Here is a 72,089-nt window from a genome sequence, read left to right as displayed (position 1 = left end):
GAGGAGGCATTCATCCATGTTTCCGTGAGGAAGGCGACGTCTGGAGATGTCTTTGAAAGGGATGATGAGTGTGTTTGACCAAATTGTTGATATCCTTAGGCTGAATCCTTGTTCATGTAATCAGAATCAGGAGTCCATATGATGTAGAAAAATTACTTTTATTAAATACGATTAAAACATGAACAGCCGACACGTGTTTCGCCCCCTGTGGCGAATTGCGCCGGGGCTTTTTCAAGGCTATTTACAATGTCATGTGTTCATTTTACAGATCTTCATAATATTGACTTATTTTCAAAATCTCCGATTATTTTTCAAGTTTCAATTTCTCAAGGTGTATTCCCAGGTCACGTCTATTTCGTCCGCTCGGTGTTGGCCGCTTTTCCTGTGAACCACTCCTTTTCCCTAGAGACGTCTGGAGATGTGGTGTCGAGCAGGTTCCAGAGTTCCACGGCGCTCCCGAAGACGAAAAATGGCTCGCGAACGGGTCAAGCAAGCTACTACGCATGCTCGCGGAGCTATGCGTAGTTTGCGGAGTGCAAGTGCATCTTCGCGTAGCTCCGCGGAGTGCGGCTACACGAACTACGCCCAGGCCTAAGTGTGAGATCACCATCACTGCAGATATATGTGTGAGATAACCATCACTGCAGATATAGGTGGGAAATCACCATTACTTCAGATATGGGTGTGAGAGCACTATTACTGCAAATATAGATGTGAGATCACCATTACTTCAGATATAGGTGTGAGATCATTATTGCTGCAGATATAGGTGAGATCCTCATCACTGCAGATATAGGTATGAGATCATTATCACTGCAAATGTAGGTGTGAAATCACTATTACTGCAGATATAAGTGTGAGATCTCCATCACTGCAGATATTGGTGTGAGATCACTACCACTGCATATATATGGGTGTGAGATCTCTATCACTGTAGACATTGGTATGAGATCACCATCACTGCAGGTATTGGTGTGAGATCAATATCACTGCCGATATAGGTGTGAGATAACTATCACTGCCGATATTACTTCAGATATAGGTGTGAGATCACTATTACTGCAGATATAGGTGAATTCACCAGCACTGCTGATATAGGTGTGAGGTCACTATCACTGCAGATATAGGTGTAAGATCACTATTATTGCAGATATAGGTGTGAGATCACTATCGCTGCAGATATAGATGTGAGATCACGATCTATTCAGATATAGGTGTGAGATCACTATCACTGCAGCTATAGGAGTGAAATCACTATCACTGCAGATATATAGGTGTGAGATCACCATTACTTCAGATATAGGTGTGAGATTACTATCACTTCAGATATAGGTGTGGGATCACCATCACAGAAGATATAGGTGTGAGATCACTATCACTGCAGATATATAGAAATTCTATGTGTTCGGTATGCAAGAGTTTAAGCTATTGGCGTTGTGAATGACAAAGCCTTTTATTTATGTTTTAAATACGAAAACAAAAAATAAAAGGCATTTACATTTACAATGTCAATAGCTTAAACTGGTATAAATGTGAGACCTATTCCATTGCAAATGCTTGTTTCAATGGGAGCTAGTGTTGCCGGTCAGAACACAAGCTCCCTTTCTAATCAATGGGAGTCTGACCGAACTGTGTTCCGAACAATCGTAATCGAGCTGTCGGACTCCCCAAAACAGTCGGATGGAAACCATTCCGAAACAAAGTTGGTCAGAATGCTTTCCAAGCGACATCGTAAACGGCCCCTCAGGGTTGAGTAACAAATATTTTGCCATGCACTTAATCTGTATTCTTTGTTTTTATTTTCTACATAGTTGATAGTCATCTTTTTTTAAAGACAATAGTACTTTTTTAAAGATATATAAAGTAAAAAATGATTTTACATACTTACCTTTACACACTTATATCAACTGTCTCATTCCTTCCTATCCACTTATAATACACAGTAATACACTATATATTCACTTAAAAGCCAAAACACAGCAATCTCATGGTCTAAACAATATGATTGCCTGTTTCTTTTGTAAAGGCAGTCATTAGACAATCACATACTGTTTTGTCATCTTTATGAACTGCAGAAGCATGAATTTACTGCAGCATAACACAGCCTTATATATGTCACTAAGCTTTGTGCCTTGTAACTTTAATACTAATGAATCACTTTAGCTCTATACCAGAAAGGACCTCTTCCACATCATAATCAATATTCCTATATATTTTTACAAAAATCCAACTGGAAAATTTTTCCGCTAAATCTTCCACGAAAGTCTATGGAAAATGCTTTGGTGGAAAAATGTGTCTTGGCAACCCTCTTTTGTCTTTGCACTCCTTCAGCTAATCATCACAGAACTTTGCATTGTCAGCCAATGTAGAAAAAGCAATACATCTTCAAAGTTTTATGAAGATTCGTCAAATGGTGGCACAGTAATTAGCATGCAAAAATATGAGGAATTCTTATATATGGTAATCCTAACTCTTACTACAGAGTGGTTACTGCCACTGTGTTATATATGTTATATATGTATATATATTCACTGAAAAAACCATAAGTTTCAGACATGTTATAGTTAGGAATTATCATATAAAAACCTTAGAAATTCACTGAAAAAAACATAGATTTTAGGGGTGTTATAGTTAGATGGACATTTCACTCGTACAAAACCATTGAAATTCCTCCGTTATAGTTAGTTGTACTAACTGTAACTCTCGCCCCCGCAATCCACTGCTGATGATGTCACATATTACATAATTCATGATATGGTCAGTGACATCACTGATGACATCTCAAATGACATTACTGATGACATCATCCAGTGAATGTGGTTTGGTTCGTTATTTAAAAATGTATTATATCTATAGCAATCTCCATTGAAGAATGAGTGGATATATAAATATCTGGATGGAGGATTTAGTAGCAGTGTGATTGACTGTTTACTTGACTAATTTATAGTATCTCACTAAACATATTGGATCGTGACTAAACTGTGTGAATATCTGTATTACTTTGTCAGTTTTTCTGTAAAATGCTGCACCAGTTGGTTAGTAGCTATGTGAAAGTCTATATTAGTTATTGATTAGTTAACTGAGTATTTGTATGAGAGAGTGAATGTGTGCGTGTGGTTCAGTAAGGGGTGTGTGACTGCTCAAAGATCTGTCAATAGTTGATTCAGTAGGTATATGAGGTTAAGACTACATGTTATAACAGTTGTATGGGTGAGTGAATATCTTTACAGGTTTGGTGATGAGCAAATATATCTCTCAATGGTTCATGTCCAGCAAACTAGAATAATAAAAGGCAGTGTAAGTGACATTTGTTGTATGTAAATAATTATTCATAAGACTCAGTGATTGCATGAGTGATTGTATTGATAACTGTATACTTGTAATAGTGATTTTATTACACACTAATTATGAGTTACTATCTATATGAATAAGTTAAGTGGTGTTTGTATAAGTGTGTAGCTGAGTAAATGTAAGTATGATCCATTATTTGAATACGTGAGTAGGATGACTGCATAAGTAAATAGGATGTGTGCTGGAGTGTAATGTCGATATAGGTGTATAGGTATATTTGATAATGTTCTATTGATCATTGACAGCATGTATGAGTGAATTTATAGGTTTGTGATTAGATGTGTGTGTAGATCTAGGAATCACTGAGCGGGTTTTTAGAAACTTGTATTGGTGTGTTAATGGATTCAAATATAGTACTCTGTATTTTACATTGAGTGATGAAAGGGTATACTATTGTATGATGAGGTGTATCTGATTGTCATGTGGATGATGTCATCAGTGATGTCATCAGTGATGTCATTTGAGAGGTCATCAGTGATGTCACTGACCATTTCATGAATGATGTAATATGTGACATCATCAGCAGTGGATTGCGGGCGCGCAAGTTATAGTTAGCAGAACTAACTATAACGGAGGAATTTCAATGGTTTTGTACAAATGAAATGTTCAGCTAACTATAACATCCCTAAAACCTATGGTTTTTTCAGTGAATTTCTAAGGTTTTTTAAATGCTAATTCCTAATTATAACATGTCTGAAACCTATGTTTTTGTCAGTGAATTTCAAAGGTTTTGTAAATGACGATTTCTAAATGTATTAATTGTTATATTTATTTGCTTGATACTGATGTACTACATTTTATAACTATTTATTTTGAGATATTTTATTTTTTTATTACATTATAATTACATTATACATTACATTACAAAATATACTTTCTTAGAATGAATTTCTTTAATTTAAATACTTTGCAAATAGGCAATAGACTATTAAGTATAGTAGTTAGAGTTGTTGCAATGGGCAACTCAATTTCAAACACATTGCAACATTGAGCTCAATGTGAATTTCTAGTTAAATGCAATTAGTTACTTTTATAGTTAAGCAATATTATTGTATTTTAAAAGTTGACACAGAAATGTTTTCACATAGAATCACCTATGTTATCCTATGGGAGGAAATTCACTTAGCAGGTAAGTAGTGTTATCGTTACTTTTTCTTACTCAGTGGTGGATCCTGGATCCAGCACTGGTGCATGTCCTGTAAACAGTTGAAAAAAATTGTTTACGCCATACAGGTGATTTTTAAGGAATATTTTTATTTTGTGTAAATAGACACTTTTCCTGTGAAAACCAGACAATGGATTCCTATGGAAGGAAATACAAGTTACTGGTAAGTATGCTTAGAATTACTTTTCAGGGTCAGTGCGGGGCTAAAAGATGCAGCACTGGGTTCTCTCCTGATAACAGGTGAGTAAATCGGAATTCATTGTTCGGATGATTTTAGGTGAATATTTTAAAGTTCCAAAACTTCACACTTAAAAGAATTTCCAAGTTAAACCAGTTAATGTTAGCCTATGGAAGGAAATTCAAGTTACTGGTAAGTATTGTTAGAATTACTTTTCATGATTAGTACTGGGCTCAAAGAAGCAGTACTGAGGTCTCTCCTGATAACAGGTGAGTAAATCGGAATTCATAGTTCTACTAATTTTATAGGAATATTTTAAAGTTCCAAAACTCCACACTTCAAAGAATTTCCAAGTGAATCCAATGAACCCCTTCCATGCTCATGACAAGGTTAGCTCGTCATGAGGCACGGTTGAGCTGTGCTTATGACGAGCTGACCTTGTCATGAAACTATAGTATTCAAGCATTTTCAGCACAGGAGGGGAAAACCCCTAGCAGCCAAGGTGTTAATGTTACCCTATGGAAGGAAATTCACTTAGCAGGTAAGTAGTGTTATCATTACCTTTTCTTACTCAGTGGTGGATCCTGGAAACAGCACTGCTTCATCTCCTGTAAACAGTTGAAAGAATGCGTTTAAGTCATACAGGCAATTTTTAAAGAATATTTCTAGTTGGTGAAAATAGACACTTAGAAACTTTTCCTGTGAAAACCAGACAATGGATTCCTATGGAAGGAAATGCAAGTTACTGGTAAGTATGCTTAGAATTACTTTTCAGGGTCAGTGCTAGGCTAAAAGATGCAGCATTGGGTTCTCTCCTGATAACAGGTGAGTAAATTGGAATTCGTTGTTCGGATGATTTTAGGTGAATATTTTAAAGTTCCAAAACTTCACACTTAGAAGAATTTCGAAGTGAAACCAGTCAATGTTAGCCTATGGAAGGAAATTCAAGTTACTGGTAAGTATTGTTAGAATTACTTGTCATGATTAGTACTGGGCTCAAAGAAGCAGTACTGAGGTCTCTCCTGATAACAGGTGAGTAAATCGGAATTCGTAGTACATCCAGTAAGCGCCACAGAGTTGCGTAGCAGAGAGATGTAAAAAGGGGCAAGGCCTGCACCACCTCTCTGCAACGCAGCACAGTTGCGCTTCCTGGAAGCACCTGGTGGGCCACTTGGCACCCATGGTCCCTCAGGTTTGAAGTGGAATTTTTTCCCCAACTTACAACGTGCCACAGGGCGTGTTTGCGCACATCATGTCAGGCCCCGCCACCTCCCTTCACTACTGTGTAAACACGCCCTGTCACGGTTCTAAGTTGAGAGATTAAGTCCCCTTCAATCCTAAGGGTCCCTAGGCTCAAACTAGCTCACTAGGTACCTCCAGTAAGCGCCACAGAGCTGCGTTACAGAGAGGTGTAAAAAGGGGCATGGCCTCTGAACACCTGTCTGCAACGCAGCTCCCTAGCGCATACTGGAGATACCTGTTGGGCTATTTGGCCCTCAGGGACCCTCAGTATTGAAAGAGAATTAATTCCCCTACTGAAAACGTGCCACAGGGCGCGTTTGCACAATGGTTAAGGAAGGGGGCGTGGCCTGAGGTGATATGTCTGCAAACACACCCTGTGGCGCGTTTTAAGTTAGAGAATTAATTTGTCTTCAATCCTGACAGTCCCTGTGGGCCAAATAGCCCACCAGGAACCTCCAGGCTGAGCCAGGGAGCTGTGTTGCATAGAGGTGTTCAGAGGCCACGCTCCTTTTACACCACTCTGCAACGCAGCTCTGTGGTGTTTACTGGAGGTAAGTTGTGGGCTAATTGGACTCCAGGGACCCCCAGGATTGAAGAGGAATTAATTCCCCAACTTAAAAAGCGCCACAGGGCGTGTTTGCACACGTCACATCAGGCCCCGCCCTCTACCTTCACCACTGTGCAAACGTGCCCCGTGGTGCGTTTTAAGTTGAGGGATAAAGTCCTGTTGAATCCTGAGGGTCCCTGGGGTCCAACTAGCCCACCAGTTACCTCCAGTAAGCGCCACAGAGCTGCGTTGCAGAGAGGTGTAAAAAGGGGCGTGGACTCTGAACACCTCTATGCAATGCAGCTCCCTGGCGCATACTGGACGTTCCTGGTGGGCTAGTTGGCCCTCAGGGACCCCCAGTATTCAAGGGGAATTAGTTTCCCAAGTTACAACGCGCCAGGGGGTGCGTTTGCAGAGTGCTGCAGAGAGGGGGTGAGGCCTCCGGCACGATGCCGGTCTTTTTTTTAAATGTATTTTTTTAAGAAGGGGAGCTGTGTGGCCCCCCTTCCTTTCCTATTTTATTGGCCATGGGGACCCCCGGGGCCTGACCCATTTAAAAAAATTAAAATAAAAAAATAGGGAAGGGGCCATATTCGGCCCCGGGGACCCCATCCCCTGGGGCAAATAACCACTGTTTAAAAAAAATATTAATATTAATTGGAGGGGGCTGCGTGGCCTCCCTCCTCAGGCCATTTATGGCCCCAGGGGGCCCCATCCCCCGGAGCCGGCCTTTGCGTGTTTTTTTTTATGGGGAGAGGGGCCATGTGGCCCCCCTCTGGGCCACTCATGGCCTCGGGCCTGGCCTTTTGCTGGGTACCGTAGGGGGGTCCCCAACTTCCCCACGGTCCCTGCCGGCTCCCCACATCCTGTGGGAGCCTGCATTGCTGTTCCACATCGGGAGCTGCTGACATGTAGCTTCCCTTGTGGAAAAGCAATATGGGACCGGCTCTCTCTTCCAAAAACCAAACCAGAGTTTGCAATGACAGGGAGGAAGACGAGAGGCTCTCGCCCTGTCATTGCAAACAGCAGTGTCCCAGGGGTGGGCACCCCGGGACATTGCAGGAGCCGGCCCTGGGTGGTGGGGGTCACCAGGGCTATCACTGGCTCAGGAGAGGGGCTGAGTGGCCCTCCTCCCACCTATGGGACAACCCCGGAGCATTGGTGGTCCCCAGAGATCGGGGGTCCGCAACGGGCCACTGAATTTGTATATTAGTGCCCGGGGAGGTGGCGGTCCCTGGGGCATGTGGGGTGGCTCTAAAAAAATTAATTTAAAAAAAGAAGGTGGGTTGGGGGCCCACCACACATGTTTTTCACTGCCCACGGGACCTGGCCCACCCGGGGGCTTAAATTAAACGAAGTGCAGGAGCGTGCGCTTCGCTTTTTTCATTTTCTCTGCTGGATTTGTGCACCTAGCGCAAATTTGGCCGATTTTAAAAACAAAAATAAAAAATGCTTTTTGAGGCCCTGGGGGTCCTTGTGGGACCCCCTGAGCAGGCCTAGAGGGTCAGGGTGTTTCTACCCTGCCCCCTTTTCTTGTTTTGCTCTATTGTTTTTCTGTTTTCCTGTGCATCGGTTCTACCAAGGCACAAGATGGCTGCCAACACTTCCTGGTTTGAAGTGTTGACAGCTAATCAGCATGAAGCTCGTGATCAGGAGGGTGCACGGATCCACTGCGCCTCTATATATCGATAATTATATTTTTTTATTTTCTCAGCAACTACTGAATGAGTTTACAGCATTTAAGAAAAAGAGATCTTTCTCATGCCAAATTTGGGGTAATTCTGTTCAGCAGTTCGAGCTGTAGCCATGTCTGAAATTTGCTATGGGAAATTCATTTTTTGATCTTATTTTGTTTTATTTCTCTGTAACTACTGAACGGATTTATGCCATTTAACAAAAAGAGTTCTTTCTGAACCAAGGGCTACCTTTTTGCCAAATTTGGCGTAATTCGTTCAGCATTTCGGGCTGTAGCCGTGTCTAAAGTTTCCTATAGGAATTGACTTGGAGAAAACACGTTTTGGGACCCCCCTTTTTTTCTCAGCCCCTGCTAGCTGAATCACCCTAAACATTCAAGACAGGAGCTGACGTAGCGCGCCGCAAGTTTTGAAAATTTCGCGAAGATTCGTCAACCGACGCCAAAGTTCTTGGGAAAAGAAAAAATGCTTTTCCTGTGGATAATGGGTCCTAATTATAACTACTAACTATATGTAACTATATATTACCTATATATATATTACCTATATATATTTGTTTTTTAACACAGATTTCAGGGACGTTAGATTTAGGCTGACATTTCACTCGTACAAAACCAGAAAAATTCAGCTTTTATCGTTAGCTGAACTAACTATAACTCGAGCCCCCGCAATGTACTGCTGATGACGTCACATATTACATCACTCATGACGTGGCCATTGACATCACTGATGACATTATCTAGTGGCTGAGTGTTATTTGGAAGTTTAAGAAGGTGATTGATATATATATATACCAAGGTCTATTGAAAAATGAATGGGTATATGAGTGTCTGAATGGATGATTTAGTGGGTGTGTGACTTACTGTGTAAGTGAGTGATTAAACATGTCTTGATGAATGCATGGGTGAATGACTAATCTGTGAATGTCTGTATCAGACTGTCAGTTGATGTGTAAGTGGCTACATGGGTTGGTGAGTAGCTATATGAGTGTCTGTATGGGTTGTATGAGTACCTGTATGGCTGCCTGAGTGTCTGTGTGGGTGGGTGGGGTGGGGGATGTGACTCCCTGCATGAATATACGAGTGGGTGATTTACTGGGTGTATGGTTCCTGAGTGCATCTCCGAGGGGTTGTATGGGTGAGTGAGTATGCGTATGGCTGTGTTGGTGAGTGAATGAATATCTCAGGAGCATATGTGTGAGTAACTGCATATGTGAAAGGCAGTATATGTGAGTGTTGGGGTATATAAGTGACTATATATGACAGTGAGTGATTGTGAGAGTAGTTGTATGGATGAGTGTGTGATTGTGTCAGTGATTGTACAAGAGAGTAAGTATGTGGTAGTATCTGTATGAATAAGTGAGGTGGTGTGAGTATAATTGTATAGGTTAGTGAATGGCAGTGTGATTGATTCTTTGGGTGACTGACTAGGTGTGTGAGTAACTCTATGGGTTAGTGGTGATGTGTGAGTGTCTGTATGGGTATATGAGTGCCTGAAACCTGTAGTTTTTTCAGTGAATATCTAATAAATGTTAAATGCTAATTCCTAACTATAACGTCCCTATAACCTGTGTTTTTTTCAGTAGATTTCTAAGGTTATTAAAATGCTAATTCCTAAGGTTTTTTTTAAATGCTAATTTCTACCTATGCCTACATCGGTAGAACACATACAGAAAGAGGAAGAAAGGCGCAGAAAGAAACAAGAGAATTGCAGAAAAAAGGAAGAGATATGCAGAAAGAGGAAGAAAGGTGCAAAAATGAGCAAGAGAAATATAGACAGAGGCAACAGAAGTCCTGAAAGAGGAAGAAAGGTGGAGACAAAAGCAAGAGAAGTATAGAAAGAAGCAACAGAGGTGTGAAAGAGGCCTACTTTGGCTGTACCATTCCACAGACTCGTAAAAAGTAGCCTAATCACTTATCCTTCTCCCATGTCTTAAACCTCACTTTTCTCTTGAAGGTTCACTATTCATCGACTGCTCAGAATGTTAGGCCTACCGAATGTAAAACAGCAATCCTAACCATATCACTGTAGCGAGTCGGACCAAGTTTGTGAAGATATGCATGTTTGCGTCTCGGCTTTTAGCTAGTGATATGTTACAAAGAAAGAAATATACAAATACTTCAATACCTGTGTTTCAAACACCATACTTTGTAAATTTCTGTACAAAAAGGTGTATGTATTTCTTTCTGTTTTTTTACAGGGCACAGGGGTATTCAATAGTATATTTGAGGGGCTGTAAAACACCTATATACATAAGACATGTCTGTCTGTGCAACTAAGGACAGAGCAGAACTAAGGAGATTTGACCACCTACAAGAGAAGCTAACTGCTTTTTAAGCTACCATCTTCAGATGCATAACACATGTGACAGTACACGTACAAGGAGACATATTCCTCAGTTACGAGAGCACACAGACCTTTAAACTTGGGAGCTTGCACTTCACATTTGAATATAGAAACAAGCAAGAGAAGTACAGAAAGAAGCTAGAGAATTGTAGGAAAAATGAGAGGTGCAGAAAGAAGCAAGAGGGGTGCAGAAAGAGGCAAGAGAAGTGCAGTAATCACCAACAGAGGTTCAGAAAGAGGCAAGAGAAGTACAGAAAAAGGCAAGAGAGGTACAGAAAGAGGCAAGAGATGTGCTGAAATAAGCAACAAAGGTGCCGAAATAAGCAAGAGCAGAGCAGAAAGAGGAAAGCGAGATGCAGAAAGAGCAAGACAGTTGCAGAAAGAGGGAACAGAGGTGTAGAAAGAGGCATATGAGGTACAGAAAGCGGCTAAAGGGGTGCAGAAAGAGGCAAGAGAAGTGCAGAAAGAAGCAACAGAGGCACAGAAAGAAGCAAGGGAAGTGATGAAAGAAACAAGAGAGTTACAGAAACAGGCAAAAGAAGTGTAGAAAGAGGCAAGAGATGTGCTGAAATAAGCAACAGAGGTGAGAAAAGAAGCAAGAGAATCATAGAAAGAAGCAAGAGAAGTGCAGAAAGAGGCTAGTGGGATCCAGAAAGAGGCAAGACAGTTGCAGAAAGAGGTAAGAGAACTGCAGAAAGTGGCAAGAGAGTTGCAGAAAGAGAGGTACAGAAAGAGGGATGAGAGATGCAAAAAGAGGGAACAGAGGTGCAGAAAGAGGCAAGTGATGTGCTGAAATAAGCAACAGGGGTGCAGAAAGAAGCAAGATACGTATAGAAATAAGCAAGAGAAGTGCAGAAAGAGGCAAGTGGGATACAGAAAGAGGCAAGAGAGTTGCAGAAAGAGGCAAGAGAGGTGCAGAAACAGGCAGGAGAGATGCAGAAAGAGAAAACAGGGGTGCATAAAGGGGCAAGAGGGGTACAGAAAGATAGGAGAGGGGTGCAGAAGGAAGCAAGTGAAGTGCAGAAAGCGGTAGGAGAGGTGCAGCGAGGCAAGAGAGGGGCAGAAATTCACAAGAGAAGTGCAGCAAGAGGCAAGAGAGGTGCAGAAAGAGACAACAGAGGTACAGAAAGAGGGACAAGGGGTGGAGAAAGAAGCAAGAGATGTACAGAAAGAAGCAAGAGAAGTACAGGAAGAAGCAACATAGGTGCATAAAAAGGCAAAAGGGGTGCAGAAAAAAGCAAGAGGGTACTGAAAGAAGCAAGATAGGTGCAGAAAGAAGCAAGGGAAGTACAGAAAATAGCAAGCGAGGTGCAGAAAGAGGAAAGAGAAGTGCTGACACATGAAAGAGGTGCAGAAAGTGGCAAGAGAGGTGCAGAAAAAGGGAAGAGGGTACAGAAAGAGGTAAGAAAAGTACAGAAAGAAGTAAGAGAGGTACAGAAAGAGGCAAGAGAGGTGCAGAAGAAAGAAACAAGAGAGGTACAGAAAGAAGGGAGTTGTAGAGAAAGTGGAAGAGATGTGCAAAAAGAGCCAAGAGTAGTGCAAAAAAAGGAAGAAAGTTGCACAAAGAAGCAACAGAAATAAAGAAAGAGGCAAGAGATGTGCAGAAAGAAGCAAGAGTGGTTTGCGCACCATTAGTATCAATTTAAAACCCACATTTAGCATTAAGTAACAGGTGACAAATCCAGGTTTGCAAAGAGCCTTTCACCACGTTCTAACACTTGTTTCTGCATTTTTGGTAATGTTTGAGCTGTTTGAGCTAGAAACACGGTTTTGTCCCAATATGCAGATTATGCTGCGGATGATGGATTATGTGGCAAATGCGGAAAATGTCTAATTAAGTGAAAATTGGTGCAGCCGAACAGTCACATAATTCCAGTGGCCCTGCTCATACCTCCGACTAGATCCAAAAGGGCTTCTCAGTGGTTCCTTCTATGGAAACAAGTACGACTAAACCTGAGGTTACCACTCTATAACACACACTACCATACCACATAATTACTCTCCATAACACATTATCCCACCCTATATAATTCCTATACACTAAATGCCACATACTTTCTATCCACATAATTTCACTGCACAACATACCACATAATTCCAGTACACACAACGTACATCCACTACAAAAATTAGTAAAAAACATTTACATTTACTCTAACTTTCACAAATGCGAGACCTATTACATTGCAAAGGCGTCTTTACCTCCAGTATCCTTCTTAATAACCTTGCTTCCTTCGGCATTGGCGAAAAAGCATTGCATTGGCTTTCGTCTTTTCTCACTGACCGGACTTGCCAAATCTTCTCTCACACGTCCACTTCCAATACCTATGTATCCCCACATGGTGTGCCCCAGGGTTCTATTCTTAGTCCCCTTCTTTTCAATCGTTATGTTATTCCTTTGTCCCATATTGCACATCGTTTTGGTTTGAATCTATTTACTTACGCTGACGACTCGCAAATTGTATTTTCCCTATCCCAAGCTGATCCCACCTCTTCCTCATCTTTGCAAACGGGTCTCAGCGAAATATCCCGTTGGATGAATGGCAACTTTCTTAAATTAAATAGCGGAAAGACTGAGGTATTAGTCTTTGGAAACAAACCTGATCTTTGGAGCCCGAGACACTGGCCATTGACCATGGGTTCTTTACCCACTCCATCTGAACGAGTACGTAATCTCGGGGTCATTATTGACAAGGGTCTATCTATGAAAGATCAGGCCAACAAAGTTGCAGCCACCTGTTTTACCATCTTAAGGTGGTTGAGAAAAATCATCTGGATTTTACCTTCCAACACCCAGAGATCCGTAATGACGGCCTTGGTGACCTCCAGACTAGACTACGGTAATGTGCTCTACCTGGGGTCTACCAGGGCGGTCATACGCCGTCTCCAATTGGTTCAAAATGCTGCTGCACGGCTTCTCTGTGGTTGTCGAAAACGGGATCACATCACTGAGCATCTGAAGGAGCTTCACTGGCTCAATCTTGACAACCGTGTAAAATTCAAGGCACTGTGCTTCATGCACAAGATCAAGATTGAAGTCGCCCCCTCCTATCTTCAGTCCCTCGTTACACCTTATGTTCCTGCTCGTTCACTTCGTTCTTCTTCCCAACACCTATTTTGTATTCCTAAGTTCAGACTCTCGAGAATGGGCGGTCGCTCCTTCGCAACCTTAGGACCCAAACTCTGGAACTCTATTCCCTTGGATTTGCGGATGGAGAACTGTCACATTCTCTTCCGTAGAGCCGTGAAGACCTGGCTTTTTGTTCAATAAATTTTCCCCTTGGATTGTATTTTTGCTGCAATTGTCTTTCAGCGCCGGGAAACCCTTACGGGTAGCTGTCGCGATATATAAATTTAATAAATAAATAAATAAATAGTCGTGTTTGCAGAGTGGTGGACAAAGGGGGCTGGCCCTCCGAACAGCGCTCAGGATTTCCACTGCCTTGCACTTATGGGAGGTACCAGGAGGGCTTCGTGGCCCCCAAAGTCCCTCAGAAGTATGGTGGACTTCATCCCCCAACCAGTAGTGTGCCATGAGGTGCATTTTCAGAGTGGTGGAGAAAGGGGTCATGGCCTCTGAAGACCTCTTTGCAATCCCACTGTGTTGGACTTACTGGAGGTAACAGGAGGGGTATTTGGCCCCCAAGGAGATCCTTGTGGGCCAACTACCCCTCCTATTACCTCCAGTAGGTCCCACAAAGCAGGATTGCTAAATTCTCATAGCAGGCCATGCCCCCTTTGCCCACCACTCTGCAAAGGTGCTCCCTGGCTTTTTAATGCATTTGGGATTGAAGTCTCCTTCACTGCTAAGGGTCCTTAGGGGCCAACTAGCCTGTTACCTCCAGTAAGTCCCAGACAGTGAGATTGCTGAGAGGTGGACACAGGCTACTCCCTCTTTTTCCATCCCTCTGGAAACACACCTCCTCGCACACTCTTGGTTGGGGGATGAAGTCCCCTTCCCTCCTGAGGGTGCCGGGGGCCAACTAGCCCTCTTGTTAACTCTAGTAAGTCCCACGCAGCTAGATTGCTAAGCATGGTCAGAGGCCACGCCCCCTTTTTACACCACTCTGCAAACACACCTCCTGGCGCACCGCTGCTTGGGGGGGTGAAGTCCACTTTAATCCTGAGGTCTTCAGGACACAAGTAGACCTCATCACTCCACCAGCAGTGCGCCAAGATGCGCGTTTGCAAAGTGGTATAAAAGGGGGTGTGGCCTCCTACCACCTCTCAGCCATCCCACTGTGTGTGGCTTACTGAAGGTACCTGGTTGCCTAATTCCCCCCTAAGGACCCTTAAGATCAAAGGGGACTTAATTCCCCAACTCAGAGAGTGCCAGGAGGTGTGCTTGCAGAGTGGTGCACGGAGGGGACAGGGCCTCCGGTGAGTTGCTAGTTTCTTTTTTTTTTTTTTTTTAGTAAGGGGAGCTCTGTGTCCCCCTTCCCTAAACCCCTTTTGGGCCCTGGGGCCTGAGCCATTTTTTTCTAAATATAAAAATATTGAAAAGGAAGGTGGTGCGCCAGGCCAAGGCCTTTGGTTTTTTTTTTTTAAAGGGAAGAGGGGCCGTTTGACCTCCCGCCCCGGGCTGATTTCGGCCCGGGTACTCCATTCCCCAGGGCTTGGCAAAAACGTTATTTATAGAATGGGGGCCACATGGCCCCCCCTTCCCAGGGCTACTTCTGGCCCAGGGGCCTGCCCGGGCTTTCTTCTATTAGAACATTTGGAGGAGACCACGTAGCGACAGCCGGGAGGCCAATTTTGGTGTCAGGGACCCCATCCCCTGGGGCCGGCCTTACGTTTTAAAAACAAAAGGGGGACCAAGTGGCCCCACTCCTGGGCCATTTTCAGCCCCGGAGACCACATCCCCCAAGGCATGTCTTCTTTGTTGGGGGACATAGGGGAGCCCCAAGGCCCCCATGGTCCCCGACGGCTCACCGCCTCCTGCCAGCTATGCTTTTGGGCAAAGGGATCTGCTAACATGCAGCTCCCTTTGCCCCTTTGCCCAAAAGCAAATCTGCTTCGCTTCATGGAAGCAAGAGCAGTTTTTTTGCTCTCGCTTCCATGAAGCGAAGCAGACGTTTGCTATGAGAGGGAGGGAGCAGTGTTCCAGCCCTGCCATAGCAATGTGCAATGTCCTGGGGTTGGGCACCCCAGGACATTGCTTGAGCTGGCCCAGGGAAGTGGAGGTCCCCGGGGCCAAGGAGGGCTCCTGAATGCTGGCCACACACCCCCCTCAAACACCTTTAAAGCCCTGAGTAGGTGGTGCTCCCCAGGGCAGGAGGTCTGCTACAGACCCCCGTATTTTAATTAATCAATGCCCCGGGGAGGTGGTGGTACCAGGGGCAGTGTGGGGGGGCAGGTCCCCCCCACACTTAATTATAAAATTGAAGGTAGGCGGCGGTCCCGGGGCTTGGACCCAACCCTAATTAAGGTGTGCCCCAGGGAGGTTGGGGTACATGGGGTAGGGTGGGGGGCAGGAGCCCCTCCAAGCTTTTTCATTATAAAAAAGCCAAGGGGAGGTGGCGGTACCCCATCCCCCAGTGCCTGGCCTATTTTTATTTGTTTTTTACTAATGGGAGGGTGGCCAAGAGGACGATTTAGCCCACAGGCACCCCATCCCCTCTGGCCCAATCTACAATGTGTGGTTTCCCTGGTCCCACCCAGGGCACCCACTTCAAAATGTTGGCGACTGTGGGGGAGCCTCAAGGTCCCTGTGGTCCATGCTGGCTCCCCACCTCCTGCAGTTCTGTCTATGTCAAAGCAATTGAGCTCCACTTTGAGCAAAAGAGAGCAAAATGCTCTTGCTTGCTTAAAGTGGAGAACAGTTTGCTATGGGATAGCGGAAGTGGTAAAGCTTCCACCAAGCACTATCGAACTGCAATGTCCCAAGGGTGGGCACATAGCAAAAGCAGGTAGAAAGTTAGATTTGGTTACGCTAATCACACTTTCAGTTATTTGTTGAGTAGTTGTTGAGAAAAGTAAGAGAATCAAGACTGTGGTAACTGTGGTTGTGGCTAATCTTGGGACTTGGCTGCAGCCGAGTGCCCAAATAAACATAGCAAAAAAAGAAAAAGGGGCAGGGTAGGAATACCCTAACCTGATAAACTTAGTCATGGGGTCCCAGAGGGACACCTCCAGTCCAAAAAACATTTACTTTAATGTTGCCCTGAAATATGCAGCAAAAAACCCAACAATTTGGGCTCCCATGTTGTTTTTTAAAGGGCCTCTGAGTGGACCAAGTCCTGAGGGTGTTTTATTAAAAAAAAGGAGGGGTGTAGGGTCCCCCTCATGATGATCTTTTAGCCCCAGGGACCACCACCTCCCAGAGCCTGTATTTAAATATTGGAGGGGGCCTCCGTGGACCCCCTCAATATGCTCAAATAAGCCTGGGGGACCACCACCTCCTCTGGGCTATTTTTATTATGAGGCGGCCTGCGGAGACCTTCCCTGGCTCCAGGGACTACCTCCTCCCTGGGGCTACATATTAAATGCTCGGGGGGATCTCAGACCCCGGTGCCCCAGTGACACCACCTCTGAAAGAAGGAGGGAGGCTGCGTGGCCCTCCTCCAGGTCAGTTCTCGCCCCTGGGGTACACAACCTCACTGGGACAGGCCTGTGAAAGTGAAAGAAGGGGGGCACATGGCCCACCTCCTGGAGCTAATAATGGCCCTGTAGACCATCACACCCCAGAGCTGGCACCTGCTATGTTCCGGGGTGCTAGCCCAGAGTCATAGCTTTTTGCTGTGACTTGGCAGAGTTTTGACAGCAACCCCCAAATCAAAGCAAACATTCCAGTTCCAACAAGCAAGAGCTTACAAAATGCTCTTGCATGCTGGAAGCAGAGGTTTCATCTGTTTCCTTACCCACTGTCAAACGGGCAAGGAAACAGACTAAATTACTGCTCTAACAGACAGGGAGCTGCATGCTTGCCCTCCCTGTCCCTGTGGAGGCGAGGAGGTGGCTGGTACGCCCTTGGTTGGGGGATAAAGTCCACTTTACTGCTGAGAGTCCTTAGGGGGCAACTAGCCCACCTGTTACCTCCAGTAAGCCCCACACAGTAGGATTGCTGACAGGTGGTCGCAGGTCATGCCCCTTTCTCCACCACTCTGCACACACTTCATCCCCCAACCGAGAGTGTGCCAGGAAGCACATTTGAGGAGTGGTGGAGAAAGGGGCCTTGGCCTGCTATCAGAAGTCATCACTCCTGCTACGTGGCACTTACTGGAGATGATATGAGAGGTAGTTGGCCCCCAGGACGTCCTTGGGTTGGCCAGCTATCCCTCCTGTTACCTCCAGTAAGACCCACACAGTGGGATTGCCAAGAGGTCATTGGATGCCACGCTCTCCTTTCTCCACCACTCTGTAAACGAGCCTCCTGGCACACAACTGGTTGGGGGATAAAGTCCTCTTTACTCCCCAGGGATCTTGGTGGCCAAGAAGCCCTCATAGTACCTCCTGTAAGTCCTACGCAGTGGAATTCCTGATAGCTGGTTGGAAGCCCAGCCTCCTTTCTCCACCACTCTGCAAACGTGACTGCTAGGCAAAAAAACTTTGAAATTCACCAAAAAAAACAAAGTTTACAGGGGTGTTGTAGCTAGCAAATAGAATTTAGAAAACCTTAGATATTCACTAGAAAAAATAATTTCTCTGGTTTTGTATAGACTACCAGTACCATCTCCTGGGGCCAGTAATTAAAATACATATGGGAAGAGGGCCGCATGGCTCCCTCTCCTGGGCCATATATGGACCTGGGGACCCCCACATCCTCGAGGCCGGCCCGTGAAAACAGAAGGAGGGGGCCACTTGCTCTCCCGCCAAGCAAAAGCAAATATTCCTCTAGGTAGAAGTGGAGCTTTCATTTCTTTGCCTGTAAGAAGGGAAATAAATGAAAATATTGCTCTTGCACACAGGGAGCAGCATTTCTAGCAGCTCCCTGTGTGCAAGAGCAATGCTGGCTCCCGCAGAAGGCAAGCAGCTGGCTGGGAGTGCAGGGGCCCTGAGGCTCCCCCATTGTCCACAACATACAAAATGGGTGACCTGGGTGGGACCAGGGCACCTAGTGAAACACGGCTGGGCCCAGGGGTCCCAATGGCAAAATTCGGTCCAGGGAGAGGGGCCGCATGGCCCTCACCCCATTGAGTTGAGATGAGATTCCGGGGGCCAAAAGCGGCCCAGGGATGATATCACATGGCCTCCCTCCCCACTGAAGATCGTCTGGGCTCCCGGAAATGAGGTACCTGGACTGAAATCGGCCTGGGGAGAGAGGCCGCATGACCCCCCCTTCTAATAATTGGGCGGGTCTCCCTACCCACCTTAGTAGTACGGAAAGGTCTTCTTGCCTTTTACCAGGATGATGCACAGCTTACCAAAAGCCCCAGCATATTTCCCACCATTTTTAGTGACATGTTCTTCATGCAGAGGAATAGTAGGATATCTCCACCAAACAAAGGAGCACTTACTTCATATAGCTAAGAGGCAGTATCCTTGTTTGGTGGTGATTTACCTCTTTGTAGATCATTGTCCTCTCTATAGGAGGATTCATGTTATCACAGATTTCTGGCTAAAGACGCAGCAGTAACAATCACATTACTGAAATGCGCATGGGACTCCGGATTCATAGGCTTCACATCAAACAGACGAGAGTCGTGGGCTATGGGTTCCGGCTGACGTGACCACGCACGTTGCCTTTGTGCTTCCTGCCTCACTCGAGTCCCGCCCTCGATGGTGACCGGTGCAGTTGCCGATACGGAGCTCCTCGCTGCATGGTTCTATGTTTAACCTACCTCCTCCGGGCTAAGTACCGGCTGCACTCACCTCGCCACAGAGGATATGGAGGGCGTATGACACGGAAAAGAGTTTAAGCTGCAGATACTCAGAGTGCACTGCTGTGTACGAAGCGGTCAATTTGCCCTAAAACGCCCGGCTGTTGCAGCATACGCGCGGCTTGGCGTGCCTGTTTGGAGAGCGGGTTTTTTTTCCTTTACTGTACGGACTGAAAGGATTCGAGCGGCTAGAGGGTTGCAATGTTAAGCGCTGTACCCGCCATTGTCGCACCAGGAATACCAGGAGTACATTTTAGCAGACAGCACGACGTGGTGGAGCCAGGCAGAGCCGGGCTGAGAGGTGGGCTGAACCGGGGTGAGCTCCCTGAAGCGAGAGACTATTTCCATAATCTAACCCTCTTCAGCTCTTTTTTTGCCCTACCTCTTACACTTGATGTATCTCACCCGACGCTTCCTAGGTCGCCATTTAGAACGCCACTTAGAACGCTTGGATGTTGTCTGCGTTTCCTGCGTGGTGTTTGGAGTTAGGGCAGTGCAGGCATTTCAGACATTGTTGGAGAGGCTGCCGGCTGGCTGTGGGGGAACGTGTTGCTGCAGTGGGCTTTTGGCTTTGGCTTTGGCTTTGGCTTGGTAGGAACTATTCTTCCATCTTTAACTCTACCATTGCGCGCACGGCAGCCTTTGGTCCTTGTTTGCAACTATGGCGGCCAGAGCTGGAGGCAAGCAGGTTAAATTGGATTCAGGAAGGGATTTGTTAAAATCACCACCAGTGGCCATACCTCTACCTGCAGCCAAAGGCGGTGAGAAAAAAGGCAGAAGAAAAACGCAACAAATGAGCGCTCTGAAGCTCAAAGCCCTGGAAACAGCAGGTAAATATAGACAAAATAAGTTCAGTGCTTTAAACAAGCAGGTTGAGGAAGCAGAGGAAGAGAACCCTGAGGAAGAGGAGGAGGATGAAGACGAGGAAACATTATTGGAGCTTTCAGCCGAGTTGAGTCTGCTGGCAGTTGGAGAAAAGGACAAGCGAAACGGCGGAGACAAGGTCGATAAGGGAGAAAAGGTGGATAAGATGGACAGTACGGCCAATGCTATTATCATCGCCAAAATTTCAGCCGAAAGAGTCAACGGTCAATCAACCTCAAAGCAGTATCCTCTCTTTTCCAAGCCGCTGCTCCAGCAGGGCTAGTTTACAAGTACACCTGCACGGGAAGAGAGAAGTCAAAAGTACACAAACGGCACTGCGGAGCAAGTGGTCTCTAAGGAAAAAAGGATTACATCGAATCCACCATCACCATTGGGGTTAGAGCCCGGATCAGAAGGAACAACGCCGGCGGCAGTACCAAGTGTTAGCTTGCCCCTCCCTATAATCGTTTCACAATCTATCCAAAACAAGGCTTCTCCTGTCCCCTGCCCAAATCTCTCCAAGACCTCACCTCAGACCCTTCCGGATTCCGATCTGCAATCTCAACTACATCTTAGCCCTGCCACAACTGAAAAGATGGCCAATTCCACAACAAAAGCACCGCCTATGAATATCGATCTTTCAACATCCCCTTCAGCCTTGGCGGTCCCAGGGCAAGGCACATGTCCACACAAGATTCAAGAAGACGAACTTTCCATATCCTCCAAAATCACGAAAGTGAACTCCGTCGAGGTCATGCTTACTACTATACTACATGAACTAAGGGATTTCAAAATCTCCCAAGCCCATGAAATATCACATCTGCATAATAGGCTTACGAAAATGGAGGGGTATTTTGGAAGTCTCCCTACGAGGATCTCGGAGGCTGAAACTCGCATCTCCAGTCTAGAAGATACCCTAACAACATTGCAGAAAGATCGTCAAACATCAAATAGAGAGAAATCTCAACTGAGGGAAAAAATGCAGGACTTGGAAAATTACAACAGGCGGTCTAATCTATGTCTAGTGGGCATTTCCGAGGGCCTGGAAGATAAGGATGTGGCAAAATGGTCAGAATCCCTCCTAAAGAAAGCCGTACCTGACTTGCAAGGAGACTTAACAATTACAAGGGCACATAGAGTCCCTCCACACAAACCCAATAATCAGAAATATCCCCGCACAATATTACTTAATTTTTCAGATTATAGGGTAAAAGAGAGAATCCTCAATACTGCTTTCTCGAAGAAAACATTCAACGTGGACGGAGTGAATAATTTTCGGATTTTCTCAGATATGTCAGTGGCATCTGCCCATAGACGTAGGGATTTTGTCAAGATGATTGACTCCTTCAAGGGGGCTCAAGCAATGATTGTACAACAGTCTAAATTGAAGGTACTAGTAAAAGGGAGATTTTATATCTTCACAGATCTACAAGAAGCCCAGTCATTTCTTGAAGGACTTGCCGCATAATTATAGTCATAAGCCGGATCTCTGAATACATTTTTTAGTAAGGAAGGGTGGCTCTACGGGTGAGTACAGAAAGCACAAAAGGATGCAACAAAATGACATCCAAAAAGAAGAAAAAGACACAGAGAAGGACGGAAGTGGGATATGGGGGGTCACCGTCCACTCTAGGCGGGTGGTGAGGGGGTGGGGAAGGGGGGTGTTGCAGGGGGAAAAAAGAGAGTTCATACACTAAGAAATTGTTTGGTCAAATACTGACGCAGTTACGGCATGGAAAACTTTAAGTATAACCTTGCAGTAGGAGTCTGTTATATGTATGCCTGCTATATGTTAATTTCTTTTTTTTTTCAGCACGAGAGGATTTCAGTGGATGTATCTTATTTAGATTAGTCTTGATCGTAAATATGCTCAATACATGGTAGCGTGTTTTAAAGTAGAAAAGGTCGTAAGGTCTGAGCTCTTTGCCAAATGCACTTTAATTGCTTATTTTGCACAATGGTCAGTCATACGAGGTTATACATTTCCTCTCTCTATTAACATTATTTCCATTCTTTTGCTCAACGTGACCCTCTATTTTAGGGTTTATACAACCGGCACGTACATGCACTTTAAGTATTGAAGTTCAATAATTGCTTTTTGCACTTGGAATATGAGAATTGTGTACTTTGCACAAAAGGGCATCTTGAATTTTGTCTGCTCTATTTTTCACATCTCAATTGCGCACGTAAGGGTGTTGTATTATCTGAATTACAGCCGTTTACTTTGTATTTTGCACTTTAATTTGCTGCTCCTCCTTAATTGTATGCTGCTATCGAAGCCCTGTTTTGCGTATTTGCACAAGTTTTTATATTTTAGGTATGCTCTGTCTTCTCATATCAAATTGAGTATTTTGCACATTAGGTCGTTATCTCTTCTAAACTATATATTCTGTTTATTTGTCTTTTTGCACAAGGAGAGGTTCAAATCTTTTCCGAATTCATTTTATATCTACTCTTTTTTTAAATATCTTAATCATTGAGCAACAAATAATATGCTGAAATTTGTCTCCTTGAATGCAAATGGTTTAATTAACATGCGAAAAAAAATGCCATTGAGTGTTGGTTAAAAAGTCTCAACCCGGATGTTATTTATTCACAAGAAACTCACTATAGCACCCAGGTGGAATCAGATAAAATCCTTAAGGGCTGGGTTGGTCATCATGGGCCCGATGTAGGTAAACTCCAATTTACCACTTCATAAATACCGAATCATACCGATTCGGTATTTAAGAAGTGGTAAATTGGAGGGGGGGAGATGTGGGTATTTCAGAATCGGTAAATACCGAATCTGTAAGATTCGGTATTTACCGATTCTGTAAATACCGAATCGGTATCCCCCATTGATTCCTATGGGCCTTGAAGCCCATAGGAATCAATGTGCATTACCGAATCTGTATTTACCGATTCGGTAATTACCGATTTCTGCAAGGGTGCAGGGGGTGTCACTTTGATACCCTCTAGCACCCCCAATACTGGCTTGTGTGCCATGTGGCACACAGACATGCCCTAAGGGCATGTCTGTCTGTCACATGGCATAGGTGTGCATGCACACATGTGCATGCACACCTGGATTCGGTATTTTAACACCCAATTGGATTGGGTGTTAAAATACCGAATCTGAAGGGCCTGTGGGACTGAAAGTAGTCCCACCTACATCCCGATTTGTTAAACTCGGTAAACTTACCGAATCGGTATTTTTCAAATTCGGTAATTTTACCGAATTGGTAAAATACCGAATCGGACAAAAAAAGGTCCCCTACATCTCAAAAGGCCAAATACCGGTCGGAAACGGCCGAATTCGGCCGTTTCCGACCGGTATTGGCCACCTACATCGGGCCCAAAGTCTCTTCAGTAGCTGGGTTGGCGCAGAGAGGAGTATATATACTAATAGGAAGACATGTAGGCTTTTCCCTGGAAGGGGCTCTTATAGACCCCAGTGGTAAATTAAATCAAGCAAATATAATCTTTGCCACAATCTACGCACCAGTCATAGATGACCCTCTCCCAATTTTACAATTAAAAAAAGCTATAACGGGCCTACCCGGGCAAATAATATGGGGGGGACTTTATTTTTTTTTTAAATCCTTTACTTGATTCCTCCAAAAAAGATCGGCGCCAGAATAAACCCCAAGTCACTATCGCTATACAAAGCTGCAAACTAAATCTTGATGTCACCGATCACTGGCGATTTTGTAATTCTCTTAAACGCAAATATTCTTGTTACTCCGCAAAATACAACTCTGCATCTAGGTTAGACTTTTTTTAACATCTTACGGCTTGGAGACACATAAATATACCCATCTACCGAACGCGTTTTCAGATCATGTAGCACTTTATATGGAGTTAAATGTAGGGAGACAAGAATCAGAGCCACCGAGAAGATGGTATTTTAATAAATCGAACCTCTTGGGTTTACAATGATGTGCAGATATTGAGGAAGAGATTGAACAGTTCTTTGCACAGAATAAAGGCACAGCTCCACTAAATATAATCTGGGACGCATTTAAGGCCACTTTACGGGGAATAATTACCTCCAAAGAAATACCAAAGCAGAAGGCACGAAGGGAGTTGAAAATTAAATTACAGACAAATCTTTTGCAGGCAACTCAAGAACACTATAGGGTGAGATCCACACTTTCAGGGAAAGGGTTATCTGAAGCAAAGTGCAAAATGAAGGATTTCTATTACGACTTAAGAGATACTAACAATAAACTCTATGCCCAAAAGATATATGAGAAGAGCGAATATACAGGAAAACTTTTGGCCTGGCAAGCGAAAGTAAACCAGGCCCGAAACAGGATAGAGCAACTAACTGACCCTGCCACTAATGCTCATGTTAAGACTACTGCTTCCATTGGCGAGATGTTTTTAAAACATTATGCGCTTATTTTGCAGTCATGGAAATCAGAGATAGTACCAATCCTACAAGCATTGAAGGCAAAACTATTACGGATTCAGGGTAGGGAAAGAAAATATGCACTGAGATCAGCAGCCCTCAGGAAATACGATAAATACTGGAGTATGTTTGAATCCTAGTCTGATTTTCTTGGATACCTATTTTTAATCACTTCTTCTAAATTTAGTCTGCTAGATCGTTATTACATTAGCACTTTGCACACTGCACTTTATAAGTAAGTTTTAAATTGTTGAAATTCGAACAAGTTTTTGTAATTAATGAAGTTAGTGAAAGGTGGGATTGGTTCTTGATTTTTATTTTCTGTAATGTAATGCAATGTCTTTCTTTGTAATTATGCACACGCACTTTACTCCGTACTGCATTAATTCTGCTGCTAAATGTGTCATGTAATGTTTATTTAGTGTTTATGAACTCTCAATGAAAATTGGAAAAAAAAAAATGAATTGCACACAAAGACACTGATACTTTGGGTGGAATGGTGCACCAGGAGGATATATCTCTTTCCAGTAAAATCCAAGACGATGTATCTTTGCAGAACCAGTTTCAATCCTATATTTTCTCCCTCAAAACATATATTTACACATGAAAATCGTCCACCCAACGCGTTTTGTTCCGGAAAATCTTTTTCTGAACTTCCTCAGGGCTGTAGGCAACATACAAAAACATGTATAAACACAACTACACAATAAAAGAAAAAGGATTCACATGCAGCTTAAAAAGACATAGGACTGGTACAAACCCTGTACCGTGAAGTGATCCAAAAAAAACGGTATCTGAAGGGAATACACATACACATAATTGAGACATTAGACAACATATGCTAAAAATCAGTCAGAACTACTGTTTTGAAGAAAGACAAGAACACCAGTGGACCGGACGTAAAAAACCCATTCCTCTACTCATCTGACATAGGATAGTCCAAACATATCAAAGTGGTTCCCCATCTCAACTCTACAACATGCTGCAGAATTTTTGAACTGTCAGTGGATGCATCAGTGTCAGTGAGTGGATCTCTCAGTGGGTGCATTAGTGTCTGAGTGGTGCTCTCAATGGGTGTCTTAGTCTGAGTGGATCTGTGTCTGGGAGCATTACTGTCTAATTGAGTGTGGGAGTGGGTGCATGAGTGTCTGAGTGGGTCTGTGAGTGGGTCTCTGAGTCTCTGAATGGGACTGTCAGGGGATGCATCAGTGTCTGAGTGGGCCTTTGAGTGGGTGTCTGAGTCTCTGAGTAGCTATGTCAGAGGGTGCATCAGTGTTTAAGTGGGTCTATCAGTGAATGACTCAGTCTCTGAATTGGTGTGTGACTGGGTGCAAAGTGTCTGAGTGGGCATGTGAGTGGGTGCATGACGGTTGGAAAGTGGATTATTAGTAGGGGCAAATGTACAACTGCCACTAGCAATAAGGCCACTAACACAGTATAGGGCTCAGAATATGTCTTAGAAAATTATTCCTATGCTCAACCCTTGGTAATGTGGCTGCGAGCAGGCAGGCCTAACTTCAAAGACAGGTATGTTAAGCATTTAAAAACACCATTTAATAAACATCAGTTAATAATTAAGGCACAATGCACAATAAAAATCCAACACCAATTTATAGAAATAGGATATATTTGTGTCTTTAAAATGACACCGAAATGACAAAAATATAATGTATGGTTCAGGAAATATGGATTTTCAAAGATTTAGCATTATCTAGCACATAGCGCCTTATCGGGACATCTGGTCGCGATAGACTGTGCCAAAGACAAAGGTTCAGGCCGACCACAAAGGAGCCCTGGGTGGCTATCCCTCGCGGTAGGTCTAAGTCAAAGTTTTTACCTTCTCACTTAGAAACTTTCCTGGAGCTTTTCTTCCGGGGTTTCTTGAAGCTCTCGGATAGTCCGGATTCCGTGAGGGTCCGCCGGATTGCCTTGCAGGGAGCTCCAGGTCAAACTCATGGAAGTCCAACCTCCGAAGCATTCCAGGGGGACAAACCAAGGATCCAGGCTGACACGCGGTTGAAGGCAGGCAGCTTGGCTTTCGCGTTTGCTCCTGGTCACGTTTTCTTCGTTCGGACTTAGAAAATTTTACGGAGCTTTTTCTTGCGGGTCCCTCGATGCTCTTCACCAGGCCAGATTCTGTGAGGGTTCGCCAGCTTCGGATTTCGACTACTCCCAGTCAAATCCTGAAAGTAGGACCTACGGAGCTTTTCTGCGGGGCAAACCTGGACGGAGGGCGACTCGTGGTTGTAGGCAGGTGACTTGGCGGGCCAGTTTGAGTCGGCCCCCTAATTGAGGTTTTTAGCAAAGTTACTGCAAAGTTCTCCAAACTTCTGGAACTTCTTCTGTAAGTTCCCCAAAGGGTCCAAAAGTGTCTCAAACTCACTAAAAGGGTCTGGTAGCTCCAAGATGGTCCTTGAAAGTTGAGGACTTCAGTTCCCACCATCCAATTGGTAAAACCCTTAAACATCCACTGGTAGTTTTCCAGGTTGAGGATCCTTGTTGGTGATGTTACAGATGAGCTCTGTTAGCCTGTAGCTTGCAGGGAGTCCACTCGTTAGTCCTTTTACAGCAAGGCAATACACAGGCTTTAGTTTCAGATGGTGCAAAAGTGCAATCTTTTGAGTGCAGGCCTTAAGAAATGCACATCAAACTTCCAGCATGGCCCGTCTTGCTTTTGTACGTTTCAAGCAGCAGACCTGAGGGGCTCTGCCCTTCTCAGATACTTATTCCAATTTCTCTGGGTAAAGCAGGCGGTCACTCCTGTCCAATTGGCTTCAGGGTACCACCCAAAGGTCTGACCACTTCCTGCAAAGTGTGGCACTATTTTGTCCCAGAGTACACCAATTCTTCCAAATTTGTAATGGCTGATTTTCCAGCAGGGTGAGGAGAGCTGGCTAAACACACCCCGAGGCTAATCTCCATAGTCTCTCCCCCTTGCATTAGCTCATTCCTTACTTAATCCTAGCTTCTGGCTGGGGTCAAAAGAGTGAAGTTGTAGATGACAATGGTGTCTTCCTCAGCCAGTAAAGTCCAGTGTTTATGACTCCTCCCCCTGCTCTGGCATTCCTGTGTAACAGAACACTGCCCACCCAGCAGAGCTGTGCAAAACCAGGGGCTCTTTATCACCTCTTCAAAGCAGCCTGGCTAATCCACTCAACTCTGATCATTCAGGACAGACTACTGGAAGGCTGAATCTGGGATTACAACAAGAAAGTCTAATAACTTCTTTTCTGTACATTTTAGTAGCAATCCAACAATATCATATTGTTGGATATATTAATACCCTTCTAGGAAGTCTTTGAATGGTAGTTTAGCCTTCTCCTATCAAGAGTCATTAGTTAAACACTTCTTGCCATGTTAACCTATGTGGAATGGGATTTGCAATGGGGAAAATGACGTGGGCCATTTTTCCAGCACCAGGGCTTATATAAACATATTTTATAAGTACTCTGACTATATCTACAGGACCCCCATCCCCTGGAACACTAGGGGAGGCTTTAGAGGTTCTGAATATGTACAAATATTGCAGATCCTCCATCCACAGTGCTCCTAGCATCAAAGTTGATTTGGGCAGCACTTTGTCACAATGTGGGGAGTGAAATGTGCAATTTCACTTAACCGAGGGCATATAAAACTCATTTAATAAGGGTTCTCCTTATAAATACCCGACCCCCCAACACTGGGACACCTAGGAGAGACCGTGGGGGTTTCTGATATGCCTAAACAATGTATGCTATCCATTTTTAAGTGCCCCAAACGCCCAAGTCGAGTTTGGGCACAATTTACTTTTTAAAAGCAGTTCTGCAGAACAAAGCCACTTTTAAATTGACCTCAGGCTTCAGCAATGCACACATGCAAGTGCAGAATGCGCTGCTGGCCTCTAAACTGCCATGACCTAATATATACTAGGGACAGATAGGTAGTTACTATCCCCTTGCCTTTTTATGTACTAGTGCCTAATAAGGTCATGCCAATCCCAGGGGTACCCCAAACCATAGTGTACTCTAGTGTATGTTGGTGTTTTCACTGTATTCCAAATGTATCTCTTTCAGTATAGCACCGGCCCTGGGCCTGGTTAGGCAAAACCCAGGGTAAGTCAGAGTCAGTTACCACCAGTATCAGTCAGCAAAACATTATGGGGTGCCCAGGGCACAAGATGACTTTTCAACAATGACTCTCTGGGCGGGTCTTGGAGTGGGTGCATCAGACTCTTAGTGGGTCTGTCAGTGGATGCATCAGTGTCTGAGTGAGTTTATGAGAGTGTATAGGTGGGTGTGTCAGTGGGTATATGAGTCACTAAGTGGGTCTGTGACTGGATGTATGAGTCTCTGAATGAGTCTGTTACTAGGTGCGTGACTGACTGTGACTGGGTGTGTGAGCGTCTAAGTAAAACTGATGGAGAGTGTGTATATATATATGATTTTTTACAATGATATTAGTGACTTCATTTCGATACTCGTGAACTTGTTGCTACATTACACGTGGGCCTGCACTGGCAATCACAGCGTATTTGCGAATATCGCTTGTGCTAAAAAAATTGACTTTCTACACATAACTTGTATCATTAACACACATATTTGTCAAACATAAGGTCAGAGTACCTCTACACTGATCCCTTATATCAGTTTATCATGAATTCATACCCTGGGAACCATTCCCCAATCCATAAAATAGCAGCCGCAACTTTTTCTATAGGTTGGACCAGCCAATCACAGTATTCCTGTTGGCATGCGCATCTGCGCTTAATTGTAAAGTCATTGCAAAATATCCGCGGCCACAGACATCACTAGCTTTCTCTAAAATTTCTCAACAACCACTGAATGGATTTACACCAAATAACAAAAAGCACAATCTACATAACCAAATCTACCCTTCTGTCAAATTTGGCGTAGCTGCAGATGTGGTTAAAGGTCCTATGGGAAACATCATTTTTTTTTAAACGCCCCCTTTTTCTCAGCCCCCGCTTGACAGATCATCCTGAAAACTTTCTATCCGAAAGAAGATTCACCGGCACACTTTTTGGGGAAAATTTTGTAAAGAATCTTCAAACGATATCAAAAAAACTACTGGTGAATATGAATATACATATATATATATATAATATATATATATATATATATATATATATATATATATATATATATATATATATATATATATATTCAAAGCTCTAAACACCAGCCGGTTGCACACGTGAGCGGGTGCACGCCAAACGGGGGTGTACCCATTGTATTTATCACAGCTTCAAGCATCCACGAACCGTCTGTTCGTAAAGAAAGCAGCACACACAGGGGGTAGTTCCACGTAGATTTTATTCGGGAACTTTACAGCATACGACGCGTTTCGCCAGAGGGCTTCGTCAAAGTATACAAAGAGCGGAGGCGCTCAACTCATTTAAATCAAATGTCTTACTTCCGCAATTGAGTAAAGAACAAAAAAGGAGAAAAAAAAAGGACTATGCATGAAGTGACTAATGAATCGGCCATCTTAAGATGGGGTGGTAAGTTACCAGAGTGCCGCATTCTAGGTTAAACATATACACAATGTATGTACAATCAATAAACATATACGTGAGTCCCACAATAAATGGTTTGGGGACTACGCTTGTTATCCCGCCCGTGATGGGCAACGTTAGTCCAATTGTCCTTCTTACACATAAACGCCCTGGATGGGCTGGCCCTCGAACAGGTGAGAATATACTTAAATGTTGGGGTGCAGGCAATGTAGAACACAAAGCAAGGTGATGAACCAAATGGAGATAAGTAAAAACAATCAAGGTAACCCGAGTGAAGATACTCCAAATGCGTGGGCTTTCGAAATCATAACTGCTGCTATAGTGTTTGAACGCACCCATATGAAATTGCATGTATGGCAACCATGAATAATGCCCAGGATGGGCGAAGTATAACACCTGTACGAGGATATTCAGAATAACGTGGGATGTAAGGCCTAATTATAAATGCAAATATTACAATCAAAAATTTCAATCAAAAATTTCATAAAACCAGTGGATACATGTACAAATAAGGGAAGATACCAATCAAGAATACAGTGCTTATGCCAACATAGATGTCCATCATAGAAGACATGAGGATTAACCCAAATGGACTGAAAGTTCTTCATGCATATTGAGGCCATTCGGGTGTTTACTCTGCAAGTCAATTATGTATCTGGACTCTAGCCTTCTAAGCTTGAGAAGGCGGTCGCCACCCCTAATGTTGGCCGATACACTATCGAGACAAATATATGCTAACAGATCCCTGTTACTATTATGTTGCTTTTCGAAGTGTCTAGCTACGGGGTAGGTGACATCTTTTTTGGCAATGGCACGCATGTGCTCTAATATTCTCAATTTAACGGCATTGGTGGTACTACCAATGTAGTTTAAGCCACAAGGGCAGGTGAGACAATAGATGACATATGCTGTAGAGCACGTCAGGAATTTGGTGATCTTTTTCGGTGTGGAAAGACCTGGTACCTTAAAAGCAAGCGTCCGCTTGCTGTGTTTGCAGGCCTTGCACCGGCCACAAGGATAGAAACCATTTAGTGCAGGAAGTTTGGGGGTATTGTCAGGAGCAGTATAGTGACTGGAGACCAGATGGTCTCTAAGAGATCTGGCCTTTCTAAAAGTCACTAGAGGATTGCTAGGCAAGTCAGCTTTAATGATGTTATCGGACATTAAAATGTTCCAGTTCTTTTTAAGTATCTTTTTGACTTGCAAAGAAAGTGGTAATGAGGCGAAATGCCCCATTGTTGGATTTGACAGTTTTCTTAGGTTCTAACAAAGCTTTTCTCTGCATTTTGTTAGCTCTGTCAAGAGCACTGGCTAGCACCTTCTCACTGTAGCCCCTTATCCTGAATCTTTGAAGACTAGCCTCCGCTGCCTTCTTAAAATCATCCTCGTTGGAATTATTACGCCTAAGCCTCAAAAGTTCTCCATAAGGGATACTTTCAACTAATTGGCGTGGATGGCTGCTTGTGGCAAAGAGGGTGGAATTCCCTGCCGTCTCTTTCCGGAATAATTTGGTTTGCACCATTCCTTTGTCATCTATATATACAGTAAGATCGAGGTAGTTGACTGAAGTGCTACTTATATGACCTGAGAATTTTAAATTCATGTCATTGTTGTTGAGTACGTCTATGAACTCACTAGCAGTTTCTATGGGACTATCTAGGATGATGAAAAGATCGTCTATATAACGATGCCATCCTATAATTCTGTTATTCCACTCTAGATTGGTGATTTTCCAAGGGGCCTGCTCCTCCCACCAACCTACAAAGAGGTTGGCGAAACTCGGAGCAGAGCAAGCTCCCATGGCAACTCCAGAAATCTGCTTATACAGCTGTTTGCTGAAAAGAAAGATGTTATTTTTCAGACTAAAGTTCATAAAGTCAAGCAACATCTTATTGTGTTCATAATAACGTATAGGACGTCGATCCAGAAAACTAGCCATCGATCTCAAACCATCGTCATGTGCTATACAAGTGTATAGACTGGCGATGTCTAGTACCATCATGCAGTATGTGTCTTTCCAAACAATATTGTCCATAAGTGTCAAAAAATGCTTAGTGTCTCTAAGATATGAGGGCAATGACATGACCAACGGTGAGAGGAACGAGTCCACATAAATGGAGAGATTTTCGGTGAGGCTGCCATTGGAAGCAACTATAGGCTTTCCTGGTGGATTGAGTATGTCCTTGTGCACCTTGGGAAGGTGATAGAAAGTGGGAATCACTGGACTAAGACAGCGCAGAAATAAGTATTCATCTGTGCTGAGCATGTTATTGTTGTGCCATTTGGATATCATGTCATGGTACTCACCCACGCTTCGATTGTAGTCTTTGTCACCCACGATAGTATAGGTTTTCGTGTCTCCCAACAGATGTATAGCCTCACTTTCATATTGTGCAGCAGTAAGGAGCACAATATTACCCCCTTTGTCAGAGGGTTTACATACCAAGCCAAAATCTTTGCACAAGGTTTGTAGAGCAATTTGCTGTTGCTTGGTGAAATTGTCATTGGACAAAGTATGTTGTTTCACTTTGCGCAGTCTGGTAAGATCCCTCAGGACCGCGTCCGAGAAGATGTCAATAGCGTTGGTGCTCATGATGGGCATAAACGTAGATGCCGGTTTAAATCCGCTACACCCTCCTCTTTGTTGGATGTTGGAAGTGGCCAGTGTCTGAGTGTTGGTAACTTCACCCACCTGGCCCAAGTTAATCTCTTGATCGAGGCTTTCCATAGCTCGGAGACCCCCTAGATCACGGCATCTTAAGCTTGCAGTAGCACTTTCACTCCCAGACCCAGCGCTCTCAATGTGCGGTTTTAATTTGAAAAATTTGTGGAGTTTTAATTTTCTCGTGAACTTGAATATATCAATCCGAGTCTGCGCAAGTTCAAAATTCCTTCGTGGGCAGAAGGATAAGCCCAATTGAAGTATGGAATTTTCTTCGGTGGTAAGTACTTTGTCAGTTAAATTGATGATGGTCAGATTATCAGGTTTTTTGGTGTGTTCCTGGTTCAAACTTAGTTCTTTTTCTTTGGATAGTTCTTCATGCTGCGTGTTACTGGTGGCGAACCTAGTGGATTTCTTCCCGCAGCCCCCCCGCCTCGTCTTCCTCTTGGTCCTTGGCTGTCCGGGGGGTTGCCCCTGCTTCCTTCTAGTTGGTTGTTGCGCATCACCTTGTATTCCACCTGAAAAGAAGAAGCCTCTTCACTCCCATCTTCACTAATCACTTCATCTGCGTTAGTGTCGGATTCGGAGGTTGCAGGTTCCACAGTGTTTGGACCGCTTGCCTTTTTCTTCAGTTGTTTCCTGGTGTGATCATATTTTTTGGCAAAGGTTAACACTCTTCCCATTTTATAATCGTTTTCATCTCTATCAAATTTCTCTTCTTTGCGTTGTTTGATTTTTTGTTCATATTTTTTCAGACATTTTTTGATTAGTTCACGCTTTTCTCCCAGACCGGACTGGTCCTCTTCCTTTAGTAACTCATCCTCCAACTCCTTGATCTGTGTCAGAGCTTTATCTCTATCACTCCAGGCAAAGCGAACTAGTATTTGCAGACTGCCTTTGCAGGATGCCGCTGTATGTTCTGCCCAGGCATCCAGTAATTTGGGGTCCGGGTTCTCATATGCTGGGATAGTGTATATTCTCAGTCCACGAGGGACACGGTCAACATCGATATAGTTCTGCAATGATGTTGCCTCCCACCACTTTCTGATCTCTCTTTCGTAAAGCCGTTCCAAAGTGGCCAATTTCGAGTTCAGAGTGGTGCTGCCTCCTCCAGCATGTCTAGTGCCCGCCTTTTGTGTCCCATCTGCTTTTTTCTTATTTTTGAACAACCCTAGTTCCGCCTCTCTTCTCTCTGCCTCGCAGAACATTGTGAAAGGTAGTGCAGCCGCGACTACCAGTGTAGAACAAGCTGTTTCCCCCTTCGCTCGAAGTTAAATGTCAGCGCCCAACAATGATGAAAAAGTCAGATTAGCGCTCACCGCGCCTTACCCGAATAATACAGAACGCCTGGATGATGCGAGTACAATCCTCTCTCGCTGCGGTATCTTCGGGGTCCGGGCAATGCGGTGCAGATGGCAGACAAAACTCGGTGCAGCCGGTAATCCAAATTCAAAGCTCTAAACACCAGCCGGTTGCACACGTGAGCGGGTGCACGCCAAACGGGGGTGTACCCGTTGTATTTATCACAGCTTCAAGCATCCACGAACCGTCTGTTCGTAAAGAAAGCAGCACACACAGGGGGTAGTTCCACGTAGATTTTATTCGGGAACTTTACAGCATACGACGCGTTTCGCTAGAGGGCTTCGTCAAAGTATACAAAGAGCGGAGGCGCTCAACTCATTTAAATCAAATGTCTTACTTCCGCAATTGAGTAAAGAACAGAATGAAATTTTTGATTGAAATTTTTGATTGTAATTTTTGCATTTATAATTAGGTCTTACATCCCACGTTATTCTGAATACCCTCGTACAGGTGTTATACTTCGCCCATCCTGGGCATTATTCATGGTTGCCATACATGCAATTTCATATGGGTGCGTTCAAACACTATAGCAGCAGTTATGATTTCGAAAGCCCACGCATTTGGAGTATCTTCACTCGGGTTACCTTGATTGTTTTTACTTATCTCCATTTGGTTCATCACCTTGCTTTGTGTTCTACATTGCCTGCACCCCAACATTTAAGTATATTCTCACCTGTTCGAGGGCCAGCCCATCCAGGGCGTTTATGTGTAAGAAGGACAATTGGACTAACGTTGCCCATCACGGGCGGGATAACAAGCGTAGTCCCCAAACCATTTATTGTGGGACTCACGTATATGTTTATTGATTGTACATACATTGTGTATATGTTTAACCTAGAATGCGGCACTCTGGTAAATTACCACACCATCTTAAGATGGCCGATTCATTAGTCACTTCATGCATAGTCCTTTTTTGTTCTTTACTCAATTCCGGAAGTAAGACATTTGATTTAAATGAGTTGAGCCCCTCCGCTCTTTGTATACTTTGACGAAGCCCTCTGGCGAAACGCGTCGTATGCTGTAAAGTTCCCGAATAAAATCTACGTGGAACTACCCCCTGTGTGTGCTGCTTTCTTTACGAACAGACGGTTCGTGGATGCTTGAAGCTGTGATATATATATATATATATATATATATTACCTACTGGCAGTCGCCAGTAGGTATATATAGTTAGGATTTTTTTGAATAGGGATTTCTGAAAATTCTATGTTGAATAACTTTGGCGTTGATGGACAGAATTGGCTGAAATCTTCAGGGAAATGGCACATTTTGTTTCTGAGCGTCCCCTGAAAGTTTGGGGGGGGGGGGGGTGTTCGTCAAGCGGGGGCCGAGAAAAAAGGGGGTCCCAAAACGTGTTTTTAACATTGAGTTTTCCATAGGGCGGTTGGACTCACTTTTAGCTCGAACGGCTGAATGGATTTCCACAAAACTTGGCAAAATTGTAGGGACTGGTAGCCCGATGTGCCTTTGCTATGTCTCAAGATATATGCTCCAGTGGTTTTTACGAAAATTAACTTTGAAAAATATATATTGGGCTACATTGGGCTATATATATGTTAGAGCCCAAATGTAGCCCAATGTAGCCCAAAGATGGCCACCAGAGACAAAAAAAAACAAATGTAGCCCAAATATCAGCCAGACGTAGCCCAACTATAGCCCAGTGACAGAATGTCCCAGAGTGTTCTAAAGAACAAATAGAGCGCTAACAGTCTTACTTATGACAAAAGTATGGCACACCTGAAGTCATCTTGATTGGAATAAAGTGTTAACACTTAAAACATTTAATTTGCAAAGGAACAAAATTTTGCCATAGAAATGTTATATATATATATATATATATATATATATATATATATATATATATATATATTACCTACTGGAGGTCGCCAGTAGGTATACATAGTTAAGATTGTTTTGAATAGGGATTTCTGAAAATTCTATGTTGAATAACTTTGGCGTTGATGGACGGAATTGGCTGAAATTTTCAGGAACATGGCACATTTTGTTTATGAGCGTCCCCTGAAAGTTTGGGGGGGTTTCATCAAGCGGGGGCCGAGAAAAAAGGGGGTTCCCAAAACGTGTTTTTAACATTGAGTTTTCCATAGGGCGGTTGGACTCACTTTTAGCTCGAATGGCTTAATGGATTTCTATGAAACTTGGCAAAATTGTAGAGACTGTTTGCCCGATGTGCCTTTGCTATGTCTCAAGATATGTGCTCCAGTGGATTTTGAGAAATTAACTTTCAAAAAAATATATATATCTGTGACAGCGTCCCGGTTAGCGCCCCGGTTCGCGTACCAGACACGTAACGGAACTTCGCGAGGAGAAGCGGATTGGCTCTCCGGTGACTCTCAACATTCTAAACAGTCCGGAGCGGCCGCCATCTTGTGTCTCGGTAGGATCGAGAGACAAGAGGTGGAAATAAACGAAGGGGGAAATGAATGAAAGGGGCAAGGTAGACCCCTCCTGACCCCCTAGGATTGATGTGGGGGCTATTAAAGGACCCCGCGGGGCAAAAAAATAAAATACATTTTTTTTCGATTTTTCGCGGTGAAAGCGCTACCCGGTACGCGAACCGGGTAGCTCACCGGTAGCATAACGGGAGTCCGCCATCTTGGGTTTCGTACGAATTTAGTCACAAGATGGAGGATAAACAATGTTGGGAATGGGTATAAGGGGGCACGGGAGACATATCCTGACCCCCAAGGTTTTCTGAGGGTGGCTGAGGAGGCCCATATATGTAAAAAAAAAAAAAAAAAAAATCACATTTTCGCACGGTTAGCGCCCGGTCCGCGCACCGGGTAGCGTTCCGGAAAGCGTAACAAGGGGAAAACCAAGGGAAATAGTAAAATAATATTTTAGAGTGCTTTGAGGTAGGGTAGCTCTGAATAGAGCTGTTGTGTTGTGTGGGTGATGTAAGTACCAACATGTAGGTACCAATGAAGAGTCTAAAATTCAATGTACACCGTCTCCTCTGTAGATATTTTGTATGTTCTAATATGGGTTATTTAAATGTAAATGTGTGGAAAAGCACTTCATGCTTTAAAGCAATTGTATTTTTGAACTGATTGTTCTTTCCTCTTAGTCCTCCTCTTTGTTTGTTTTTTCCCACACTCTTCTTCAGCATGATAGTTGATAAATTCGTTCCCTCAAAAAATTTATATACATAAAAAAATTATATTAAATACATATAAAATATATTTTTCCTTTAAAAGAAGAATACATTTTACAGCTTTTGATATTTGCTATTAAAAAACCATTGAAATTCACTGAAAAAACCATAGGTTATAGACCATATATAGTTAGGAATTAGCATTTACAAAACCTTGAAAATTCACTGAAAAAACCATAGGTTATAGACCATATACAGTTAGGAATTAGCATTTACAAAACCTTATTTTACTCACACAAAACCATTGAAATTCGCATATATAGTTAGTTGCACTAACTATATATCGCGCACCTGCAATCCACTGCTGATCATGTCACATATTACATCATTCATGACATGGTCAGTGACATCACTGATGACAACATGCAGTGACTGTATGTTTCTGTAAAGTTAAAATATGTCTTACATATTGAAGAATGAGTGGATGTATAAGTGTCTGGATGAAGGATTTAGTAGGTGCATGACTGACTGTATGAGTGAGTGATTAAATGTGTCTCACTGAGTGCATGGGTTAGTGACTAAACTGTCTTAATTTGTGCATCATTATGTCTGTTGTTCTGTAAACTGCTGCATGTGTTGATCAGTAGCTATATGAGTAACTATATGGGTTATTGATTGGTTGTCCAAGTATTTGTATGGGAGACTGAGTGTGTGTGTGGGTGGCTGGGAGGTGTATGACTCTGTGCATAGATGTGTGAGCAGTTGATTCACTAGATGTATGGGTTCAAAAGTGCATGCGGAAACAGCTGTATGGGCGGTTGACTGTGTGCATGAGTGTATTGGTGAGTGAATGGATATCTCAGTGCTACATGTCAAAGTAAGTACATATGTAAAACACAGTACATGTGAGAGTTGACATATATAAATAACTGTGCATAAGAGCCAGTGAATGTGTGAGTGGCTGTATGGATCATTGTGAACTTGTATCAGGGATTGTATAAGAGAGTAAATATGTGTTAGTATATGTTTGAATAAGTAAGGTGTGTATAACTGTATAGTTGAGGAAATGGAGGTGTGATTGATTCTTTGCATGACTGACTAGGTGTGTGAGTAACTCCATGGATGAGTGACAGTCTGTGAGTGTCTGTTTACACTGAGTGTATCTAAGGTTATATTAGAGTCTGAAGAGGTTCATCGTATTATCACATGAATGATGTCATCAGTGATGTGATCAGTAATGTCAAATGAGATGTCATCAGTGATGTCATCAGTGATGTCATCAGTGATGTCATTTGAGATGTCATCAGTGATGTCATCAGTGATGTCATTTGAGATGTCATCAGAGATGTCATCAGTGATGTCACTGACCATGTCATGAATGATGTAATATGTGACATGATCAGCAGTGGATTGCGGGTGCGCGATATATAGTTAGTGCAACTAACTATATATGCGAATTTCAATGGTTTTGTGTGAGTAAAATAAGGTTTTGTAAATGCTAATTCCTAACTATATATGGTCTACAACCTATGGTTTTTTCAATGAATTTTCAAGGTTTTGTAAATGCTAATTCCTAACTATATATGGTCTATAACCTATTATAAAATATATATATATATATATATATTCACTTAAAAAACCATAGGTTATAGACCATATATAGTTAGGAATTAGCATTTACAAAACCTTGAAAATTCACTGAAAAAACCATAGGTTATAGACTATATATAGTTAGGAATTAGCATTTACAAAACCTTTTTTTATATATATATATATATATATTATATATATATTTCCAATCCCAATAAAAACACTCTTCTCCACTGAAGTAGGCAAAGACTCCTTCATGGGCCTTTAAAAATATTTATTGCCTTAACCAATTATAATATAACGTGCAAATGCTTTGTCCATGACGCGTTTCGACCTGAACCATGCGGCATCAATCACATATTCACGCTGCAAATATTGACGTGCTTTTAACCCCTTAAACCACGTGCATTGCTTATTAATAGACGTAAGAAACAGACTTTAATGTTCATTATATATATATATATAGTGGACTGTCTTCAACGCTACGCGGTGAGTCATTGGCACGACTTAGGTTGCAAGGTATTCAGATCAGTGAAATTTAGAACGCGGTTGCCACAATTTTTAGCAACGTGATTTGTGAAGATTTTGTGGTATAGTCAGCATGTCAGCGGAAGCTGTGCGCGCCAGAGAAATGGAGGCGGATGAGTTGTTCAGCAACATACCAGCACAACGACGTAACTGATGTGAATTCATTGTTGAAACAGCTTGAGAAGTATAGAAAATCAGAAATCACCAAATGGTGGGAGCATTACTCTATGCCTAAATACTCTGAAGCAGGTTGTGTCCCTTGCGGTTTGCGTATTCTACATGCACCCAGTTTTGATAAACCTAACCCTCTGATGTTGAAGGAGTGGGGGCAAAGTAACCTTGCAGCATCCATGAACTTGGTGCACATTTTTATAAAATACGCTAAAATTGACCGCGTGGAGGTACTTAAGGAAATTGACAAAATCAATATTGAAATTGATAAATTTGATGAAACGGAGGCAACTAAGAAATTAAAAGAAAGTATGGCTGAAAGGCTAAAACAACATGAGGATAAAATCAAAACCAGAAAGGTACAAAAGCTCGCTAGAGATCAAGCGGTCTACATTAATGGTCAAATCTTCACGTTTTCACGAAAATATAACACTGCGAAGCGGCAAAAATACAGTGACAAGGGCACCAACAAAGGCAACATAAGCACTGTTCTGAATACTGCTTCAGCCTCAGCCAACAGAACCAACGCTACAGACGATGATGCGACCAGCATAGAAACAGAGTTAATCACCAGCAATTCCAGTCTGGATACTGATTTACAAACATGCCCAATATTAAATTTGGAAGAAGAATTAGATTTTTTTGTAGCAGAAATACTGCAAACTTTGAGACCGAGACAAAGAAATACAACAAGCAACGCAGGAATAGGAGAATAAGAGAAAGAAGAAGAAAACATAAAAAAGAGAAAGCAACAAAAAAAGACCAAGAAACCATGGCACAAGAAACAATAAAAGACAGCAATTCCATCATTAATCTGTCTGACGTAGTATTAACTACAGCTGAAAAACAACTTTTATCACTCAGACTCAACTATTGTCCTAAACAATCTTTCAATTATGCCTCCACACGTATAGAAGTTTTTTGTTTTATTCGTAAATTGAAATTAAAAATTTTTTTACTTTGCAGAACATCAAAAAAACTGCGGAGGGGGATTCTCATCTTCACGATTCCTTTTTTTTAAAAAAAATTTTAATTCTTTTTTTTTTTTTTTTTTTTTTTAAATTTTTTTTTGTCCTCATCTGCCTTCCCCTTTAGACGGATAATTCCACCCACCTTGCACGACATTGATGACGTGATGTATTATGTTGGTGGGAGAGATATACCGACAATAACAGTTAGGGGTGCGTTCTTTTGACTCCATTTAGGTATGTTTCAACCTGCCGGACCTTACTCGAAACTATCCTGGCCCTTGGTCCAAAAGAGTATAAATGGGATAATCATCGGACCCGGGGAAAAAACAAAAAAAAAAAACAAAAAAAAAAAACAAACCCTGGATCATCTCCAGTTGGTCAGGAGGTCCAAGAAAGCCAAGTTTCTCTTACTAACAGATCTTTTTAGATCTCTTTTGGATGTCTCGTATAAGGATGTGAGCCATGAGCAGTATAAAGGAGGTGTCTTCTCTACCCATTGTATGCAGATCTGTCTTCTCGCTAGTAGAATTGCGTAAAAAAGAAATGACTTCTCCTTGCCTATGATGTTGTCTTACATCCCAAAGATGACGAGTGGGAGGGTTATTGACAAGGATGTATTTAGTATAGAGTTTAGAGTGTTTTTCATGTCTTCCCAGAATTTTGCTATATTTGGGCATTCTAGGAACAAATGTACATCACATGCATCTGCTAAGTTACATTTGTTACATTTCTTATCCGGTTGATACTTAGAGAGTTTTCGTGGTGTTAAGTATGCCCGATGTACCGAGAAAATATGATTTCGTACTAGCCAAGAAGGCTTTACGATTTTACGCAATAATTCAAAGGAGTTTATAAACCTCTCCTCGCATGGAATCCCAGTCTCTGTCCCCCATAACTCATCTGGGAGTTTAAACTCCCCTTCGCTTTCCTCCAACAGAAGCCAATACCATATGGCTACTTCTCTTCCTCCAGTTGGTCGTTCCACCATTTGTTGTTCCGTTTCACTTATCTTCCCAATATTACAATCTATGCGGGTTTCAGATCTTGCCCTGCTCTCCAGTTGAATATATTTAAATCTGGAAAGCCCAGGGCCAACTTGATCATATAGCTCATCCCAAGTTATCAGTTTTTTTTCTTTAAATAATTGGCCCAATTTAGTAATGCCTGCTTGTTCTATTATAGTGGACAGATTGTCTTTCAGGCATGGGGGTAAACCGGGAGAGTCCCAAATTGGGGAATAATTTGAGTAGTAAGATAAGCCCAGTTTTTTCCTGATGTTAAACCAATTTTTGGCCCATGAGTGTAATATTTTCAATTTTATGTTTTTGAAAAATGTCTGACTTCCAAATTTAAACATAAAGCCATCTGCTGCTAGGTTTGTCCCCCTTAGCATGGCCCCGTACATGGATGTAGTAGGTAAATTAGATGGCATTTTGAGAAGCATTCTAGAATAAGACATCTGAAAGGCCCATGAATAGTACATTAGGTCCGGCAATGCAAGGCCCCCTTTTTCTCTCCTTCTTCTGAGCTTCTTCCATGCTATTCTTGTGGTCTTGTAATTCCATATAAAAGAGTTAATTTCTCTTTGACATTTTTCCATCATTTTTGTTTCCATAGCGATTGGGATAGTATTAAAAACAAAGGTGGATTTTGGGAGAATACACATTTTGACTAGATTTACCCTTCCTGTTATAGAAAGAGGCAAATGTGTCCAAGATTTCATAAGTCTTTTGCTTTCACTGTGTATTCTTTCCAAATTAGTTTGTGCAAGGCTGCCCACATCTTGGGTTATTTTGATTCCCAGATACCGCATTAAAGATGAGATGTTTATCCCAACATCTAAGTTGGGTAGATTCCATGCCATAATCTCACTCTTACTCGAGTTTATATCGTAGCCCGAGACATGGCCGAATTCTTCAGCCCGTTGTATGACCACTGGGAATGCCCTGACTGGATCAGATGTAAACACTAAGATGTCGTCTGCATATAATGCTACCCGTCTTTCCCACTCTCCGAAACAAAAAGATGGAATATTAGCCTCTTCCCTTAACACTTGTGCAAAAGGCTCGATGTACAAATCGAATAAGAGAGGGGAAAGCGGGCAGCCCTGCCTTGTTCCTCGAGTAATGCTAAGTGCTTCAGTCAGGGCCCCGTTAATCAGCAGCCTAGCTGATGGTGCACTATATAACTGCTTAATAGTTCTGCAGAACACTACACCGCAATTAAATTTTTTTAAGACGTCATTTAGGTAGAGCCAATTAACTCTGTCAAACGCCTTAGTTGCGTCTAGAGTCAAAGTGGCCAAGGGCAGAGAGAAAGCAGTAGCAATATCTATAGCCCCAATTAGTTCCCGCGTTAACTCAGCTAGTTGTTGCCCCTTTATAAACCCTTTCTGATCATGATGGACTACAGTACCAATGACGCTAGCCAATCTTGTGACAATGATAGTTGTAAAAATGTTATAGTCATTGTTAAGTAACGATATTGGTCTGTATGACCCGCACTCTAATGGGGATTTCCCTGGTTTTGGGATAAGAACAATTGTGGCCTCACCCCAAGACTTAGGCATTGGCTGTTCCTCCATTAAAATGCCATTAAAGAGTTCAGTTAGCACAGGTGTAATGGTGTTCTCAAGAGCTCTGTAGATTTCTCCCGGCAAACCATCCGGGCCTGCTGCTTTCCCTTTCTTAGTTTGACTAATAGCTTTTTTCACCTCCTCCTGTGTAATGTCTGACTCTAATGATTTGCTCTGGTTTGTTGAGAAAGTAGGTAGTATAATGGCGTCCAACCATCTATCTCTTGCGTTTTCGTCGTTGGGGAGGTCCTCTTTGTAGATATCCTGAAAAAACTCAAGAAACGCTCTCCCTATCTCAGGACTGGTGGTTCTTGTCTCTGGCTCGCCTTCTATCTTGATTTCCCTAATGTAATTTAGGGCTTTATCAGATTTGATTTTCCAAGCCAGAATTTTTCCTGCACTTTCTCCAAACTCAAATTGAGAGGATTTACTCGCTTCCCACCTCTTATTTATTCTCTCCTGCAGAGTATTCTCTAATTCAGCTTTCAGTTCAGCCAGTCTTTCTTGCTCTTCAGCTGTTCTTGAAGGCAAAACCATTTTTGACTCTAAAGTTTTCATATCTTGTTCTAATCTGTTTATCTTGTCAAAATATACCTTCCGCCTATAGGAGGCTCTATTAGTAATTTGCCCTCTTAAAAACGCTTTAAATGTCTCCCAAACAACTGTTGGGGTTGCTGAGTTTCTATTTAATTCAAAGAAGGTTATAGATTCCTTTGCTAGGAAGTTAACTTCTTCTTCGAGCAGGAGTGTCCTGTCAAAAGACCATGAAGGGTGTTTGACAGTGGTGTCAGACTTAAGAGTAAACTCTAACGCCGAATGGTCTGATAGATGTGATGGTAAATAATCTATTGATTCGAGAGTATCTTTTAGACAGTAACTAAAGAAGGCATAGTCTATTCTGGATTTATGTTTAAACCGGCTATTCCTGTAAGACACCCCCATCTTTTTACCCACTCTTTCTCTCCAAAGATCTGCCAGACCCATGTGTGTCATCATTGCTTTAAGTGTTTCTCTAGATTTAATAGAGCCAATAGTTTTAGACCTTATTGATTTATCTAATTTGGGATCAAGAACAATATTAAAATCTCCCATCCAGATTATTGGCTCCTGCTCTGTTATTAATTGGGTCCTTATTGCGTCTAGGTGTGATGGGTCGTCCGAGTTTGGGCCATAGTAGCCCACCAAAATTCTAATCTGACCATCAAGCGAAACTCTTACTATTAACCATCTCCCTGTTTGGTCTTCCCTGCAATCTAGTATTTCTGCTTTTGCAGATTTTTTAAAAATGAACACTACCCCTCTTATATTAGCATTATGGTCTGTGGAACAAAATTTATCAATCCACCTATGTTTTTTTTAATATAGTATTTGCCTCTGTTCTGAGAAGGTGTGTTTCCTGCAACGCTATGACCTGCACCCGTGAGTCTCTCAGGTATTGTAGTATGCGCTCACGGCTTCCTCTCATGCGCAGACCATTTACGTTCCAGGACAAAAATTTAGTACATGTCATATTTTGCTTCTATCCCTATCGCCCTTCGTCTTTTGCTATTTATGTGGAATTTTCTTAGACCTGGCATGGAAAAAACCTGTGTTTGTAAAAATTGAAATGATTGAATATTTAAACCAGCAGTATAGGAGCACAGATGAGGATTTTTTCTTTCCAATCTACCACCACCCCCCCCCTACCCTTGCCCCGGGAAACCCCCCCTTATTTACTCTGGCTCGATCTTTAGCCAGGTTAACGCCCATCTACAGCCCATCCATGAGCTACTACTGCTACCTAATCTTACAAGAATATGTCAGTCTATAGGCGAGAAAATAAGAGATTGGACCTCAAGTAGCTAACTTTTTTTTGAGCTTTTTTGAGATAATCGTAGGCGGGAGTTATGTGCTATTTCATTTCATTTTATATATATATATATATATTTTTTTTTTTTAGAAGCTTGTTTATTTATTCGATCCCCCCCTTCCCTGTGCATGGTCTCCAGTGAATATCTATATTTATTATGCGGGTTTTTTTTCTCCCTTTTTTCTTCTTCTTTTTCTCCCCTTTTGTATTACTGATTCCCCTATGTGATCACTTCCTTTTTCGTTTGTTTATATATGTCCCTTGTATTTAGGTTAAAGGCCATCGACCTTATGTCCTAGTTCCTCACAAGTTGCTCTTATTTCATTTTGATTTACTTTAGAGACTACAAATTCCTGTCTGATCTCTTCTCTCATTGTTGCAATGGAGGAGACTATAGCCTCGAGCGATTTACCAAAATCTAGAGCTGTGTTTTGTTCGGCCTCCCTTCCAACTGATGCATCCAGGGACTCCCCCTCTTGAGATACTGCGCTGTGAGTACCCTTCTCTGTAGAGGATTTAGAGGCCAAAGGTGTGAGTAGAATGGCCGGAGCTTTGGCCCCTTGCTCCTCATGTGGTGACACAGTGATTACAGCCCCAGTTGATGGTGAGTCAGGTTTGCTCTGCATTTGCTTGTTGCTATCCATAGCTGCTGCTGCCATATCCTGCGTAATCTGCGTAATCTGCAAAACTTGGGGTAGAACTCTAAAATAAGAGCGCAGTGATGGTGTAATGTCACCTGGGACTTTTGAGCTCTTACTCTTGAATTTATTCTTGTTTCTTTGTTGTTTTTTAGTATCTATCGCTAATTCAGATTTTTTTTTAAGCTCCTGTGCTTTCTTGTGAACCTCCCCCCAAGTGCACCCTGGGCCCTGTAGTTCGTTTCCTAAAGTTTCTAAAGTTCTAGCCTTGCTCCTTGTTATTCTCACTTCAGACTCCCTGGTCAAATCCTCGCTGCAGCCACTATTACAGTCACTATTTGCAGGCCCCCTTGCATCAATTAATCCCACCTTACTTGAGCAGGCGTTGATGTCATCTTGATCCTCCAGCTCGGCCGACTCTCTCTCAATTCCCACCGCTCTCTCGGCTATCTCAGCATCTACTGCCTTGTGGTGCTTTTTCCTGCTCCCCCCGCCACTCTCCGCCACCGTATGGAGTCTCCGTGCCGCGGCCACCCGGCCGCGTCTTATCTCCACTGCCGCCCGCCAAAAACACAAATGAGAGGCGGAGATCGGCAGAGGAAACACTGCCGGTGGGCACATCCACAAACGCAAACCCACAGCGGCAAAGCCAGAAAAAGATGCCGGGTCAGCGCACGGCTTCAAAGCTTCTCAATGCAAGCCTCCACCGGCAGACACCTCCACAGCCAAAAGCCTGCAAACGCGGAGGGCTCCGCCCCCTCTCCGTACTCCGATCCCCGAGCCTGACCACAACGTCGGTAATGGTGAAAAAAAGCCGCCGAAAGCTGCAGAAAAGATACTGGTCAATACATGACTTCAAGGGAACCGATTCTTCTCTTTTCTCCCGCTTTCCCCGCTCACATCACGATCGTAGCGGTAGCAGTGTAGACTCCGGATCAGCTGCTCTCAGGAGCGTGCGCGCCATTCTAGCCAGCAGCCACCATGTTTCCCCCATCTTCACGATTCCTTATCAGCCCTGCCTAGCCTTGTCTCCTCGGATGTTTCTACCCTTTTATCATTGCATGATCTTGAAGCTGCCATGGATTCCCAACCTATGCAGAATGATTCAGATATCAACACTCAATCTAGACTATCCAAGCTCAATTTTGCACAGAAAGGAGCAGGTATTACACCCTTCAAAGCAAAATCCACCTTTATTCCAAAGGATGCTGTTGATACTTTTCATGACTGTGTTACCAATGACATCAAGGTACTATACAAAAAATCCAGACAAAAGAAAAAGAAAAATAGCCACAAACAAATAGAGTACAACAGACTCATGAAGAAACTAAATGAAAACCCTAATATTGTGATAAAGAACTCTGAGGGCGGGAATTTGGTCATCTGGCCCAAGAAAGAATATATCATGGAAGCAAAAAGACAATTGGCTGACTCTAATTGTCATGAAAGAACTTGTCAAAAAAACTATGTTGAAGCTAAAGATACTTTATTGTAACTTTTGTCTCAATGGCGGAGGGAAGGCCTAATTTAATAAGTAATCCTATCCTTCTTTTGCTTTACCTTATTCCGAAAGTTCACAAATGCATTACCCCTACTCCAGGGAGACCATAAATTTCAGCTATAAATAGTGTGAGTGAACAGGTCAGCCAATACATTGACTTCTTTCTACAAGATCTAGTTAAAGAATTGCCTAGCTATGTCAAGGATACAAGTGATTTTTTACACAAAATTGACAATCTAGAATGGAATGAAGATGTGCTTCTAATAACTCTAGATGTAGAATCTTTATATTCCAGTATATACCAGTATCAATCACAATCAGGGTATAGCGTCTGTGGAACATTTCCTTGGCAAGCGGTCTATTGAGTTTTATCAACACAGTAAGGTTTTATTGAGTCTAATAGAGTGGTGTCTGCACAATAATTACTTTTTGTTTGGAAATTATCTCTTTAAACAACTCAGAGGGGTGGAGATGGGATCCTGTTTCTCCCCCAGCTATGCGTGTTTACACCTTGGCTGGTGGGAGGAACAGGTCCTAAACAAACAACATCAAGTATGGGTTGATGAGAAGATAGTTAGATATCTTCATTATATCGATGATGTCTTTATTCTATGGCAGGGCGATGAGGTTGAGGCTTCCTTGTTTGTGCAAGAAATTAACAATAACAACCTCAATCTTAACTTTACGTCTCATGTAAACAAGAAAGAAATTGAATTTCTGGACGTTAAAGTTTATATCCAGAATGCCCGGAGAGAAACTACTTTGTTCAGGAAACCCACGGCGGGAAACACGACTCTACATGCCACTAGTTTGCACCCCAAGCACACAATCAAGAGCATTCCGTATGGAGAAGCACTGAGATTAAAAAGAATATGCAGCACCACCAGTGAATTTGATTTGTGTGTTCATGACATGAAGAAGAGACTGAAAAAGAGAGGCTACTTGGATAGCACTTTAAATCAGGATATAGCAAAAGCTAATTTGCAAACAAGATAGAGTCTACTATTTCAACTTTTTCTGATGTTGAAGTTTCTGAAAACAGTGGGGATAATGATAATCCCTCGGGTAATCTTCAATGTCCTAGACTAGTTACCATATTCAGCAATGAGGAGAACAGATTAGATCTATCATTAAGAAACATTTGCCCATAATCTTAACGGATACAGTTATTGGGTCAAACCTGCCTAGTTCCCCTCCTATCACTTTCAGAAGGGCTAAAAGTATGGGATCACTTTTAGATAAATCCAGTCACAAAGTGAGTCTGAACTCTATGTGGTTACAGCCTGAACATGGTTTTTACAAATGCTCTACGTGCAGAGCTTGTAAATTTGAAGAAAATAAACACATTATCAAACTCCATTTAGCTCTCAGGAAATTGCTATAGCTGGCAATGTCAACTGCAAGACTGATCATGCTGTGTATCTCTTGACATGCACCTGTGGCTTGAATTACATTGGAAGTACCAAGCTACATGTGCATGTCAGGATTTTACAACATCTTAGGGCAATTTTGCACAGCGATCAAGCATATCCAGTAGCACGCCATTTCAAGAGACTTCATGACAACAATTTGGCATGTTTAAAATACTATATGGTAGGGGCCATTCCTAAATCACGCAGAGGTGGAAACAGAGAGCGAAGACTAAGGCAACTTGAAACCACCATGATTTTGGAGTTCGATAGTAAATGTCCCAACGGTTTTAATAATTCAGAGGATATGTATAATTTCTTATGAATATCATCTCCCCGTTTCTAATTCCATAGTGATTTTAGATTAGGGTGCCTAGTATTTTATATTGTCGTGATCTCTATTCTCTCTGTCCATTCTGGTATTTCTGCATTTTTGTATATTTGTATTTTTGTATGGTTGTATTCTGGTATATTTTTATTTTTGTACTTTTGCAACTTTGTATTTTTATATTCTATTTATCAGCAACATTGCACAAAGCATTTTTGCATAGGGATCAGAATATGAAAATAATCTCTTGCAGTCCTTGTATTGTATTGGTTCGCCTAACAGATTTACTGGTATTTTCCAGCTAGGATATTTTGAGAGGCTCTCATTCAAACTGCTGGGTTAATATTAGCTTTTCCTCTTCCTTCTATGAGTAACTTTTTGAAAACATAGAGAATCAACTATTTCCTATGCTTTCTCCACAATTTTTTACTGCCTCCTTCTTTCCATTTTTTTATATTAGAGTTCTTTGCAATTTTTTAACTGTGATGACGATACTGTTATTTAAATGATTTTTAACATTTAGTCAGGTGTCATATCTGATGCTAATGTTATTTATAGACATATATAATATTTATCACACAGTTAGCTCTTTATTGAACTTTTTGCACAATTCTTCCTATTTTGCACTTTTTGGCACAGTTTTGCACATTGACCATTCCTTGCTGCTAGCGTAACTAAGAGAATTTGCATCATATGCCCACAAGTAGTCTGTTTTCAAGTTCCTCTATCTATGATTAGTCATGACATTAAATGATTGTCTTTGATATAACAATACATATATTTATATGTATAGCGATTTTTAGGATTTATCCTTTGATTTAATTAAATTATTTATTGTATTTATACAGTTATATAGTTTTTCAACTTGAATTCATGCTTTTAAATGTTTGCCAATACTGCTATAAACGTTTCTATATGGGACTGCAGTAGTATGTTATATCATTTTGCCTTGATAGTGGTATTTTTTCTGTGTCTAGTGATCAGTGATCGGTACTGAGATGATGTGTGTGGTGGAATACCTCTTTAAATACTCCAACTTGGCGTTTGGTCGGTGTTCTCTGCTTGTGAACAAGGACTCTTGAGCCCGAAACACGTCATTGCTGCAACATAAAATAAAAAATCTTCACTTACCTGATCCTGTGGTCTGTCTTCCTGCTTCGCCGTTCTACGGGATTGGAGGTTGCTGTGGAGCTGTCCCATATATATATATATATATACGCGAGGAAGCCTGCTGCTGATCCATGGCGGTTTCAGCGCTCGAAAGGTTCGAGCGCATTGAGGGAGAAGGATGCAAGCAGGATTGTTAACAAAAAGCGGCATTGTAACAACGGACCTTACCTTCACCTACAAGAGGTTTTTATTGGAATACTTTGGTGGATTATGGCAGTACCCACTAGGGCAACACGATGTCAGAACTGCAGGCTCCAGCATGCCTAGCGGCATCCTTCAACCGGAGGCGGAGCCATTAACACTTATCAGGGCGTTCTGAATCACAACTGCTGTTCCACTTCCTGAGCCCGTGACCAAGAACTTTGCTGTTCGAAACGCGTTGGGCGTAACTTTTGAAGATAGACGCTGTGCCTTACATTGCTGCCACGACTCTGCAATAAAGCTGTTTATTCTCCCAGAGGCTCCTCAAATGGGCAATCCTTTGTGTGTTTAATAGTGAAGCGGCTGTGCTCGGTCGCGAGGAAGCCTGCTGCTGATCCATGGCAGTTTCAGCGCTCGAAAGGTTCGAGCGCATTGAGGGAGAAGGATGCAAGCAGGATTGTTAACAAAAAGCGGCATTGTAACAACGGACCTTACCTTCACCTACAAGAGGTTTTTATTGGAATACTTTGGTGGATTATGGCAGTACCCACTAGAGCAACGCGATGTCAGAACTGCAGGCTCCTGCATGCCTGGCGGCATCCTTCAACCGGAGGCGGAGCCATTAACACTTATCAGGGCGTTCTGAATCACAACTGCTGTTCCACTTCCTGAGCCCGTGACCAAGAACTTTGCTGTTCGAAACGCGTTGGGCGTAACTTTTGAAGATAGACGCTGTGCCTTACATTGCTGCCACGACTCTGCAATAAAGCTGTTTATTCTCCCAGAGGCTCCTCAAATGGGCAATCCTTTGTGTGTTTAATAGTGAAGCGGCTGTGCTCGGTCGCGAGGAAGCCTGCTGTTGATCCATGGCAGTTTCAGCGCTCGAAAGGTTCGAGCGCATTGAGGGAGAAGGATGCAAGCAGGATTGTTAACAAAAAGCGGCATTGTAACAACGGACCTTACCTTCACCTACAAGAGGTTTTTATTGGAATACTTTGGTGGATTATGGCAGTACCCACTAGGGCAACACGATGTCAGAACTGCAGGCTCCAGCATGCCTAGCGGCATCCTTCACCCGGAGGCGGAGCCATTAACACTTATCAGGGCGTTCTGAATCACAACTGCTGTTCCACTACCTGAGCCCGTGACCAAGAACTTTGCTGTTCGAAACGCGTTGGGCGTAACTTTTGAAGATAGACGCTGTGCCTTACATTGCTGCCACGACTCTGCAATAAAGCTGTTTATTCTCCCAGAGGCTCCTCAAATGGGCAATCCTTTGTGTGTTTAATAGTGAAGCGGCTGTGCTCGGTCGCGAGGAAGCCTGCTGCTGATCCATGGCAGTTTCAGCGCTCGAAAGGTTCGAGCGCATTGAGGGAGAAGGATGCAAGCAGGATTGTTAACAAAAAGCGGCATTGTAACAACGGACCTTACCTTCACCTACAAGAGGTTTTTATTGGAATACTTTGGTGGATTATGGCAGTACCCACTAGGGCAACACGATGTCAGAACTGCAGGCTCCAGTATGCCTAGCGGCATCCTTCAACCGGAGGCGGAGCCATTAACACTTATCAGGGCATTCTGAATCACAACTGCTGTTCCACTTCCTGAGCCCGTGACCAAGAACTTTGCTGTTCGAAACGCGTTGGGCGTAACTTTTGAAGATAGACGCTGTGCCTTACATTGCTGCCACGACTCTGCAATAAAGCTGTTTATTCTCCCAGAGGCTCCTCAAATGGGCAATCCTTTGTGTGTTTAATAGTGAAGCGGCTGTGCTCGGTCGCGAGGAAGCCTGCTGCTGATCCATGGCAGTTTCAGCGCTCGAAAGGTTCGAGCGCATTGAGGGAGAAGGATGCAAGCAGGATTGTTAACAAAAAGCGGCATTGTAACAACGGACCTTACCTTCACCTACAAGAGGTTTTTATTGGAATACTTTGGTGGATTATGGCAGTACCCACTAGGGCAACACGATGTCAGAACTGCAGGCTCCAGCATGCCTAGCGGCATCCTTCAACCGGAGGCGGAGCCATTAACACTTATCAGGGCGTTCTGAATCACAACTGCTGTTCCACTTCCTGAGCCCGTGACCAAGAACTTTGCTGTTCGAAACGCGTTGGGCGTAACTTTTGAAGATAGACGCTGTGCCTTACATTGCTGCCACGACAATAAAGCTGTTTATTCTCCCAGAGGCTCCTCTAATGGGCAATCCTTTGTGTGTTTAATATATATATATATATATATATATATATATATATATATATATATATATATATATATATATATATATATATATATATATATTACCTACTGGCGGTCGCCAGTAGGTAGTTATAATTAGGATTTTTTTCAATGTTAAATCTCAAAATTCTATTTGGAATAACTTTGGCGCCGGTTGATGAATCTTCCTGAAAATTTCCTAAAAATGGCCTCGTTGAGCTCCGGTCCTGCCCAGAAAGTTTGGGGTGGATGCGTCAAGCGGGGGCCGAGATAAAAGGGGGGTCCCAAAACACGTTTTCCCCATGTTAATTTCCATAGGGCGGTCGACCTCACTTTTAGCCCGAACGGCTGAATGGATTTACACCAAATTTGGCAAAATTGTAGGGACTGGTAGCCTGATGTGCCTTTGCTATGTCTCAAGATATGTGCTCCAGTGGATTTTGAGTAATTTAGGTTCAAAAAAATATATATATCTATAGCAGCGCTCCGGTACGCGCACCGGGGAGCGCTCCGGGTGCGTCACGCGACTTGCGCGCAGAAAGCTGATTGGTTCTTGGTTGTCTGTAAACATTTGAAACAGTCCGGAGCGGCCGCCATCTTGTATCTCGGTAGGATGGAGACACAAGAGGTGGCCAAAACAAAGGGGGAATTGACCATAAGGGGGCAGAGTAGACCCTCCCTGACCCCCTATGTTTGATGTGGGGGCTTTAAAAGGGCCCCGCGGGGCAAAAAAAATAAATATTTTTTTTCGATTTTTGCGTGAGGAGCGCCCGGTACGCGCACCGGGGAGCGCACCGGGAAGCGCACAACAGAGAAAAAAGAATGACAGTTTAAAAAATGTTGGCAATATTTTATAAAAGGGAGGTAGTTCTGAAAAGAACTTTTTTTTAATTCTTTTTGTTGTTTTATATTTTTTTTATTATTTTTCTGAACATTTTTTAAATTTTTTTGTGTTTTTGAACAATTTTATTTTTTGGGGTTTTTTTTGAGGGAACAAACAAAAAACAGGGAATTTGAAATGGCTCAACAGGAGCAAAAAAAAAGAAAAGAATTATTGTTTTCTTTTCTTGCTGCATTTGTGGTTGTCAATAGCAGTATTTATTAAGGTGACGCTAAGTTCACCATAGCATAAAGTTTTGCCACACAAAATGCAAAGAAATTTGACCTTGCCAAATTTTGGTTGAATATTTGGCACCATTTGCCGTTCTTCTGGTTCAGAATGTGAGGGTACTGAAGAGGAAGAGCTGGCCACAGGGGGTGGGTTGTGCCGAAGTTCCCGGACTTCAGCCTGGGCCAAATTATTGGGATGCCACCTCTCCATGTGGCGATCATGGTATAGTTACCAAAAGAATATTTCTTGGAGGGATTGCCCCTGGAGAGAACTTTGTCACAGATGAGACAGGTGACTTTGGGGGCGTTCACCTTTTTTTGGTCATCTGGAAAAGAAAAAAATTGCCAAATGAAGTGCACTTGGACGTGCCTTTGTCTGGGTTCTTCTGGGAGGAAGCGCCTTCGTTGTTCATCCTCCTCCTCCTCTTCTTCCTCCTCTTCTTCTTGCCCTCCTAGAAACTGTGGTGGTGGACCTTCTTTTCTGGGTGGTGGGGGTGGTGGTGGGGGTGGACCAGCTGCAGCAACAAGGGAAGCCATTGTCTCCTCCAAAGTAGCTCTTGCTCTCTCAATGAAGAAAGTAAGAATGAGGAAAAAAGGAGGGGGCTTTTTCATTATTTGGAGAAAAAAAATGATGAGAACCAATGAAAAGTGTTATTTTCAAGTCACATGAAATGATGCGCTTACGTTATGCGCTCCGGCGCGCTTGCGTTACGCGCCCCGGGCCGCGGAGCGCTTCCGGGTGCGTTTACGCAGCGCGTCATAAGACGCATCACGCGGCTACGCGATACGTCACACTTACGCGATGCGTCACAATGTTGTTTTCGATCGCAACATTGGCGCTAACGGGACGCTTCCCGGTTTGCGCACCCGAAGCGCTCCAAGACAAAAAAAAATACAAAATAAACAAATATTTTTTTTTTTAATGAAAAATTGGAAGGACTAATAGCTATGTCTCAAGATATATGCTCCAGTTGTTTTTAAGAAAATTAACTTTTAAAAAATATATATTGGCCTATATTTGGGCTTTATATATGTTAGAACCCAAATGTAGCCCAAATGTAGCCCAATGTAGCCCAATGTAGCCCAATGTAGCCCAAAGATGGCCACCAGAGACAAGAAAATACAACTGTAACTTCAACCGGAGGCGGAGCCATTAACACTTATCAGGGCGTTCTGAATCACAACTGCTGTTCCACTTCCTGAGCCCGTGACCAAGAACTTTGCTGTTCGAAACGCGTTGGGCGTAACTTTTGAAGATAGACGCTGTGCCTTACATTGCTGCCACGACTCTGCAATAAAGCTGTTTATTCTCCCAGAGGCTCCTCAAATGGGCAATCCTTTGTGTGTTTAATAGTGAAGCGGCTGTGCTCGGTCGCGAGGAAGCCTGCTGCTGATCCATGGCAGTTTCAGCGCTCGAAAGGTTCGAGCGCATTGAGGGAGAAGGATGCAAGCAGGATTGTTAACAAAAAGCGGCATTGTAACAACGGACCTTACCTTCACCTACAAGAGGTTTTTATTGGAATACTTTGGTGGATTATGGCAGTACCCACTAGGGCAACATGATGTCAGAACTGCAGGCTCCAGTATGCCTAGCGGCATCCTTCAACCGGAGGCGGAGCCATTAACACTTATCAGGGCATTCTGAATCACAACTGCTGTTCCACTTCCTGAGCCCGTGACCAAGAACTTTGCTGTTCGAAACGCGTTGGGCGTAACTTTTGAAGATAGACGCTGTGCCTTACATTGCTGCCACGACTCTGCAATAAAGCTGTTTATTCTCCCAGAGGCTCCTCAAATGGGCAATCCTTTGTGTGTTTAATAGTGAAGCGGCTGTGCTCGGTCGCGAGGAAGCCTGCTGCTGATCCATGGCAGTTTCAGCGCTCGAAAGGTTCGAGCGCATTGAGGGAGAAGGATGCAAGCAGGATTGTTAACAAAAAGCGGCATTGTAACAACGGACCTTACCTTCACCTACAAGAGGTTTTTATTGGAATACTTTGGTGGATTATGGCAGTACCCACTAGGGCAACACGATGTCAGAACTGCAGGCTCCAGCATGCCTAGCGGCATCCTTCAACCGGAGGCGGAGCCATTAACACTTATCAGGGCGTTCTGAATCACAACTGCTGTTCCACTTCCTGAGCCCGTGACCAAGAACTTTGCTGTTCGAAACGCGTTGGGCGTAACTTTTGAAGATAGACGCTGTGCCTTACATTGCTGCCACGACAATAAAGCTGTTTATTCTCCCAGAGGCTCCTCTAATGGGCAATCCTTTGTGTGTTTAATATATATATATATATATATATATATATATATATATATATATATATATATATATATATATATATATATATATATATATATATATATATTACCTACTGGCGGTCGCCAGTAGGTAGTTATAATTAGGATTTTTTTCAATGTTAAATCTCAAAATTCTATTTGGAATAACTTTGGCGCCGGTTGATGAATCTTCCTGAAAATTTCCTAAAAATGGCCTCGTTGAGCTCCGGTCCTGCCCAGAAAGTTTGGGGTGGATGCGTCAAGCGGGGGCCGAGATAAAAGGGGGGTCCCAAAACACGTTTTCCCCATGTTAATTTCCATAGGGCGGTCGACCTCACTTTTAGCCCGAACGGCTGAATGGATTTACACCAAATTTGGCAAAATTGTAGGGACTGGTAGCCTGATGTGCCTTTGCTATGTCTCAAGATATGTGCTCCAGTGGATTTTGAGTAATTTAGGTTCAAAAAAATATATATATCTATAGCAGCGCTCCGGTACGCGCACCGGGGAGCGCTCCGGGTGCGTCACGCGACTTGCGCGCAGAAAGCTGATTGGTTCTTGGTTGTCTGTAAACATTTGAAACAGTCCGGAGCGGCCGCCATCTTGTATCTCGGTAGGATGGAGACACAAGAGGTGGCCAAAACAAAGGGGGAATTGACCATAAGGGGGCAGAGTAGACCCTCCCTGACCCCCTATGTTTGATGTGGGGGCTTTAAAAGGGCCCCGCGGGGCAAAAAAAATAAATATTTTTTTTCGATTTTTGCGTGAGGAGCGCCCGGTACGCGCACCGGGGAGCGCACCGGGAAGCGCACAACAGAGAAAAAAGAATGACAGTTTAAAAAATGTTGGCAATATTTTATAAAAGGGAGGTAGTTCTGAAAAGAACTTTTTTTTAATTCTTTTTGTTGTTTTATATTTTTTTTATTATTTTTCTGAACATTTTTTAAATTTTTTTGTGTTTTTGAACAATTTTATTTTTTGGGGTTTTTTTTGAGGGAACAAACAAAAAACAGGGAATTTGAAATGGCTCAACAGGAGCAAAAAAAAAGAAAAGAATTATTGTTTTCTTTTCTTGCTGCATTTGTGGTTGTCAATAGCAGTATTTATTAAGGTGACGCTAAGTTCACCATAGCATAAAGTTTTGCCACACAAAATGCAAAGAAATTTGACCTTGCCAAATTTTGGTTGAATATTTGGCACCATTTGCCGTTCTTCTGGTTCAGAATGTGAGGGTACTGAAGAGGAAGAGCTGGCCACAGGGGGTGGGTTGTGCCGAAGTTCCCGGACTTCAGCCTGGGCCAAATTATTGGGATGCCACCTCTCCATGTGGCGATCATGGTATAGTTACCAAAAGAATATTTCTTGGAGGGATTGCCCCTGGAGAGAACTTTGTCACAGATGAGACAGGTGACTTTGGGGGCGTTCACCTTTTTTTGGTCATCTGGAAAAGAAAAAAATTGCCAAATGAAGTGCACTTGGACGTGCCTTTGTCTGGGTTCTTCTGGGAGGAAGCGCCTTCGTTGTTCATCCTCCTCCTCCTCTTCTTCCTCCTCTTCTTCTTGCCCTCCTAGAAACTGTGGTGGTGGACCTTCTTTTCTGGGTGGTGGGGGTGGTGGTGGGGGTGGACCAGCTGCAGCAACAAGGGAAGCCATTGTCTCCTCCAAAGTAGCTCTTGCTCTCTCAATGAAGAAAGTAAGAATGAGGAAAAAAGGAGGGGGCTTTTTCATTATTTGGAGAAAAAAAATGATGAGAACCAATGAAAAGTGTTATTTTCAAGTCACATGAAATGATGCGCTTACGTTATGCGCTCCGGCGCGCTTGCGTTACGCGCCCCGGGCCGCGGAGCGCTTCCGGGTGCGTTTACGCAGCGCGTCATAAGACGCATCACGCGGCTACGCGATACGTCACACTTACGCGATGCGTCACAATGTTGTTTTCGATCGCAACATTGGCGCTAACGGGACGCTTCCCGGTTTGCGCACCCGAAGCGCTCCAAGACAAAAAAAAATACAAAATAAACAAATATTTTTTTTTTTAATAAAAAATTGGAAGGACTAATAGCTATGTCTCAAGATATATGCTCCAGTTGTTTTTAAGAAAATTAACTTTTAAAAAATATATATTGGCCTATATTTGGGCTTTATATATGTTAGAACCCAAATGTAGCCCAAATGTAGCCCAATGTAGCCCAATGTAGCCCAATGTAGCCCAAAGATGGCCACCAGAGACAAGAAAATACAACTGTAACTTCAACCGGAGGCGGAGCCATTAACACTTATCAGGGCGTTCTGAATCACAACTGCTGTTCCACTTCCTGAGCCCGTGACCAAGAACTTTGCTGTTCGAAACGCGTTGGGCGTAACTTTTGAAGATAGACGCTGTGCCTTACATTGCTGCCACGACAATAAAGCTGTTTATTCTCCCAGAGGCTCCTCTAATGGGCAATCCTTTGTGTGTTTAATATATATATATATATATATATATATATATATATATATATATATATATATATATATTACCTACTGGCGGTCGCCAGTAGGTAGTTATAATTAGGATTTTTTTCAATGTTAAATCTCAAAATTCTATTTGGAATAACTTTGGCGCCGGTTGATGAATCTTCCTGAAAATTTCCTCAAAATGGCCTCGTTGAGCTCCGGTCCTGCCCAGAAAGTTTGGGGTGGATGCGTCAAGCGGGGGCCGAGATAAAAGGGGGGTCCCAAAACACGTTTCCCCCATGTTAATTTCCATAGGGCGGTCGACCTCACTTTTAGCCCGAACGGCTGAATGGATTTACACCAAATTTGGCAAAATTGTAGGGACTGGTAGCCTGATGTGCCTTTGCTATGTCTCAAGATATGTGCTCCAGTGGATTTTGAGTAATTTAGGTTCAAAAAAATATATATATCTATAGCAGCGCTCCGGTACGCGCACCGGGGAGCGCTCCGGGTGCGTCACGCGACTTGCGCGCAGAAAGCTGATTGGTTCTTGGTTGTCTGTAAACATTTGAAACAGTCCGGAGCGGCCGCCATCTTGTATCTCGGTAGGATGGAGACACAAGAGGTGGCCAAAACAAAGGGGGAATTGACCATAAGGGGGCAGAGTAGACCCTCCCTGCCCCCCTATGTTTGATGTGGGGGCTTTAAAAGGGCCCCGCGGGGCAAAAAAATATATATATTTTTTTTCGATTTTTGCGTGAGGAGCGCCCGGTACGCGCACCGGGGAGCGCACCGGGAAGCGCACAACAGAGAAAAAAGAATGCCAGTTTAAAAAATGTTGGCAATATTTTATAAAAGGGAGGTAGTTCTGAAAAGAACTTTTTTTTAATTCTTTTTGTTGTTTTATATTTTTTTTATTATTTTTCTGAACATTTTTTAAATTTTTTTGTGTTTTTGAACAATTTTATTTTTTGGTTTTTTTTTGAGGGAACAAACAAAAAACAGGGAATTTGAAATGGCTCAACAGGAGCAAAAAAAAAGAAAAGAATTATTGTTTTATTTTCTTGCTGCATTTGTGGTTGTCAATAGCAGTATTTATTAAGGTGACGCTAAGTTCACCATAGCATAAAGTTTTGCCACACAAAATGCAAAGAAATTTGACCTTGCCAAATTTTGGTTGAATATTTGGCACCATTTGCCGTTCTTCTGGTTCAGAATGTGAGGGTACTGAAGAGGAAGAGCTGGCCACAGGGGGTGGGTTGTGCCGAAGTTCCCGGACTTCAGCCTGGGCCAAATTATTGGGATGCCACCTCTCCATGTGGCGATCATGGTATAGTTACCAAAAGAATATTTCTTGGAGGGATTGCCCCTGGAGAGAACTTTGTCACAGATGAGACAGGTGACTTTGGGGGCGTTCACCTTTTTTTGGTCATCTGGAAAAGAAAAAAATTGCCAAATGAAGTGCACTTGGACGTGCCTTTGTCTGGGTTCTTCTGGGAGGAAGCGCCTTCGTTGTTCATCCTCCTCCTCCTCTTCTTCCTCCTCTTTTTCTTGCCCTCCTAGAAACTGTGGTGGTGGACCTTCTTTTCTGGGTGGTGGGGGTGGTGGTGGGGGTGGACCAGCTGCAGCAACAAGGGAAGCCATTGTCTCCTCCAAAGTAGCTCTTGCTCTCTCAATGAAGAAAGTAAGAATGAGGAAAAAAGGAGGGGGCTTTTTCATTATTTGGAGAAAAAAAATGATGAGAACCAATGAAAAGTGTTATTTTCAAGTCACATGAAATGATGCGCTTACGTTATGCGCTCCGGCGCGCTTGCGTTACGCGCCCCGGGCCGCGGAGCGCTTCCGGGTGCGTTTACGCAGTGCGTCATAAGACGCATCACGCGGCTACGCGATACGTCACACTTACGCGACGCGTCACAATGTTGTTTTCGATCGCAACATTGGCGCTAACGGGACGCTTCCCGGTTTGCGCACCCGAAGCGCTCCAAGACAAAAAAAAATACAAAATAAACAAATATTTTTTTTTTTAATGAAAAATTGGAAGGACTAATAGCTATGTCTCAAGATATATGCTCCAGTTGTTTTTAAGAAAATTAACTTTTAAAAAATATATATTGGCCTATATTTGGGCTTTATATATGTTAGAACCCAAATGTAGCCCAAATGTAGCCCAATGTAGCCCAATGTAGCCCAATGTAGCCCAAAGATGGCCACCAGAGACAAAAAAATACAACTGTAGCCCAAATATCAGCCAGATGTAGCGCAACTATAGCCCAATGATAGTATGTACCAGAGTGTTCTAAACAACAACTAGAGCGGTAACAGTCTTACTTATAAAGTGAGACTTTTAGTTAGGAATTAGCATTAAAAAAACCTTTGAAATTCACTGAAAAAACCATAGGTTTCACACCAGTTATAGTTAGGAATTAGCATTTAAAAAACCTATTAAATTCACTGAAAAAACCATAGGTTTCACACCAGTTATAGTTACCTGGAAATTTTACTGGCAAAAACCATTGAAATTCCCACGTTATAGTTAGTTGGACTCACTATAACTTGCGCGTGCAATGCACTGCTGATGACATCACATATTACATCACTCATGACATGGTCAGTGACATCACTCATGACATCACTGATGACACCATCCTTGTGACAGAGAGACTGACCTCCTTTCACTGTAAAGTAACCCTTGAAACAAATATTAAAAAATAGAAACTAACATTTTCAAAAAAGAGGAGATACCTATACCACTTACAACAACCAATTCAGTAATTCCACCATTTACATACACATCCACTCATTCACCAACAGTTCTATATAGTCAGTCATACATATACTCACTCATCATATGTAGTGAGACACCTATACATCCGTTAACACACCAACAGTCTTCCATAAGTTGCTCACACACATATTCACACATGCAAATAAAATATTGAACATTCATTTTTTTGCATATACAGCTATACACACACTACCACCTTACTTCTAAGGAAACTTACACCTACTTACTCTCTTAAACAATCACTTATAGAAACACATACTTATTTAAACAAGAACTCTTTCAATGTCTGACTCTCACATATACTCACTTATATACACCAATACTCACATATACTAGATTAAAACATATATAGTTACTGATAAAGGCACTAGTAAGACAGTCATTCACTTACTAACACATACATATACACACTCACTCACCCATACAGTCCGGCACATATGCTGTTTTCAATTCACATACAAACAGTGAGTCAGTCATTGATGCATCTGTGTGCTAAGTAACACCCCCACCAAATCATACAGACATTTATACTGATACTAAAAAAAACATCTAATAAGCCATAGAAACACACATGTAGCTACTCACCAACCCATGCACCCACTTATACACAAAGTGAAACACTGATACAAACATTTAAATATTGAAACAATACTCGCTAATATATGTATTCACTGTGATACACTTAATAAGCCAGTTAACCAATCATTTTTTTTTTAAACATCCATTAAGACACTTATTTAAACATTTATTCTTCCATTGACCTTTACATATACATATATAAAACATATTTATTTTACAGAAAGACACACATTCACTGGATGGTGTCATCAGTGATGTCATGAGTGATGTCACTGACCATGTCATGAGTGATGTAATATGTGATGTCATCAGCAGTGCATTGCACGCGCAAGTTATAGTAAGTCCAACTAACTATAACGTGGGAAATGTTAATGGTTTTATGCCAGTAAAATTTCCAGGTAACTATAACTGGTGTGAAACCTAAGGTTTTTTCAGTTAATTTAATAGGTTTTTTAAATGCTAATTCCTAACTATAACTGGTGTGAAACCTATGGTTTTTTCAGTGAATATATATATATATATATATATATATATATATATATATATATATTCCGTAGCATTCTCCTTCCCTCGAAGTAGAGAGGCGGCACACGGGGATAAGTAAAACCCATTTATTTCAACCTCAGATGCCTGATGCTGAAAATAGTTCCACTGGTACAAACAGTCTCTGTCTATCACTCGATCACTGAAGTAGTGTTCAAGTTGTCTGCAAAACATAGCACGGAATCACCAAGGCTCCCGTTCTTCGGACTGCTTAGTCCAGCATGCAATGTTTCGAACTTGCTGGTCTGGTGGTCCGTTTCTTCGGCATGCGCTTCATTTTCCTATTGTGCAGCCGAGTAGCTTGGTTGGCAGGTTGAGACTTTGGTACTTGTGCAGGGAAAACGGAGTTCACTTCCCTCAATCCCAAGCCTCGCAGTTCCTTCAGCACACAGAGTCGGGGACCTCGATAAAGTAAGGACGTCCCTCCATAAAGTATGATTTGTCCTTGACAACGTGTCTCTGCAGCCTCCGTTGTGCGAGGCGGTCCGGGTTCCCCCATTAACCCTTCCTTCAGACGCTTTCTGGGAGTGCCTTCCTCGCGTGTAATGGGACCACGCAATATGTTCCGTAGCATTCTCCTTCCCTCGAAGTAGAGAGGCGGCACACGGGGATAAGTAAAAACCATTTATTTCAACCTGGCATGACGCGTTTCGGATTGCTTCCTTCCTCAGATGCCTGATGCTGAAAAAAGTTCCACTGGTACAAACAGTCTCTGTCTATCACTCGATCACTGAAGTAGTGTTCAAGTTGTCTGCAAAACATGGCACGGAATCACCAAGGCTCCCGTTCTTCGGACTGCTTAGTCCAGCATGCAATGTTTCAAACTTGCTGGTCTGGTGGTCCGTTTCTTCGGCATGCACATCATTTTCCTATCGTGCAGCCGAGTAGCTTGGTTGGCAGGTTGAGACTTTGGTACTTGTTCAGGGAAAACGGAGTTCACTTCCCTCAATCCCAAGCCTCGCAGTTCCTTCGGCACACAGAGTCGGGGACCCCGATAAAGTAAGGACGTCCCTCCATAAAGTATGATTTGTCCTTGACAACGTGTCTCTGCAGCCTCCGTTGTGCGAGGCGGTCCGGGTTCCCCATTAACCCTTCCTTCAGACGCTTTCTGGGAGTGCCTTCCTCGCGTGTAATGGGACCACGCAATATGTTCCATAGCATTCTCCTTCCCTCGAAGTAGAGAGGAGTGTTTGGAATGTTGTAATTGGTATGGGTATCTCCATTTTTTTGAAAATGTTAGTTTCTAATTTTGAATATGTGTTTCAAGGGTTACATTACACTGAAATGAGGTCTGTCACTCTGTCACAAGGATGGTGTCATCAGTGATGTCATGAGTGATGTCACTGACCATGTCATGATTGATGTAATATGTGACGTCATCAGCAGTGCATTGCAGGCGCGCAAGTTATAGTGAGTCCAACTAACTATAACGTGGGAATTTCAATGGTTTTATGTCAGTAAAATTTCCAGCTAACTATACCTGGTGTGAAACCTATGGTTTTTTCAGTGAATATATATATATATATATGTAGTGACCAAGGCGGGACGCCGCCGAAACGCGTCTAAGATTAAATACCTTTGTGCCATCATTTCACGGAGTCGGTGCCTGTCTGCTCGCCGCCGTCAGGATTGGATTTGAAAATATATATATATATATATATATATATATATATATATATATATATATATATATATATATATATATATATATATATATATATATATATATATATATATAACAATGTTCCTGTTTCACCAATCCGCGGTGAAAAAAAGATCAGGTAACTGATCCTTAAATCAGATGAAAAGAAGCGACAACAATATTATACAGTGAAGCATAAATATTTATTTCACACAGATGAAATAAAAGGACATGGTGTCGTCCATGACGCGTTTCACTCCTAAAAGGAGATTGTTCACATAACGCGCCCCAGAGATTGACCACAATTTATAATCAGTGCACAGGTGATATTGATTTAGACAAACACAGTGAAGTAGTGAAGATAAACAAAGGACTATAGCGTGCGCCATGTTGCAAATACCGACAGAACAGTATCTTGAAACAGAAGTATCCATATGGAAATAACAGAATGTTGTACAATGGTATGCTCAATATTAAAAAAAAACATTTTGTAAAGTGCAAGTAAATTACTATGTACAAAATCTACACCAAACAACTTATTTTCGAGTGGAGAAATGAAAAATCAAGTGTCATATTGGAAATTCATTTGCGAGCCACAATAGAAATATATTTTCAAAAATATATCTACAAATGTAAGGATATCTAATCATATAATTATATACAATATATACATTATTTACAATTTCAATTCATGACTCTTCTAAAGAAGATTAAAGGCAAAAAAATAATCGACAAGTGTCTTAATCAAAAGTACAGTGTAATGTAATACACCAAATGAGCAAAGAAACCATAAAAAATTCAAGGTTATGTCCATATTGAAACAGTCAACCAGTAATGATTCATATCAAGTCGATGGATTTGGATGTAATCCAAAGGAAATTTTTCTTTGGAATCAATAAACATGGTTGGCAGTGGAAAATCATGTTGCAACAAAGTAAAACAAAAAAATGCATTTGTGAAAACAACATAAAAAACGTGTCAAATCATAAATAAACAGTGTATTTATAAAAATGATGGTGGAAAGCAGAAGCAGAGAGACGTACAAAACAAGACCATATTTTTGCTATTGTCTGAACACTGCATTGTTAAAAAAATAGAGAGCATTGCACAATTTGAAATGCAGTTAGATGCGTAGACGAACAATTCAAATGTGGATCTCAAAGACACGTAAGACACCACAAATAAACCAAAGAAATAAGATGAATTTACTGCTTTAAATACATAAACAGGCTATGGATTGCGGTGAGATGTAATCTTTCATAGAGATGAATGGGATGCCCATAGTTCACATTTTTAACTAGATTATAGAAAAACATATAAATCTTCTGTAAGATTAAGACCGTTGGGAGCTCTAGTAGCGAGTAAAAGAATAAGATGTGCCTCTTTTTGTCTTAGCAGACGTTCACGGTCACCACCCCGGCTGGGGACTGGTATTGAGCATAAGACAGTATACTCCAGGTCTTTTAGCTGGTTATTGTGAACAGCCTTGAGGTGTCTAGCGAGAGGATAGTCACCGGGTAAGTAGTGCGCTATATAAATGCCTATACATTTACATTTACATTTATTGCTGTTCACAATTGCGCGTATATGCTGTAAAATACGCTGATGCACAGGGAGTTTAGTGCTCCCAATATATTCTAAATTGCAGGTACATTTTAATTTATAGACCGCAAAGTCTGACCTGCAAGTCAAATGTTCTTTTATAGGAATTTTCGTGTCGCTAAATGCCGATGTATAGTATGATGAATTTCGAGCAAAGGTACATGTGCGACAAGAAGTGCATTTTAAAAAAACAGTTTTAAAGAACCATGATTTTTTTGGAAGAACTTCAGGCATTGGTCTATCTAGGGCATCACGCATTGAAGGTGCTCGTCTAAATGTGATAGATGGCAGGTTTGGTAAGATTGGATTTAGAATATTTTCAGTAAGGACAATTGGCCATTCTGAACAAATAATACGACGAATCGCTCTCTCTTGCGAACTAAAGGTGGTGATTAGTCTGATCCAGCAATTCGTCTGAAGATCAGAAACAGGTTTAGGTTGCAACAGAGTATTGCGATCAAGGGACATTGCTTTAACAAGGGCCTGCTCTAATACTTTTTCAGTATAACCTCTTTTGAGAAACCTCTCTACAGAAGAATCCAAGCAGGCATTAGCAGCTGTTACATCACTACAGATGCGGCGAATTCAAATGAATTCTCCGTAAGGGATGTTCTTGATGGTATGGATTGGATGCGCACTGTGGGCATGCAGTATGGAATTTCCCGCAGTTGATTTGCGGAAGAGTCTGGTTTTCAGCTCAGCATTTTCTACATATAATTGAACATCCAAAAATTCAGCTACATCTTTGTTAACAGATGCCGTGAATTGTAGGTTTAGTTGATTGTTGTTAATTTCGTCAACAAAGGACATTGCCTCTGTTGCAGTTCCATTCCCAAAAATACACACATCATCAATGTAGCGTCAGTAGTGGGAAATGTGTGGCAACCATTTGGCGTGTATGACTCTAAGAACTTGCTCCTCCCACCTACCAACATGTAAACATGAATAACTGGGGGAGAAGCACAAACCCATTGCCACACCGCGCAATTGTTGGTAGATGTTGCCTTGGAATTTGAAATAGTTTGAGGTTAAACAAATTCTTATCATTTCCAACAGCATTGCATTGTGTCCTCGTAACATAATGTCCCACTTATTCAGGTAATACTCTGCAGCATGTAACCCCTGAGAATGGTTAATTGAGGTATACAATGACTCAATGTCCATTACCAAAAATATGTAGTCAGAATGCCAATGTACATTTGTCACCTTATTGAGAAAATCAGTAGTATCTTTGAGATACGAGGGTAAAGAAATCATATGTGGTTGCAGGAAAAAATCAACATATTTGGAAATCTTTTCATTGACACTACCAATAGCCGAGATCATAGGGTGCCCAGGTACAGGGGATACCAACTTATGAATTTTAGGAAGGAAATACAAGAATGGAGTAATTGGATTTTCAACAGTTAGAAAGTTGAACTCATTCTTAGACAATAGACCTGACTTGTACCAATTCATTAGTCTCTTTTGGGTGGCGACTTCAGTATTTTTCATAACATGCTGACTAGATATTATATAGCATGAGAGATCTGAAAGATGTCGATTGGCTTCAATAAGACAGTCAGTTCGTGCCCAAAGTACCGTATTACCTCCTTTGTCTGAGTTTTTTACTATTACCTCACGATTACTCTGTAATTTTCTTATCAATTGATGATATTGAGTATTGAAGTAATTGGTTTGTAATTGGTTTGTCTAGTTTTACTCAGAACTTTACAGTTTAAGATTTTCAATTCAGTAATCACCGTGTCACTGTAAACGTCCAAAGCATCTCTAGGCATGAGGGGAAGGAACGTGGATTTGGGTTTGAAGGGGCTCGGGGAAGGTGAATTCACAGATAAAACTTGACTTACAGTAGGACCTGGCTGTGCGAGTCACATTCATAAGCCAAGTCATAAAGATTTTGTAAGCCTCCCGAATTAGCAGCTTGTATTGATGAGGAATTGTCTTCACTAATAGGAACGCTTGACTGTTTGTTACGTTCAGGGTTCAGTTTGAAATATTTCATTAATTTGATCTTTCTAATGAACTTATAGACATCAATACGTGTTTGATTATAAGAAAATCTATTGCTAGGACAAAAAGTCAAACCCAACGATAACACTTGTTCCTCAGCTTTAGTAAGAATAGTGTCAGTAAGATTTACCACTGTGTTTTCCGTGACGCGAGACATTTTCTCCAGTTCCTTCTGGTCTTTGTTTGCGATATGTTTTTGTTTGTGTTTGCGTTTCCTTGCGCGCCAGCTTTTGCTGCTTGACTTGCTGGCTTTGATGGAGGACTGCGGGAGCGCAGGAAGTATCGCCGGTCCTCGTTGACAAAATTCAGTTCATCTATTAGAGAGAAGCTGGCAAGACTCAACAAACCAGGTTGCACAGGTGTTTGGTTGTCTTCAGACTCGTTGGAGGTTAATGAATTGACAGAGGCCAACGAAATTGTGTCAGATTGATCTTGCGGTGTTTTGTGTGAATTTCAATGGTTTTATGTCAGTAAAATTTCCAGCTAACTATAACTGGTGTGAAACCTATGGTTTTTTCAGTGAATATATATATATATATATATATATATATATACGGGAAAGGGACGCCGCCGAAACGCGTCTAAGATTAAATACCTTTGTGCCATCATTTCACGGAGTCGGTGCCTGTATGCTCGCCGCCGTCAGGATTGGATTTCAATATATATATATATATATATATATTTCTAGAAAAACTGAGTAAGATCGAGTGGAAGGAAGGCTATACCTTGATGGTGTTGGAAATCACTAGCCTCTACACCGCTATTGATCATGGTGATGGTCTGTTGGCCATAAAGTACTATCTAGACCAGAGACCTTTGAAATTCATGAGGCATAGTCAAATGTTGATGGAATTTGTCCAATTCTGCCTGACCAATAACATTTTCCTTTTCCAGACAGAACTGTTTCGTCAGTTGTCAGGGACTGCGATGGGCACCTGCTTCGCCCCCAGCTACGCAAACTTGTTCGTAGGCTGGTGGGAGGAGCAGGTGGCCTGGGGGGCAGACAATGCATCATGGACCCGCAACTTGATTAGTTGGTATCGTTTCATTGACGATTTATTTATCGTCTGGAACGGCACTACTGAGAGTGCTAAACAGTACATGGGGATACTGAATGGGAATAGTGTGAACCTGGAATTCTCAGGTGAAGTGAGCCAAACCACTGTTAATTACCTCGATGCGACGATCTATGTAGAGGGAGGAACACTCAAAAGTAAACTCTTCCGTAAACCCACAGCGGGTAACAGTGTCCTAAGAGCCACCAGCAGTCACCCTGTCAGTCTTGTCAAGATTATCCCCTATGGGGAATTACTCAGGATAAAGCGCAATTGCACAGATGACGAGGAATTCCAAATGGCAGCCAGCCAATGCATAGAACGCTTCAAGACGAGAGGGTATGGGGGGGAACTCCTCAATGATGCTTACAAAAGAGCCAACTCCACACACAGAGAAGATCTGTTTAAAAGCAAAGGCAAGAAAACATCAGCTAAGAGTGGGGGTAAATTTAGGCTTTAACCACCTTCTCCCAGGATGCCGCTTTTTTGAATAAAACCTTCAAGAAAAGCTGGCATATTTTACAGACAGATAACCTACTCAAGGATGATTTACCAGCCAATCCCCAGATCACGTATCGGAAGGCACGTTCCATTAAGAATGATCTGGTGCAGAGCCATTTGATCGAGTCTCCAAAGACCAACGCTTTTGGTGAAATCTGTGGTTTTTCCCTCTGTGGGAAGTGCAAGGCATGCAAGTTTAGTAAAAGAGTACGATCTTACACTATCCCTAATACTGGGATACAACGTAGGATCAACAAATTTATAACTTGCTCTACCCCTTATTGCGTCTACTGCCTCACATGCCCTTGCGGGCTGCGGTATATCGGCAGCACAGTCAATCCACTGAAGATGCGAGTTTTAGAGCACATGCGTGCTATTGCCAACTTCGATGAGGCATACCCGGTGGCGCGCCACTTCGATCAAGCACATAAGCGTAACAGGGATAAGTTAAGCTTCTTTGGCCTGGACCATGTACCACAGAACCCGAGAGGAGGGGACAGGCTTGTCCGACTCCGTAGACTCGAGTCTAGGTGCATAATTGATCTGCAAACCAAAATGCCATTGGGTATGAATATACATGAAGAACTGTCATCTCATTTGGGGGAGTAGACTCCATTAGTTCACCTGTAGATATGTATTTTATAGGTACCAGATGTCGATTATGAACTTGAAGCTGTATGTGTATCCGACCTGGTATCCCTTCAGGTACATTTAGGTGATGACTTGGATTGTTGTTCTGTTTTGTTTCTACTTTTATTTCATTTTGCTTTTGCTACACATTATCTATGACAATTGTTGTTTTGTCCTATATTCATTATGTATCAATTTAGGTATATAAACTTCATGAAGTTATTTCAGCTTCAGGTATTGGAGCTCTACTTGGATAGATATTTTTCTTGCTACATATGCTATTGATTATGATGTCAGGTTTTGTGGTTGTTGTTTTTGTCTTTGTTTTGATTTACTTTAATTTATTTTAGATTAGAGTGCATAGAATCTCCGTATTTGGGTACTAGATGCATAGGGTTTAGGGTCCTCCTTGGTTCAATGGTTGAATCATTAGCTATTTGGCCCATCCAGGGCTTGATGGCATCATTGGTATTTATACTATGATTTTTGTGGGGATATGGGAAAAAGCACGTGAATTTTCAGTTTTATTGTACATTCGTACTTTAACCATATTTACTTGTTTAGGAGGAGCGCAGGAAACTCGTGTTTCATAATATTAATTATGCTTTGTCTGATTGCATTGCCCATCCAGGGCGTAATTATGATGTTTAAGTTCAGTTATTGACTATTGGTATTCAGACACTCCAACATGGCGCTCACGCTCCTTTCCCTTTCCCGTAGGCATGTCCTATGTTGATTTCTATGACCCTGGTGTTTTAAATGTCGACGCCTCTGCCGGTTCGGTAAACTTAGAGAAAGGTTCCGACCGAAACGCGTCAGTTTGCTGTGGTAAAATAAATTTGTGAATACGTACCTCCGAGAGTGCTTCCTTTCTTCCTGTGGGAGATATCCGCTATTGGGAGGTGGAGCAGAATTGGACTTGCCTGGGAGTGCGGCGCTCTGGTGCTTTTTGAGCTGCAATATATATATATATATATATATATATATATATATATATATATCCTGGGCGGTGAACTCCGTTTGTGGAGTTTTCGGCAGTCCGCGGAGTTAGCGGAGTGCTGAAAAATCCGCTCTGCATAGCACAGTGGAACATTTTCCCTGCTTACGCTTGCCAATGGTAAGTTGGCAAGCGTGAGCTGCCGCTTGGGTAGAAATCTACACGAGCAGCAGGAAGATCAGTGCGAACAGTAGTTCGCACCATACTCCACGGCTTGCGGAACTCCACTGAGTTTTTATGTCACTTGGAACTTCGTCCAGGCCTAACCTAATACAAATATATATAATAAATATATATATATCCATATAAATGAGACAGCTTACTTAACAATGTATTCAAACAGAAAGTATTTTCTCTATTTCCATTTGCACATGTGAGCACTTGCACTTTAAAAGGGGCTGAGTATATGACATTGTCATGTGACCAAGGCCGCAGGGACGGCCGAAACGCGTCATGACTAGCTGTTGGGGCGAATAAAATTGTATGCTACAAGAAGTGGTCCATGCCTTGTTTTTTCACCTGAGAGGTGGAGCGCTGCCAGGTATTGCAGATATATATTTTTTTTTTTTCACAAGTGTTTTTTACAAAACAGCTGTTTAGGTCTCACATAAATATGACTTAACTGTCAGTTTCGAAACACTAAAAAATAGAATAAACCATTCCGTCCCATCAGTACTGCACAGATTAAGATAACTTGTGTCTGAATGTTTCTGGAAATTGAGACTAAACAGAGACCCATATACACAATGACGTAATTGTGAGGAACCTGCTTTAAACAGTTCTTTCTCAGCCAATGAACTTCTGCATAAAAACCTCCCTCTGCACCCTCTCCTTCTGCCTGCACACAATCGTGACTGTCAGGGTCATCTGGACAGAAATGTTCCTCTTGGGATTTCATTACCAGAGGCCTCTTAAACTTGATGGAGTTGGTAACATCAGTTATTGCCTGCATCATAAGCATCAGATTAACAAGAACTCTGTGGAAATCAGGGACACACCAGTTGCTGGAAACAGATGAAATCTTAGTGTGAAAGTCTGAGGTGAAAAAAGGAATTACCGGAGTAATGGGACCTGGAATTATAGATTCGCTCTCTAAAATTCCTTATTTCTTAGTGGACCCTCAGGGACCATTTCATAATGCATTCGATTTTTGTTCTAGGGGTGTGGAAATACTAACCCATTTTCCACTCGTAAAGACGGTCTTGATAGCAATGTTCTGCAGCACAGCAGCACAATGCAAAACTTATTTTCCACTTGCATGCGAGCAACAGTGCACTTGATGGTATTATGTTTTCTGGTGTGTGTTGCATTGCAATAGTTCTCTCCACGGGTCAGTGGTGTCAAAAATTGGGTAGGTAGCCTATGGTTTCATTCTGTCCGTCACCTAGAACTAAAATGTTATAAATTAGGATCACTGGATTACAAATGCAAGGCATGACAGCTGTTGACCTGTTAGGAAACTCGTTAAAACTATTTGCTTTTTAAGATAAAACTTAATTAATACTCACCAAACAGACTGTTCCTTAACAGCATGCGCGCTAGCGGGTTTTCCCGCTGCGCGCTGAAATTTGAAAAT

The sequence above is a fragment of the Lissotriton vulgaris genome, chromosome 2_1 (assembly GCF_964263255.1).
Source record: "Lissotriton vulgaris chromosome 2_1, aLisVul1.2, whole genome shotgun sequence".
Lineage (NCBI taxonomy): Eukaryota > Metazoa > Chordata > Amphibia > Caudata > Salamandridae > Lissotriton > Lissotriton vulgaris.
Note: the sequence above shows the minus strand (reverse complement) of the source record.